General features: G+C 35.4%; 1 protein-coding gene across 1 annotated transcript; it reads left to right on the top strand.

Annotated features, from left to right (window-relative positions):
- Positions 1-13,450: 13,450 nt before the first annotated feature.
- Positions 13,451-51,303, top strand: LOC106071506 (homeobox protein HMX3-like). The gene is made up of 4 exons (XM_013231630.2): positions 13,451-13,950; positions 45,402-45,709; positions 47,449-47,544; positions 49,241-51,303. Exons 1-4 carry the CDS (start codon positions 13,464-13,466, stop codon positions 49,547-49,549), a joined length of 1,200 nt encoding a protein of 399 aa, XP_013087084.2. The 5' UTR covers positions 13,451-13,463; the 3' UTR covers positions 49,550-51,303.
- Positions 51,304-72,089: the final 20,786 nt, after the last annotated feature.

Here is a 72,089-nt window from a genome sequence, read left to right as displayed (position 1 = left end):
TGCACTACGAATTTCATGTTGGCAAATTTAACTTTTTTAAAACCAGACCACGCACGGTTGAGTTAATTTTTAAATTTAAAATGCATGCGCAATGGATTAGCGTTTAGTAACACAATTTTCATGACGTACTTCAGGCTAGCCTCACTGGTCAGTCAGCGAGATGGATAATGAGCTTTCATCTGTCGGTGACTTCGCAACTGAAGCGTTCAATAGGCTTGGACAGAGCAGTTCATTTCCCGCCCCGTCATGCTCTGTTGAAGTGTCATTAACAGTTACTAGTTGGACAATAAGCTGAGACCCCCTGCCCACTGGTGATAGTGTACACACGGCCCTCAACTAATTATTTCATTCTACGCCTGAGTATCCTGGAAGTTTGTCTAACATCTGTTACACCAGAATTTGAGAGGAATGCGCCTTTTAAACTTAGAAAATATTGTAAGAAACAGAAGTCAGTTTACTGGGTCGATTTTCATAGCAAGCCTCTTGGTGTCTCCGGTGTAGAAACTAAAGGAGATGTCAAACATTTGAGTGATTTTACAAACAAACAAATAATCTTGATACGTTTTTTTTTATTTTAAAGGTATATAAAAATCTGTGCACTTTTTAGCTCTACAGAATCAAATGTTCTATTTGTAGCACAAAATAATTTCAATTATGGCAGGAGCTTAGAGGGAGCTTAAGACTTTCACTCAATGTCTAGTGGTAATAATTAAAGGAGTAAGGAAATTCGATACGACGATCAGCTATTATGATTTGTTAAAATTATATCCTCTTGTTAATCCAGTTGAAAACAGTGAAGTTTAGTTTAGTTGTTTAGTTTAGTTGTTTAGTTTAGTTGTTTAGTTTAGTTGTTTAGTTTAGTTGTTTAGTTGAATGTATTGGCATTGTTTAGTTAATCGTGAAATTCTGCAACTATTGAATTTATCGATGGTCCCTAGGTTCAAACACTGCCCGCTCCCATTCCCCGTCGTCCTGCGGGAGGCTTTGATTAGGAAGTAAAGATCTTTAACTCTGAAGAAACATCCAAAACATGTAAAACAACAAACATTCTAAACTAGACCTAGAAATTTTAGATCTGGAATCTACAATGATTTTAATTAGAATATAAATCTAAATCTAGTTTTAAAAATTTAGCTCTAGTGTAAAAATAAAAATCTAGATCTAGTGTAAAAAAATCTAGATCTAATGTAAAAAAATCTAGATTAGATCTAACATGGGCGTAGCCAGGGGGGGGTTTTTGGGGTTCAAACCCCCCCCCGAAATGAAATCCCCCCCCCCTTGGGGGGGATTGGAATTTAGTGAATGATTTTTTGCTTTGATTTTGTTTATTTTAGGTGAGATTTTAATACTAAACCATCAATAGCCCTAGCACAACCAATGGGGTTTTGAGTTTAGAACCCCTTACCAGGGGGTTTTGAGTTTAAAAACCCCTACCAGGGGGGTTCGAGTTTAAAAACCCCTACCAGGGGTTTTGAGTTTAAAACCCCCTACTAGGGGTTTTGAGTTTTAAACCCCTACTTGGGGTTTTTGCAGTTAACCCCCCCCCCTCACTTCAGCGGGGTTTGAAGGTCAAAAATTCCTCTTTAATAATAAAACCAAAAAAAAATTATACACTCAAAATGTTTTGAGTGTAGTCAAAGGGGTTTTGAGTTTAAACTCCCCTCCAGTGGAGTTTGAAGCTAAAAAGTACCTCTTCAATATAAATAAAAGCAAATTACTCACACTAAAATCTATGAATACACCCAAAGGGGTTTTGAGTTTAAACCCCCCGCCAGGGGGGTTTGAGGCTAAAAAATACATCTTCAGTGTAAGAAAAAAAGCAAATTACGCACTCAAAATGCTATGAGCGTTGCCAAAAGGGGTTTTGAGTTTAAACCTCCATTCAGAGGGGTTTAATGCTAAAAATACCTCTTCAATATAAAAAAAAAAGCAAATTACACACTAAAATTATTTTAGCGTAGCCAATCCAATCGGGAGTTTTGAGTTTAAACCCCTCTTCTACAGATGGCGTTTGTTTAAAGTTTAAAACCCCTCCAGAAGGTTTTGAGTTTAAGATCCCCCTACAGAGCATTTTGAGGTGGAAAACCCCCAACAGATGATTTTGACTATAAAACTTCTCTTTTCGATATAAAATCTAAAGCAAAGTACAGTCACTTAATTCCAAGAGCGTATTCAAGAGTGGTTACACATTTTTACCAGTGGCAGGGCTCCCATAATAAACTGCAGTGAATAGTCATCTGCCGAAATTGAAAAACACTAAATGTGGCTCAACAAAGATGGCTAAGACAGATTTTAGGAGTCAGTTATAGAGATCGGGTTTAAATCAAGGAAATCCTATGCCGAACTGGGAGTCGACCCTTTATTAAGATTGTGAGAGAGCGACGCATGAGGTTTGCGGGACATGTTCTCCGACAAATGAATTACGCATAAGAAGAGTTGCAATGATATCCTAGTACAACTTGACGCCACTCATTCATTGAGGTCCTCAAGGCAGGTGGGAAGAGGCTTCAGATATTACCAGTGACAGATTTTTATGGAAACAGCTTGACGTCAAATGCTCCGAACGGCGCGGTAGGGTCTAAGTCAGTAAGAATAGCACATTAGGTTTTTGAAATAAACTTTTTAATAGCAGGAAAATGCAATGTAGATACCTCAGAATATGCATTTTGTTGGCTTTCAATACCAGAAATATTGCTTGGCGGCGGGGCTTCGCCCCGCGCTAGCGCTCCCCAGACCCCATTGCTAGTAATGGCAGGGAATCTACAATTTTATGGAAACAGCTTGACGGCAAATGCGCCAAACGGCGCGGTAGGGTCTAAGTCAGTAAGAATAGCACATTAGGTTTTTGAAATAAAACTTTTTAATAGCAGGAAAATGCACTGTAGATACCTCAGAATATGCATTTTGTTGGCTTTCAATATCAGAAATAGTGCTTGGCGGCGGGGCTTCGCCCCGCGCTGGGGGAGCGGTAGGAGCTCCCCCAGACCCCCTTGCTAGTATTGACGAGGAATCTACAATTTTCCACTAACTCATGGAAGAATCTATTCCAGGGTACAATAAACGTCTTCCGAAAGAAGAATGAAGGGTCAGAATGCAATAAAGATTATGTAGGCACACACACACACACACATAAATACATATAAAAAAAAAATTCGCGGGGGGGGGGGGGAGTCGGGAGGGGGGGGGAGAAAAAAAATCCCCCCCCAAACCCCCCCCCGAAAAAAAATCCTGGCTACGCCCATGAGATCTAAATCAAGCTATTTTCTTTTTAAAATACGACTTAGATTACTAGGTTTAATAAACATTATTATATCGAGTTGTTTTCGCATTTCATTTGAAGAATTTATTCCATATGACGTCTAAGAAAAAAAACAACACGTCACACGGCCTAGTTAGACTATAAAATGTCAATACAAGCAGGATGTCGAGGGTTCATAGACATTGGTGCACCGAGTGAGTTCTTTTAGCATTTCATTTAAAGAATTAACACCATATGAAGTCAAAGGAGAAAAATCCAGTACGTCACACGGCCTAGTGAGACTAAAATGTCTTTGTCAATACCAGCAGGCTCTCGAGGGTTCATAGACATTGGTTCACTGAGTTATTTTAGCATTTTATTTAAAGAATTAACTACATATTACGTCAAAGGAAAAAAAAAATCCATTACGTCACAATGGCCTAGTTAGACTAAAAAATGTCATCAGTACGAGCCACTACGAGCAGATTGTCGAGGGTTCATAGACATTGGTGCACCGAGTTATTTTAGCATTTCATTTAAAGAATTAACAATATATTACGTCAAAGGAAATATGTATGTATATATATATATGTTAGAGAATTTAAGAATTCCAGATAAATCTAATAACGTTAATTAAATTTTCGGGATGGTGCCGTATGTAAATTAGATTTACCAAAGCCTTGTGGAGAGATTTTCAAGCCATACTTTGGTTTTAGGAAGTTGTTTTGCTTAAAAATAGGAACATACATAATATTAACGATAATTAGATATTTTTAGTGATGGGCAAAAGTTAACTAAAAAGTTGCTAACTTTTAGTTTAACTAAAAAAAATTAGTTAAGGCCAAAGTTTAATTAAAAAAAAAAAGTTTAGTTAAAATCCTAGTTTAATTAATTTTTTTTAGTTACAAACTAAAAAGTTTAATTACAAATTTTACAAACTTTTTTAACTTACATACCAATAAATATTTAGATCTATGTAATTTGGAGAATATATATAATAAATAATAGAGGGGAGAATAAACTAGAGGGTGCACAGGTCACTAGAAAGCCTTTTGACCTTTACCCTATAATGGCCGCTATTCCCGCCAATTCCAGGTATTTGAAAGGCGAGAAAAATAAACGTGTTCATTATATTTGTAGCAAGTTTCGCTGCTTGATAAATCCTGATAATTCCTTAATTGCTTCTATAGATCTACATTTGGCTGCTTTTTATTAAACACCAGTGTGTTCCTGTATAGCTGCAGGCAAAGAATTTTGCTTTACTATAGATCTAAAAGAAATGTCGACTCTTTTTATTTTAAAACTTTTTACTAGATAGATTTAGATCTAAAGTTAGAGTCTAGTCTATTAGTATTAGTCTATTACTACTATTAGATCTATAGACATAATAGTCTATATTTAATTATTTTAGTCTTAAGTAGTGTCTAACTCTTAGTAGTCTTAGTCTTAGATCTAAATGTAAATTTAAAATTATAAGTCAATAATATAGATCTATTAGTTTAGAGATTCTACTATTCTAGAATTACTTATTAGGCCTATACTAAGACCTGAGATGCAAAGATGATAGATCTATAATATTAATGACTATAATAGACCTACTAATAATAGTCATCACTATACTAGATCTAATACTAAATTAACTAAATCTAGACTAGATCTACATCTACTTCTATTATAATTATACTTATATCTACTATCTAGATCTATTAGATCTAGATCTAGTATTATCTACTAGAGTATATAGATCTAAATACCCATATAAGCCATATTCCATATCTAGTTATAATCATAATTATAAAAAAAAAAACAACTAAAATCTCTAGATAGATCTAGAGTTACTAAGATATCTACTAGACTCTATTTAGCTCTAGTAGTAGTAGTAGTAACTAGTATTTCTTAAATTATTTTTAGATTAAAATATTAATTATTTGATCTAGGTCTAGTAGCTAGATCTAATTCTAGTTCCAGATTATATTTCTGATCATTTCGTTTGTAGAAGATATTAGATCCAGAATATTCTAGAATCTAGAATTAGTTAGCGAGTCAACATGCAGTTTTATCATTACTTCTAAAAAGATAACTTATTAGAACTTGGACAATTACTTCTAATTTCTTTCTAAAATAGCATCATTCTAGTGATTCTATTAAGATCTACATCTATCCCATAAAGACATTTATATCTTTTTTCATGTGCACAAATAAATGTTTATTACATTTTGCTAAAGAGATTGGTTGTTGTTTATATTTTTCATGTTTGGTTTCGTCCTTAAAAAAAGGTCAAAATAGTTAGTAAAAGTTTAACTAAAGTTTCTTAGTTTAGTTTAACTAATTTTTTCAATTTGTGATTAACTAAAAGTTTAATTACTTTTTTTTAGTTCAAACTTAGTTTTAGTTTAACTAAAAAAATTTAGTTTAGTTCCCATCACTAGATATTTTAACATTTTAGCTAGAAAATTAAATGTAGTGTAAGAGAAAATTCCGATTTTACAATAATAAAGTTAATTATATTTCATAAAAAAATCAGAAACAACCAATTTTCTTAAATGAGAAGAAGATAATCTGTTTTATTTATTAGAAGAGGGATTTCAAACAGTTATTTGGCGTTATTAGATTTTTCATATTAGGTCGATTTCTTTTTCAAAGAATTCTTTTTCAAAGAAAAATCCGGAAATTCTTTACCGATTAAACAACTTTTGTTATATTTCGGCAAGAAAAATAACTGTAAAATAAGTCTAAAAAGTGATTTTCAATAATCGTTTCTAGTAAATTACTTTTTTTAAAATCCCAACCTATTGTCGATAGTTTTGAAAAAATAAAGTCATTTGACATACATTTGTTTTACGTTGAAAATACGGAACAATTTGATATCGATAAATTAACTAAAGCCTAAGAAGGTTTAGAGCCATGAGTTCGAATTCAGGTCTTTCACCCTCCCCCATTTTTTTTTTAAATAAATGCTTTTTTATTGTTAGTCTAGATCTATTACAAATTTAATTACACAACTGCTTTAAACTAATCGACACAAGTACGCTTAATATAAGCTTTGTTTTTAAAAATGGTATGGTTTCATATTTTCTTATTAAATATATTAATATTATTTATTACAATTGTATTTAAGATTAAAGATAGTAGAGCAGGCGTGTCAAACTGGGTGTTCGGGGGCCGCATGCGGCCTACGACCACCTTGCATGCGGCTCCCTTGGCCACCTAAAAAATTATAAAAATAAGGTTAAACTATTATGCTGGAAAACAAGAGATTTCTACAAACACTCCTTCTTCCCTAGTGCTATTAGAGCATGGAATGGGTTGCCTGAGCTAGCCAGGAAAACCAGTGACTTGGCTGAATTTAAGTCATTGGTTAATATGCATGACTAAATGCATGACGCGTAGGACGTAATCATCTTCTTTTTTGAAGTAACGTCTGTATTATATAAGATAAGAAGATAAGATAAGAGATGACAAGCTACTTGAATTGAAAAATAGTAATTGTTAAACTGAACGAAGGTGAGTCTGCAGTGAAAGCAATCCACATTTTGTCAAACTTCATTGTAAGCCATTGCAAATCATTTAATACATGTGATTTTATGAAGGAGTGTGTCGTTAGAGCTGAAGTAATTTGTCCAGAAAAGGTGAAAGCATTCAAAGAAATATCGTTACATAGTGACTCTGTGGCAGATATAATAAATGACATGTCAGTCAGGTTGCGTGAACAATAAAGAACAAAAAAGCTGATTTTGAATTATTTTCATTGGCTCTCTATGAGTCAACTGATGTAAAGGGTGTAGCACAGTTGGTTATATTCATAAGGACCTGTGACAGGAATTTTGACATACACGAGGAACTACTTAATTAATTAATTAATTATATTAAGTTCTGTTCTATGCATAACACCACAACAAGCGAGGATGTTTTTGAGAAATGACTGGAGGTGATAATGCAGTACAATTTATCTTTGGTAAAGCTATCTAGTCAAACAAGGTATGGCGCACCAACCATGAAATGAAATGGTTTTTATGCAAAGTTACTTGCAAAAATAAGAGACTGATGATAATTTTAAATTTGCTCATTTTCAGTGCATCATTCACCAAGAAACATTCTGCGCACAGCAATTACAGTTTCAACATGTCATAAGACCGTTTTCAGTCGCTTCTCAATTTTATTTGTGCCCGTGGTTTTAATGCTCGCCAATTTTTAATGTTTCTGGATGACATTGGACAGGAATTTGATTGTGTTCCCTACTACACAGAAGTCCGCTGGCTCTCATGACATATAATATTGAAGAGATTGTTTGCACTGCGTGAGGAAATTGTATTGCATCTGAACATGAAAGTTGAACCTGTTGAACATTTCAAAACTGACGAATGTGTTCAGGATTTGACATTAGCAGTTGATCCCACTGGTCACCTGCAAGACTTGAATTTGAAACTTAAAAGTAAAGACATAATTGTCACAACTGCGTGTGATCATGTGAAGTGCTTTCAAGCAAAATTACGACTGTGGTTAAATCAAATATGAAGCGAAAATCTTGTTCACTTCTCAACGTGTCAGGAACTAAAAATAGTAAATACGGTTGCGTTATTTGGTGAATGTTTTACACCTAGAATCGTTAGTAGATGCTTTCAATGACCGTTTTTTGTGACTTCGTTTCATAAGAGCAAGAATTTTCGTGTTTTGTATCTCCATTCTCATTTGATTCTGAAATTGCTGCTGGAAATGTGCAATTAGAGCTGATAGAATAGCAGTCAGATTCTTAGTTGAAATCGAAGTAGGGCCTACATTGAAATGGCTGTGCCAAAATTATACAGTTATTTACCCTGAACGGTATGTTGAATTGCGGAAATTTGCAGCCATAATTCTAGCTATGTTTGCATGCACTGGTCTCTATTAGCAGTTCTTTTCCATAATAAAAGCTACAAAAACATCTCACCGTTCGAGATTATCTGATCAAAATTTGTCATCTGTGATGAAAGCGTCAGTGGCAAACAAATTTCAACCTGACATTAATAAAATGGTATCCCAGAAAAGATGTCAAGCATCAGGACATAGAAAATAATGCGTAATCAAAGTATTTTTTTAATTAGCCAATAGTACTACAAATGTAACTAAGGGACAGGTATGCCATTAATTATTGTATTTATTACATTATTTCTAATTTACAAAAAAACTAGTAGGCTGTTTTGCAACTGATTTTTTTTTTGCTGCGGCCCCTCAGGTCATAGTAAGTTTTCTATGTAGCCCATACACCTTAATGAATTTGACATGCCTGTAGTAGAGGATTTCTCAAAGAACTTTTCGAGGGCTTGCACTTACTAAAATTCGGCATTTGAAGCATTACACTAGGAAAGTAATTGTCAAGTAAATAAATATTTTAAAATTAAACAAAAAACAACAAATGTCTTTGAGCCATATTTGAGGAGAGTGGATGGGTACTAATACTAAATAAGGAAATGGAAAGCAAACACTCTCAGACATTTATGAAATTTCCCTGTATTGTTTGCTAATGTTTAATAGATGAGGTCTTTTATTGCATGGATTTTCTCTGTGTTCCACTGAGCGCAGGTGTCTTGCAGCGCTGAATTTTTGTCTCAACTAACCAAAGGAGTCACTTCCTCCCATTGTCTGTACACATCAGCATCAGGACATTATTGTCTCTGGGTGTCGCCAAAGTGGTCGTCTCAGTACCTCGTGGTTTTGTGAGCCGGTCGGTGACGTCATTGACCATTAATTAAACTTTGAACTTTCTCCCTTTGGCGTGACTCCCCCCCCCCCCCCCGTCCACCCTGCGCCATCCGCCCTGGTGATTCCAGTAATGAAGATAATGGTAGCTCAAGGTTGGACAATACCCTTGTCACTCACGTTTTTTTTTTCCTTCCCTTTTCAGACACTCTCTCACACACACACACTCACCTTTACATAAACACACATTTGCACACCAATACACACACGTTCACAATTACATACACACACCTGAGTTACTAACACGAATCTGAGGGATGTGAATTCGGAGTCTTGGGCAGACTCAGATGTTTAGGATCCCAAAACGTCATTTGCATGCGTGTGTGTGTGTGTATTTGTGAGTATGCGTGATTATGGGTCTTTATGCGTTATACTAGGCGGCAATGTAATTAACCGTTGTTAAAACTAAAATAAAATGATGCCATTTTAAAAACCTAGTGAACAAAGACGTCTCAGCGAGAGTCTCAAACCTTCGACTCAATGAGGGTCTATTTTACCAACGGACAACTCAAACTTTAGCTATGCGCCCCCAAGAAATATTCAGCACTGACATATAATGTCTGAACGTATAAAGGGTCCCAAAAAGGATCCCTTATCTTAATACAGTTTAAAGCCTCTAAATCTAAGCCGGCACTTTCTCAAGGCAAGTGAACTTCCTCTTTCGAAGTTCATCTAGCAGGCACTGTACACTATATACATGGAGTTTTGTTTGTTATTTGTGTGCGTTTTCTCGGCGTCTCGGCAGGTAAGGACAAATTATCAAGCAGGGTCGTATTTACCAATAGGCAACAGCAATCTGGAAATTTGAAAACATTTACATTCTAATTTTGAAATAAAGTCATAATAGGTTTGTTGCATGCACACAAATGTGTCCTATAAGTCTCGAACGTTCCTTAAGAAACGATGATCATTATGTCTTAAAACCCCAAACTCCTGCAGGAGACGGAAGCGAGAGGGGTTCAAACTCGGGACCATCTGTTTGATAGTTCAAGGGGCATATTTTAGGATAGCACTTCTCAGCCAGTAGGTCGCGAACCCCTTGGGTGTCGAATAAGGATTTGACAGGGTAAAAAGAGATGTCGGTAAAATGATTTACATGCAGCATTTCTAGTAGATGACGGACGGCTGGCAGTTGGCTAGCTATGAACCCGGGACCATTGAGACGACCGAACGACAGTCCAGCGTGCATATCGCTCGACCAGGCAGCCATGCGTCGCTTAAAACGGTAAGAAAATTGGATATTTTGTCATCATACAAAGTTTTTTTTTCTCTCTGTAATTGTCATTCGAGGATAGATAATGCAAGCAACAGAATTAGTTCAAACATTTTCTTTGTCGCAGCATAAATATTTCTAACTTTCCATCTTACAGAGTGGCGTAAGATGTGTGAGATTGATTGCGTCTTCTTCCTAACTTGTTATCAAGTTTAAAGACACTACTAGACTTGATGAAGAAGATGACAAACATTGTAATCTGGCAACTACTGCCTCGAGAATTCTTGCTTTAATAAAGCAGAAGTTGGCTCAACCTTCACATTGACCTTGGTTTGTTCCTACAAACTATCGCATGCATTTTGTACAAATGTAATTTGCTGTTGCTCAGTGTCAGGTGGGTTTTGTCCTCGCGCTCCTCTAGGGTATGATGTACTCCGCCGGGCTCCCCACCTGAACAGTGTTTATTAGCTTTATGCCGGGGTTATAATTTAGCCTTGGCTCGTCTGCCTGGGCACCCCTAACAGTCTAGTAATCAATTTATGCAATAAATATCTAGGAACGAATAAACCAAATATTAACGTATACTAGTGAATAACAATATTGCATATAACAACAAAGGTTTAATGAGTTAATGATATATATGATATTATGAGGCATACATTATGAATAAATATCAATGGCAATTACAGATTACATTCAAAGGGCTATAGCACACCTTAATCTCAGTGCCATAGTCAATCAGGCCTCACAACGCCAACCCAACGCCACGGGCCATAGTCAACTACAAAGCCTACAACTCAGACTTGACTCCAGCAGAGTCCCAAGCCTGCGTCCCTAGATAAGAAAAATACACACTCCTTTGATACCGCCATTCTCACGATTATTAAAGAAACGATTGTAAAGCTACGACATGTAGAAGATAGTAAAATAAACTAACTTACCCAATACTGGGGAATAACACCACACAGATAACTCAATCTCAAGGCACACCAATAGAACACAAAGAGACTCATCTCAAGGCACAACAAGAGGACAATGACACCAATATAGCGCATCCTTAGAAACAGAACTAATAAGACCTTATGGTGCTCAAACGAAAATACCCTACCAGATGCGCACGACACTCAGACTGTTATGTATGCTCTCTCTCTCTCTCTCTCTCGATATATATATATATATATATATATATATATATATATATATATATATATATATATATCAAAGCTCAATACAAGTAAACAATAGTCTCAATACAAGTAAACAATAGTCTCAATGCAAGTAAACACTGGTCTCAATACAAGTAAACACTGGTCTCAATACAAGTAAACACTGGTCTCAATACAAGTAAACACTGGTCTCAATGCAACTAAACACTGGTCTCAATACAAGTAAACACTGGTCTCAATACAAGTAAACACTGATCTCAATACAAGTAAACACTGATCTCAATAAAAGTAAACACTGGTCTCAATACAAGTAAACACTGGTCTCAATACAAGTAAACACTGGTCTCAATACAAGTAAACACTGATCTCAATACAAGTAAACACTGATCTCAATACAAGTAAACACTGGTCTCAATACAATTAAACACTGGTCTCAATACAAGTAAACACTGGTATGTTGAGTTCTGCAAGGGCTCTAGCAAAATAGAAAAGACACTAGTAGGGCCTACTGAGTTGTTCAAATTGTTTTAAACAGCTGTGATTCTTTCTTTCTTTTGTTCTCTCTCTCTCTCATTCTATATCTGTTTCTCACGTTCTCTTCCGAACTCTCCATTTTCGTTCTTTTTTCTCTCTCTCTTTCTTTCTCGTTCTCCCGCTTTTCTTGGTTAAGACTTTTCTCTCTCTCTCTCTCTCTCTTTCTCTCTCCCCCTTTCTTTCACTCTCCTTCTCCCTCTTTTTTATCTTTCTCTCTCCCTTTCTCAATCTCTCTCTCTCTCCCTCTTTTTCACAATGTCTTTCTCTCTTTCGTTCTCTCCCTCTTTTTTCTTATCTTTTTCTCTCCTTCTCCCACTCTATATCTTTCTCGCTCTAATAGACTCATTTTTTTTCCTTCTAAATTTCGGATCAACCCCCATTTTTTGACAAACAAAATTGACAAATTATTTTCACAATAAGCTTAATATTTCACATTTCAATTGCAACAAAAGAGTCCCATTGTTATTACTAACTGCAGCATTTGGCTATGGCGACTGACGCCATTAAAGGCAGAAGTGGGAAAGAAACTTTAAATTGACTTTTTTTTTTTCTTTCTTGAATTTGAAAAACTTCTCAGTGTACTGGTGACTTGTCGGCGGCTGCTTTGGTTCCAGATGACTGCACACGTCACATGATCTCCATCGTCTTGATGCCACTGGAACCTGCGCCTTTGTTCCCCGCGCTCACATCTTCCCGTCACCGTGGGTGATTGTCGCAATTTGTGCCCAGCCAATCGCCGCACGGCGTTATCGCGGGATTTCGATCGCTACTGATTGAGGGGGCGGAGCCAAGCTGACGTCTGCTCTTCTCATTAATCCTATTATGTTTTGTATTTGGCCAATCAGTGCCTCTGCCTGGAGTTTGACAGACGCCTAATCGCGGGGACAGTTATTATTTTGAGATTATCAAACCGAATGACGGAAGGCGCCGTTTCGACGGCTTATACACCACTGGAAAATAGGGGGGGGGGGGGGGAAAAACGCAAACGATCGCGGCAAAAAGGGCCGTGTCATACCACTGAAGCAGTCAACTCCGCGCTTATAACGAGGGCGAAAACAAGCCAAGCGTTTTATTATTTCAACAAATCTCTTGTCCTCGAAGGGGGGATATCGAGTTCCTAAGCTCTCACTCGGTAGTTGATTGTTCTTCTACAGAAAGTGCTAGGCCTACTGCATTCTTTGAAAAGTGTTTCCATGCATATGCAGAAACCCAGTTCACTCTTCACTATGCCGACTGGTTCTACAGTGTAGAATATAGTAGATTATGCGTGCGCAGTTGTGATATACTTTTATGTCGAATAATTTTAAAATTGTACAAAATAGTTATCAATTATTGGTTTCATTACATTATTTTTAAAAAATACCTCAAATCGTAATTTACTCACTCATAAGACGTGAAATTCTTATAATTATTAAGTGAATGGAAAATTTTAAGTATTAAAAACTTAAAACCTGGAGACGTACTTTTGAATTTTATTTTTTCCTTCCATGATGTTTTTATTAATGGAAGTCGTGTTTGGAACAGTTTATTTGGTTTGTGTTCAGAAGTCAGAATAGTTATTCGCTTCCTATATTGAATGTTTTGTTTCAATAGTACACCGCCACATCCCCTACTCTCTGAGCGCTACGCCATGGCAACAGACGATTCCGTTTTACCTTCTTCCAAGACTTCATCGCCTACAACGCCATCTGCGTTATCCCCTACGCTGTCGTCCACATCACCGAAGTCGCCCGTAAAGACCCCAACTTCGGTGGCGGCGCCCCTGAAGAAGTCGTCCTTTTCCATCAGCAGCATCCTAGGAGAGGACAAAACCGATGGGGCAAGGAGGTCCCCAAGCCATGGCGACGGCAGGAGGGACGATGATACTGAAGACAGTGTTTGCGAAAGGACGCGAAGAGATGCAAGCAAAGAGGCGGTGGTCACTAGTATTTCGGACTTGTATCAAAGATTTCAGTTATACTCAGACCAGGCGCGGCTGGCACCGGGGCTAGCCTCCAGGGCAGCTAGTTTTGGACTTTGGTACCCATGGTATCCAGGATTGATTACATCACAACATTCAGATGGTAAGAACCAAATTTTAAAGATTTTATATCCATTTACTTTATTAAATCTTACAAACTCTTTTTTATATGAAATTGTTTGTATTTGTAGGCAACTGGTTAATGATCTACATACATCTGGTTTGTTTTATAAGTGATTAAAAAAATCTGCCACAAGATTAAATTTAATAGGCACAAGCAAAAGATCAATAGTTAAACTTTAAACCGCGCCGATGTCTTCTAGATCTAATTCTGTTCCAAAATAAGTCCTTTTAAAATGACCAATCCATCAAGTTCAGTCTCTTGTTCGCCTTTTATTTGTTTTATTTACTTATATATAAAGAATGTGGACACTTATAGTTACTGATGAGAATGTATAATGGCATCGATAGTAGACATTCATTTTAGTTAACTTAGCCGTCCCCGAACCTTATTGGAAGACACAAATGTACCCTAAATATATATCCTAAATAAGTATTGTAATAATATATCCTAAATATGTATCCTAAAAATATATCTAGGCACAAAACGTAACCTTCACATGTAACTACATGTTCTATGATATTTACGCCATCGGTTTGGTCATCATGATGATAATTATTATCTGAGATGAACCAAACTTACAAACAAGGTGGAATTATTTCCAGAATGCACACTATTGACTTTTGTTTTCTAGGAAAGGGGGATTATATGTTGTTTGTTTGGACCTTAACTACAATGAAATGTCCAAGATGATTTCAATTTGTATATTTTGAACCCCTAAATCAAAAATAATTGAACACAGCAACATAAGATCTAGAGATCTAATTGTTGGTTAAAGTATATCCTTTACGTACTTTTTAATTCGGAAGTACTGGGATTTAAAATATCTTAATTAATCTTAATCTTATCTAATCTTATCTTTTCTTATAAATTACTGGTGTCTCTTTAAAACAGAAGATAATTATGTCCTACGCGTATCCATATATAAATCTTGTTGTGCATGTTAAATAGAGACTCAAACATCATCAACATTATCCGTTGAGCTCCATATAAGTAGTCTATTTGTAAACAGTTTTAAAACTCATCTGTCAACTAATTGTGTCAACAAAACTCAGCAATCTATTGCACGGACAACGTTCCCATTAGACAGAATGTTTATATTTGAGACGAGACTATTCAAAGTTCTATAAAGTTGGTGGGTAAAACCACTGTCACACTAGATACAAGACTCTCTAATGAAACATAGTTTTCCCCAGACTGTTTGCATTCTCTTCACTAGGACTTATATTTAATTCAACGTTTTTAGTTCATCAGCGATGACAATAAATGTCGTAAACATTTTCTCCATGGCATCTGTTTGATATTCAGCTTCAGTTCTAAAACATTTGGAAATGACACAACTTTAATTGTATCCACGGCGCCCCTTGTCAAAGCACTGAAAAAAATGTAGTTGTTTCAATATAGATAATACATTAGTAAAAGAAAATTTTATTGACATATTTTTGTATTATTCATCGATATGAGAATCAGTCGAGGGAAAAAATATAAGGATCCAATAAACAACTACAATCGTATTGAATCTATAGCACAGATAGAACACAATTTTATTGGTTGAAGCTATATTATTTACAATTTATAAAAGTGTAGCCACTACATAAAACCATATTTTCAATGAATGTAGCTACACTAGATCTCCACAGTTTGAAACAGTGTGCTACTTGCCCAATCCCATCTTTTAAAGTCTCAAGAGAAAAAAAGAATAAATCTTGGACAAGGTCAACCACTTACCAGTTTTAGTTGTTTCAAAATAGATATAATAAATTTACTTTCATTTTACTTTTTGAAGACCTAGAAAGGAAGAGCTCATGTGTTGCGAAAGAAATCCAGGCATACATTTCAGTTTGTTAAATGAAATCTTGAAATGGTTATAAATGAGAATAGCAACAATTTGAATGCTTGATACCCAGAGCTTCGCTTTTGTAGTTTCTTCCTTTATACTTCCGCACTCAAAGCACATGTGAATCTATTGATTATGTATTTAAGAGATACTGAAGTAGTTCTAGATCTAGAATCACACCATCAAAGAACTTTTACAATATGAATAAAAAAAAACAACAACTCATATTCGAACAAGTGAAACATTTTAATCGAATACAAAATAAAAGTACTATCCAAACAGTTTTGTGAATAATGATATTGTGTAATATTCACAAATAAATATTCAATCAGACTATGTTAGACTCGATCAGAAGCTTGCCTGCAATATAGCAATATAGTTCATTTGCCGGTAATACATGTATAGAAATTTAGTTCGTTTGCTGGCAATATAGCAATATAGTTCGCTTGGAAGACAATAGCAAAGTCATTGGCAAAAAATAAAATATATTGACACTGCGGTTGCCATTGGATAGTGCATCACAGAATATTCTTTACTGTCATAGCTCTTCTTTTATATTTTGAGATTCCATTTGATTCTACGGTGTTTAAAAATTGCATCAAAAATATTATATTCTTTTAAAACTGTATAACTTATCATTACATCTGTATTCTATATACTGGATACAACAACATTCTGTATCTAGTTATGGACGTTGGGTGGACTCAGGGCGCCAATAGATCCTGAAATTAAATACGACAGTGTTCACCGAGATTCGAACCTTTAAGGCCTTAAAGGGTACTTTACCTTTTCTTTATTGTTATGTACGTAGGCTCAATGTTATGAACATCCTAAATAAGAAAACTGGACTAAAGACTTAGTGAATAAAGGTAGATCGGGAGGAAACATTTCCTAGATCTAGATCTAGTGCTGACATGGTCATTTTTCAGAATAGTAATAATAATAATAGTATCTATTTGTTACATTTTTACATGTACGTATTTTATCTTGTCAAGCTTATTTTTAGAATTCCCTCCTCTCAGTTTGCAAACTCTTCATGGGCTAAAAAAAAAAAGGTTGGCTCAGCATTGGGTGGAATCTGGACACTGGAAGGATATTTCCAAAACGGCTCAAACAATTTTCTAACATTTTTTTTTCTAGAAATTTGACATATTTTTTGTGAAAAATAAATTACTAGCTAACTTGGCACACAAGGAAAACTCTAGCTTGACCGTTAAAATTTTATAAAGTATTTTGAACGCACTTTCAACGGGTATTCCCGTACTCAACTCAAATGTGGTTTGTATTCACTAAAGAGCTAAATAATCAAACCGATGTTCATGAACATTTTGCGCACCGTCTTATGTAGAAGTTCGCTGCACTGACTAGAAGAGCTTGGTTGGTGCAAAGCTCTCACTGGAATGACTCCTTGAAATATTGAAGAAATAAATAGAATAACAAATTATAGACTATTATCAGCTTCATAAAGTAGGAATTGATTATTTAAAAAAACATTTGTAATGATATTCTTTTTTCTAATAAATAAGGAATACCAGTTTCGTTATCGCCTGGTGGGTACTTCTGAGTACCCAGTTGTAAGAAAACTCCGGTTAAAAGCTACTATCATAGAATGACGAAAAAAAAAAAGTCTAATAATAATCGATGTTAAACTGAACCCTTTACTCCTCTGGAGAAAGTGTAGACCTATCCGATGTAATCGGATCTGCCTGACATGGCTTCAATTGAAACAATTTGTCATGGATAACATTTCAAAGCCTTATTATTGACATATAGTGTTACATACGACGCTGTTGTAAGCGTCATTTCTTGTCCCTGTAATGACAGTGAATACCTGACATTTACAGCGACAGACCTTTTCATTGCCGTCTGCATTCTATCTCGCTTTGATCCCAAACCTTTCCAACCCCACCACATCTATTTCAAATTCAAACAAATGGATGTTAGATGATAGATCAACGGATACAGAGATGTAGACTTGGACTATGTCGCTTTCTTTTAAATACATGCCACCACACAGATTCAATAGATATAATAAGCTTTGAACATTCATACTTATGAGCTATATTTAGTAAACTATCAAAACAAAATGGACATATAATACTGTACAAATACTTATGAGCTATATTTAGTAAACTATCAAAACAAAATGGACATATAATACTGTACAAAAAACAAATAAAAGGAAGCATCTATGTACACTATTATTTACACTCTTTTTAAAGGTTATCATTTATGTTTATATTTTTCTCAAATTGTGCAATGTGTGGCTGAGAGGCCGAAACCGCTTGGCTACGGCTTGGTTACCTAACAAGAGGCTTGAGTTCGAATCCTGAATAGAGTTGTATTTGCTGGGCGCTTAAAGGCAGCACGGAAAACTTATCCAAGATACTCCCGCCCCCAACTGGTCCACACACAAAGCAGCACGGAAAATTTATCCAAGATACTCCCGCCCCCATCTGGTCCACACACACACACACAAATTGTACCATAGTGCACTGTGTTCATTCGAGACATAAAAGATATGCTATATAAAAGCAATTTAAAAAATCATTTTAAAAAATCTGATAGGCAGGTGACCTTTAACTTAATAAATATTTTAACAGTTATGTTAAAGTGTGATTGGCCACTTTTTGTTAGCTTACAATATACCTATCTATTGAGTATTTTCTGCACACTAAAAAATAGCTGTTAGAAATATTTATGTTGATTAAAATTATTAATTTGTATATTATTCGAGCTAGCGTCAAATGCTTGTGAGTTCAGGGTCTTTTCGATTTCAAAAATGTATAGTTTTTATCAAATTTGAATATTTAATATTAGAAAATAAGAGAAATGTGTTCAAATTTTAAAACACTCTAATTCAATATTGACAAAAAATGGCATGTATTAACACTGTAAGTGTATTCATATAGAAGCTTTCGAAGAAGGAAGCTCCTCAAAAATCCACATACCCGGTACTGACATCTTGTCATGCTTAGAACTGAATTTTAGGTCATCTATTTATGTAATTAATATCATAATTTGAACTAAATGGCATGTATGGCATGTATTAACACTGTAAGTGTATTCATATAGAAGCTTTCGAAGAAGGAAGCTCCTCAAAAATCCACATACCCGGTACTGACATCTTGTCATGCTTAGAACTGAATTTTAGGTCATCTATTTATGTAATTAATATCATAATTTGAACTAAACAAAAAGATTTTAAAAAACAACATTTTCTAATTAAAATGCTGGTAGTTTACTTGGAGTCCTAGGTCGTTCTACAATTTGTATTCAGTGTTTTCATTGTGTATTTTATTTAGAAAATAATATTATCTTTCAAAACGAATTCAAATTAATAAAGAAAATATAATAATTGATTTAAAAAAAAAGACTTAAATGATAAATAAATGGTTAGATTATTTTTAATCCCTGGCTACAGAATGTGAGAATAATAGTTTTGGATGGCCTAGGGTAAAGCTAGCAATGACAAAGCCAAACGTTACGGCCTATAATCGCACTATGGGACTTCGGACAGAATATGAACCATTGAACAATGGCGATGCATAAAAAATGAGGCTGCACCAGAAGAAGGTATCAGGTGAAACTAAACAGCTGAAAAGAAGCTTCCTTTAAAGAATGTTGAATAATTGATCGTCTGGTGTTGCGTTCAACTTCAACAAGAATTAACAGAGGAAAAAAATATTTAAAAAAAAAATGAATCATTGTAGAATGCTTTGCAGCAATCGCGACAATATGTAGCCTAGATAGTTGATTATAGTCTACGACCATTTAAAGATAATGCTAGTCTATGACCATCTGAAAAAAGTCTTCGACCCACTTTGGATTAATAATGATGATAAAGGTGACGCTCATTTCAAACTATTTCAATGTAGATTACGATGTTACTATGATTTTTTTTTCTAGTTGAGGGGTTACACTTGGTTAACAGCGCAATAGAAATTATGTTATTAGCCTACTATTATTCAAATCTTGGACAAGTAGGTATTTGACAGTGTCACTGACATTAGGATCTTTCAAAAGAACACGAAATTCATTGTCCTACACTACACAGTGCCCATTGAGAGGTATTTGTTTACTACGGAGAAGATACTGACTTCTCATTGAACAAAATAAAGAATATTCTAATGTTTATCAAAAAGGCAAATGCAACAATTTCTCAAATTTATATAGGCCAGGTTCCTAAATTTGTTCATTGTATTTATTATCTAGTTTTATTTCGTATTTATTTTCGTAACTTTTTTATTTCCAGGACTTTGTCGTTACATTTGGCCTTGCATTTCTTTATCTTTTATTTTCAAAGAGTTCCCCCTGAATCTACTATTTATGTTAACCTAAACTGCAGCCTGATACTTTTTTTTTTACTATAGCTTCTTTTCCTAATAATAAAACAAATTTTCACATTGTATGTGTGCCAGAAGTGAACTGATAAACTTGCTCACTCTATATCAAATGTAAACCAAATTGTGCATTGCCTAATTTTAATGGAATAAAACAACGAAAAACTGGAACATGAAAATCTGGCTAATCAGTTATTTAAATTGTTTTAAAATAATAGATTTGAAATAAATTTTTGCTCACTGTCCCATACATAATTAAAGTCCATCTAGCTCAAAAACAAAACAACTAACAAAGATTGTAGGGAGCAAGAAAAGCGAAGGTATACAGTTTGAGTCGGATTTCCCATTTCTTGGCTTTCTTTCATTAAATAAACAATGACTTCAACAACAATTAGAACTGAGATGTTAAGAATCCTAAACATAACATGTGCCCTCTTTATCCCGGAAAATAAAAAAAAAAAAGTTTATTGTTTCAATACAGTTAATTAGCTCAATGCTAAAACTGATTATCTTTTTGAAATAATATCATCTATTATGCATTGTATTTCAAGAGAAAAGAAAGATGTAAAAGATATATTATCAAGCGCAAAAACAAATGGAAGACAACAGACTTCCATTGTTTAGACGCTAGAAACAAAAGAGGATTGATCTAAACATAGTATTAAACCAGCAGCATTGTAGCGCAGTCACTTTATTGTGTTTTTTTAAAGGTTTGTTTTATTTATGAAGTGTAATTGTATGCCATGAATATGCCATGAATATGCCTTGGCGCTTTGCTTAGCATTGTTATTTTGTAATCAATAAAATTAGAATGTTTTGTTTTATACAATTAGTCTTAGTGTAATGTGACCGAGTCATGTGACTGAGCAATGTCAATGAAAACAAAAATAATAAAGACAATCAAATACGGATAAAAAATTAATTGAAATTTAAAGTGTATTAAAAATGTAGGAGTTATATCCATATTTATTATTGTATTTTAAACATAATCTTGGTTCTTTGTCTTGAGATCATCTTATATAGTAACAACTGGGACGCTACGCCAAATGAAATTGTTTCTCATTGTCTTCGAGTCTGAAGATTAACGAGGAGTGCAGTATTTCAAGAAGCTACGCAGCCCCAGCTGCGACCTACATATTTTGCCATATCAGAGCAGACATAACCATTGTCCGCTGGTGGTCGATTTAGATTCTCTTTTCGCCATCTACGTCTGCTATCAATTAGTTAAGTTAATTACTTTATAACAGACGCCGAACTAGCGTTAATGAACTTTTCCCCTGCTATTATAAAGTCTTTTTGCTGTCCAATGAATATTTAGAGTTAATAAACTCATTGTTCACTGTACCGGTATAGCTGTACTTGAAACATAGTTTAGGTCTTTTTATAGATTTAATGAGAAATGTGAAAAACATTTCGATTATAATAATACAGAATAAAAATAAATATAAAATTGACATTTCACTTGCATTTGTAGGATAAAGATTGTTACCTAATTATAAAATATTAATAATGATTCTAGATCTTCATTTTAAAGCAGTAGAACTCAAATAAAAATGTCTAATGTCGGATGGAGTTCGTATTTTATTTTTGGACATGGCGTCATAGTTCCAAGTTTAAAGATAGACACTCTTTACAGTATAGTATTGTCACTTTGTTAGTTCTGTTTTTAGGCGATCATCGAATACCTAACAAATGACAATTTTTTTGGATTATTTTTAAAGTTCATAAATACTGTGTAAGTTTTACCCCGTTAGTAGTTATACATGATACAACCTATACAAGCATTAACTAATGTTAAAAGTTTGGTGAATGTAGTATTGCATCCAAGGTGCTTGGTGGAACTAAATATTATCATTATCAATATTATTATCAATTAATATCGTAATTATCAATGTTTGATTTCTTATGTTCAAAATATTGTAGTAAAAACTGTAATATCGATGTCTATTTCAAGGGAGAAGGAATGTTTGACTCACCAAAACATTAAACCGAAAAAGAAGACAACAAGTTTTGATTTGACAAAATAATATAAACAAAACTCTTTTCTCTAGTTTTAGTCTTACAAAACAATATAAACAGAACTCTTATTCTCTAGTATACTTAAATAGTAAACAATATAATAGTAAACAAATATCAAGGAACGTATGTTTCGGCCGACTGTTAAGAATAAGCCGTTTGAAGAAAGTCATACAGACCAGTTACAAACCAGCTGCTCGCAGTATTTTGATTAGGTTTATGAGATCTACTAACTCTATTGCACAGCTTTCCAAGTAACTCGGTGGTGTTTAATATCCCTTGTAAATGTGTTTCTGTCAAGTGCTTAATGATAAGCTTCTATAAAATTATCTCAATAGGATTTGAAAAACGTATCATTTATTAAGCCTCCTCTTTTTGCTCTTTCCACATTGACAAAAAATTTTGTATCAGACTCATAAGTGATATTAACCAATTTCATTCACAGTCAGCCAATCATTTATTTACATCCTACAGTGAAAGTAGCTGAGTTAGAAACAGAAAAAGATGTGTTGTTTTTTATTACAAAGTTTATATCAGCTCTCTCCGTCTGTCAGTCTGATAAAAAGTTTGAACACGTTATTTCTACCACACCTATTCTCGTATCCAGTTGTAACTGTAAAAAAAATATTAAAAAAATAATAATTATTATAATAATTTTACCTAACAAAGCATGAATCTAAAAAAAATTAACCAATTAGTCAACTAACTATTGGTAATCAATTATTTTACTTGATATTGAAAAAGGGAAATAATTCTACATTTTGAGATACATAGTTGTGGGTGAGGAGTTAAGATAAGTTTTTTTCTAAAGAATTTTAAAAAATATTTTGCTTGTTTTTATTTTATTAATAAAGATTATCATATATGTGTATGTTTGGCGTAATTGAAAAATAAGCAGTCATATTTCCAACATTACAATACAGACCATAAGTACATTACATACTTTTAAATTTATTTTTTTCCGTACGGTATAATTACACCCATTCACCGTTCATGTTATTATCGACTCCAAACTAAATAATGAGAGTTACATTTGAAAATCTATGCATTTTAATAAATTAAGCTTTTTTTTAACAGGCAATGAGACATTAGATGGACGTAAATTGAATAGGATACTTAATACCTACATAATGAAATATTTTCATCTGCGTTACGGACTACTGTCAAACAAATTTCCTTAGGGATAAAAATGAAATTGTTATTATTACTATTATTTTGGTAGAAATGAACTAATTTTTATTCTCTGGCACTGCCAGAGTCGAGCTACGTCAAACAGAAATTATTATTATTATTAAATTTTTAATGTAAAGCATATCATTCCACATAAATGTCTCGTGTTATCATTGTTTAAAAGAGGCCATATTTAATAATTAGTTGTAAGCATGCTCATTCATAACCGAGCAACGCCATATATGGGTATTTTTCAGTTGTTGTTTTTTTTTATCTATTATTTTCATCGACTGATTTTTTTGGAATGTTTTAAACTTTTAGACTGCCACTGATAATTTTTTTTTTTAAAGATTCCATTAAGTCAACTAAATTTCGCCCTATAGGATATAGTTATTATTAATATTGGCCAGTTAAGACATGACCTAGATTGGAAGAGGGGCAAAGGGAGGGGGGGGGTAAGTTTTAAGATGCACGAGGGCTAAAAATGTAAAGATGATTTAAATGAGAGGCTACTGTGTTTGGCCAGGCGTAATGTACCAATTATTTGTAGACTGAATGTTATTTAGTATTTTCATGGACTGGATTGTACACACTTTGACCTCCATAATTATTTTTGTATTATTTCAGGGAGACTTATTTCACGCAGGTTTAATACAATGTGTCTTGCCATTTAGTTTACATAAATTAGCGTGTTGTGAAGGGGGTAGGGATGATGTGACACAATTTTAAGTGTAACTTTTATAGTAACGTTCTTACTGTTAGATTACTACACCTTCATCTTCACTTATCACTGTCTTTGGGAGCGTTGGGGCACCACGCAAGATTTATCGACCATTTTTCTCCATTCCTCTCTGTCTTTTGCCTTGGATAGAACCTCTTTCAATGGCAAGCCCGTCCATTCGTAAATGTCGTCTTCCCCTCGCTTTCTCTGTCTGCCTCTTATTCTTTTTCCTGGTACTGTTCTTTGAAGGAAGGTCTTAGAAATCTTGAAGACCTTGTAGTATCGCCATAGAGTTTTATTTTGCGTTTTTGTACAATAGTTATTAGGTCACCGTTGGGTCCAATGGCTGTGGTAAACTTGTCTCTAATCTCTTCGTTTGTGATGCAGTCTTTAAATGTGATACCTAGGATTCTTCTGTAGCATTTCAATTCAATTGCTAGAATCCTCCTCTCTAGCTGTGCAGTCAGCGTCCAAAACGTTAGTGGATATGGACATACATAGTATGAGGTACAAATTCAAAGCAAATTTTTATCCTTTGCAATGTTATATTGTGGTATGCAAAATTGTATTACATTAAAAAACATAATCACTAATTTAAGTTAAAATACTTATTATAATTAGAATTAATAAAAAAAAAATTAACGTAGAATTAAATAATAATAGTAACAAAAAAACAACAACAAAAAACACTCCGAGCTCAGTGTAAGAAACCTCGAGGATCGACTTGATTTTTCTTTCTTCTCTTTTACCTCCCCTTCCCTACGACGCTATTTCCCCCTTTCTTTATTTCCATGTATGTGTGTGAGTGAGTGTGTGTAAGATTTTGATAATGTTGAGCAAAATTGTCGGTAAACACAGGCGTGAGCGGAAGAACCGTGACAAGATAGGTTTTTAAGTGTAGCATCAATTTATTACTCAGCGAGCCGTACCGATGATTCAAACGAAAAAAAAAAAAAAAAAAGGAGAAAGGGAAATAATTATTGCTTGCTAGCAGACGATCAACTTGCCCCCAGGCTGCCGGCTGTGTCGACTTACCTTTACCACAGGCGCATTGCTAACTAGAGCTAGGACAGACAGACTCACCAAGCTTAATGAATACCCTCCGTACTCGTTTACAGGTCTTCTCCCAACCCCCCACCCCCCACCCTCATCCCAAAGATTTTTTTCCTTCTCTTTCTACTACCCATTTAGTTTCATTGATTTTGTTTTTTGCACCAAGTACCGTAAAACTTATTTAAAAAAAAGATAAAAGTTCTGAACGTATTAAATATACGAAACAATACAGTTAAGAATAAAAGATGTAACTGACAAATACCAAAGTATAATGTATTAACACATGTAACTGACAAATACCATAGTACATTGTATAAACACATGTAACTGACAAATACCAAAGTATAATGTATTAACACATGTAACTGACAAATACCAAAGTATAAAGTATTTACAAAAGTGTAATTAATGAAAATGACCTACATAAACGAGGTAAGAAAAAAAAACACATCCCCCACCTCTCGCTTTTCTTTTAAGTTGAATACATACGAAAGCTGAAATATTTTGGCATGTTTAATTTTTAATTTGCTTGTGTTTACCATGAGGCAATCAGTCTCCTCATGTCTTACCATGTTAACAACAAGATTAATGAATTAAATAAATTATACATTTTCTATAGCGCTACTTTCATGCTTATAGCAAGCTCCAATCTCATTTATGGACCAGTAGGGTAGGGGGTATCTGGGAGAATTTTGTCCGTGCTGCCTTTAGGCACTCAGTTAACACAACTCTGCTCGAGTCGAGTGTCGAACCTCGAATCCCTTTCATAGGTAACCAAGCCAAGCCTCTCGACCACACTTCCCACATACATATATATAAAACTAGAGACGTCTCCAGGATGCCATAGTAAGGATGGGTTTTGATAGTAAGATTTCTTTGTATATCCTTTATTTCATAAATTTCATATGTTTCGTTTCATCTCAAGTTGAATTTTTGATATTGTAATAACAAGTTAAAATTAGTTCTGTTTTAAAAGAGAAGTTTGTTGAAGTTATTTCAAGCTCTATAGTCAATACTAAGTACATTATACGTTTACATTGGTTTAGTTGTTTACCAGCGATCTGGTGCTATAAGTCAACGACCGTCCACAACAAGGAGCAGAAAAAATACTACGCCATTGGACTGGGCAATTCCCCTGAGCTGGGTCCATGTCCCCTCTGCCATCTTTGCTTCTTGGTCTACTGATCTTCTTTATGTTTGCTATGCTCTTCCCCAGTGGGTTCCAGTCTAAAGCCTTGTTCATGGTAATTCCTCTCTAGAAGAGTTCCTGACGCACACCAATGAAAATATTAGAATGGGCCGTAAAATATAAATTTTGTATCTACTAATAAAAAATTCTTTATTTCAAATAAAATAAATGGTTCTTCAAAAGTATTGAAATTGGACGAATACAAATCCATCAACTGTAGAGCATCCCACGTCTGCTATCATTTTCAAAGTCATGTCTGTTGACTACAGAACGCGCTCATAAAACCATTCATCCATGACATCAGACATCAAGTATTAATGACCATATCAATGATTACGTAGCTACTTCGCACAAATGTTCAACTTCCAACTAAAAGCCAATTTACGGTCGGCTCGGGAAGATCTCTAAATTGTGAGTTTAATTTTGTATAACATTTTGTAACATATCCCTCCTTCTCATAGTTCTTTATTCAGACTCCCATCCATACCACCTCCCCCCTCTCTCTACTACCCTTGCGTTTTCCGTGACTGTCGCTGACGGCCTCTACCATATGCGTAAACTAAAAACCATCTAATCATTAATGCATGACTTTTTTAGCTGCGATATTCTGAAATTAACCTCGTAAATTTACGATGATTTGAAACAAGCTTAAAAAAAATAGTAAAAAAAATAAATAAAAATAAAACATTTCGATTAGAAAAAAAAAAGTTTTAACTAAAAATTAACTGAGGAAAAAAAGTCTTAAGTTGATAATTCAGATGATCTTAGATATTTTATTATTGAACTTTTTTTTTCTCCTCTATATTAACAATGAAAGCACACATACAGACACACACGCACACATACAGACACACACACATTCAGACACACATACAGACACACACACACACACATACAGACCACAGACACACAGATACAACGACGCTCACACACACACACAGTCCCACAGACAGGCACAAAGAAGAGATCTTCCATCACTTTCAAACGTTTCCCTCCTCCCCCCTCTCTTCAACCTTTTTAGTTTCTTCTTTTCATCATTTTATGTTTCTTGTGGGAAACAAAACAACTTGCAATCTGAAGCGGCCTTTAACTTCTCCTTTAGGTTGAGTTTCCCTGTTGTCAATTATACATAGGACTGCGGAGCTCACTGCAGTGCATCTGTACCAATGTTTGATAACAGGTGAACTATCTCATTGGTCTGCTTGCTTTTATTATTGCTGTTATTACATCATCATCATTATTATTATCATTAAATGCGTTTCACATTCTCGGGCGCTGCTAGGATCAAGATTGAAACAAAATACATTGTAGTCTTCTAAAGTCTAAAGCGTGTTCTCCAATACATGTTCCTATGATTTGGTAGGTCTGCAGGCTCATTAAGAATGATCAGTGTCGCGAAGATAAAATTGCTCACTACACCTTCGACTGATATCGCGATCCGATATATTCTAATTTTATTTAACTTTCATAGTTACTTTATCTCCAAGATAATCTTTTCAAATTTGGTTGTCTGTTACAGTTATTTTACGTTATGAGATAGTGACGAAGATTATTTCCAATTATTCATCTTTATTATAATAATAATAATTATTATTATTATTATTATTTACATTAATGGTGTAGTGTTTGTTGTTGATGTTGTTGAATGAAATGCTATTTAAAAACCTAAAGCTTAGAACTATGAAAGAAATAGACATTTTTAAAATAGAAACATGACCTCCAATGGACTAAAAACTGCATACTTACACTACATTGTATAAAAACAAGAGCAACAAGCTGTGAACCTTTCGACCTCTGGCACGTACTTCTGTCAGATTCAGCAGGTTCATTTATAAGCTGTCTTTGTTCTTAGCATTGAGAAATAAACTTTCTTTCAGACCTTGTAGTCCACGGGGACAGATGATGCAAAGCGTGGTCGAGAGGCTAAGTACGCTTGAACTTGGCTTGGCTTGGCTACCTATGAAGGGGCATCTAAGTTCGATACCCGACTCGAGCAGAGTCGTGTTTACTGAACGCCTAAAGGCAGCACGGAAAACCTTCTCCCTGATACCCCCTCCCCCCACAGGTCCACAAATGAGATTGGACCATAGCGTTCTGAGCATGCTTTAAGCATGAAAGTAGCGCTATATAAAAGCTAACTTTTTTTCTCTCTCTTTTCGTTTAGATAGTAAATATCTTTCAGACCTTGTAGTACATGGGGGCAGATGATGTAAAGCTCTGTTTTCTCTTTCTTGTCATTGAAATATCCTTTTAGACCTTGTGGCCGACAAGGGCAGATAATATTAAGCTCGTCTGTTTATATGACTGCCCATACTTTCTCGAACTAATGTCATGTACCAAATTAACGTTTGATGAGCTTAGTGACGTTTGACATGCTCAAAGTTTTAGTCTTCATAGAGATTTAAACTTGTGAGACCTCTGTTTTAAAGCCAAGGCTTGGCCAAAAACGCCAAAATTTCAAGGCAATGTTTGATTTTGTTCAAATGGCTAACTATAGAGATTCCTATTTATAACAACAATGAGAAACATTTCTCGAAATGTTTAGGATAACATCCAATACAAGCGTGTTTTTGTGTCAATCTTGTACCATTTAACTTAACTCCAATGACAGACAACATTATGTTGCCCTTTTCTCTCATAATAAAATAATATTTTAAAAACAAAATGCCATGATAAACTTTATACATTTCAATATGCCATAGCATTTAAAAATGTCAACACTGCATATCGAAAGCAATGACACCTGTTTTCAAAGTGCAGAGCTACAAAGTTGACAGAAGAACTCGGTGATTGTTATTCTTGAGCTCGCCCACAAAGTGACGTCAAAGGTACGGCACCACAAAGTGACGTCAAAAGTACTGAATATGAAGTGTTTGCAAGAGAAAAAAAAAAGAGAGGTACAGTTTCTAAAATCAGAAACTAGTTTAATGTGACTAACAAAACATGATAAGTATAACAACGATACCTCTGATTATTGCTTTACATAACTAGTTAGAAATGAAAAGCTCTTAGATCATAGTACCCTCTTGAGAACCACGCACAATAAGGTTAGTAGCAATAACAACTTCACAAGTGAGGCTAATCAGTAACAAAAAAAACAAACTTTCGGCTAGTAGCAAATACTATTATACTACAAAACCAGCCCAATAAATTAAAAACTCGATACCCAAATCTAACTCTCCAATACTGGTGACAACTAACAATGTTTGGCAAAAATTAATTCCTGGTCGTGTGGTATGCGCCCTGGACTGTCGTGCGGTGGTCTTGTAGGACTTTGGTTCGAGTCCTGTCCGCTGCCATTCCCCGTCGTCACGCGGGAAGCTTGGACTAAAATGTAATGATCTTGAGAAACAGAAGGGACATGTAACAACAAACAACCAAAACAGGTAGCTTACACACCTATTCTTTTTGAATGACAAGTCAATCAAATATTACAAAATTGCTAACTTTCTAAATTATAATCTAAAGCTCTGAACTTTAATTTGTAATCACAACCTACACAAAGTAATAAAATCTAGCTCTAAGAAATCTTTAAATAAAAATTTCTAGAAACAGGTTTTGCATTCGTGACAGTCATAACAATTGGGTAAAAACAAAAAATGCGATCGCGATGAAATATCAGATAGTTTACAGTAGTAGCAGTAACTGTAACCAGATACAATAACTGTTTATCGACACCTAAAACATCTCAGACGTTAAGTCGATTTTTACTATCTAATTATTGTCATAGTACACATAGAAGCAGTTGAAACAGTAGCGACAGTGGTACAATTTACTATCGAGTCACACAATTGGAGAGATGGGTTACGTGTGCAATACAGCTGTGGCTATGGTATCTCTTTGAGTGTTGATATGACACTGTTAACAAGACTAAAACTATTAGAAAGGTATAGATCTAGTGAGTTCAACTTGCTTCTGAAAGTTGCATCCGTTCTGTGTTGGACATGTAAAACCATTGGGTTAATAACGATTAGCATAAAAAATTTTTTTTGAGAATTTAAGAGATAGATTAATTGATTAGGCAGACAAACAGAGCTATGATTATATATATATATATATATATATATATATATATATATATATATATATATATATATATATATATATATATATATATATATAGAGAGAGAGAGAGAGAGAGAGAGAGAGAGAGAGAGAGACATAGACAGAGCGATACGGAGCGAGAGAGAAAGAGAGCAGAATAAAAAGACTCCTGCAGGAAGCTGGTTGGATTCCTATGCCACAGACGAGACCACAGGCAGAGATAAGAAGTGAATATTTAACAGACATCTTTTATGTTAAAATGTTTGATTGACTTTTTCGTTTGAAAAAAAATCACTTTTACGCTTTTGTACTTACTAGACAATATTCTTTTTAGATAGTTTTCATTGGAAGCTGGGGAACCTATTATTTCATCATTATTTAGCCCTACAGTTCTGTCTTAGTTGTTTTGTGACGATTCGTCTAATCATGGCTATAAGTATAAACTGCACACAGTCAGAATCTACCTTCTACTACTTTCTGTCCAACCTGTGTGGTCTACATCTTGGGCTAGGTGGCGATGTGGCACCAGACATCTCATCAAAGCAACTATTGTAACGCTATTGTAACGCTGTAGGAGTATTTATTGGCTATAGAACTCGGAGCCAAAAACTTCTTTTATAAATCAAAAAAAAAAAAGTCTTTCCATTTTATTCATGCACAAAACTACAAATTAAAAGATGATAGAAATCTATCCCAACTGACTAGTGATATCTATTTATGTGTGTGTGTGTGTGCGTACAGAATCTTTATTACATTCTGACCCTTCATTCTTTCGGAAGACGTTTATTGTGTCCTAGAATAGGTTCTTCCATGAGTTAGTGGAAAAATTGTAGATTCTCCGCAATTACTAGCAAAGGGGTCTGGGGGAGCGCTAGGAGCTCCCCCAGTGCGGGGCGAAGCCCCGCCGCCAAGAACTATTTCTGATATTGAAAACCAACAAAATGCATATTCTAAGGTATCTACACTGCATTTTCCTGCGCTTAGACCCTCCTACGCCGTTCAGAGCATTTGACGTCAAGCTGTTTCCATAAAAATCTGTCACTGGTAATGTCTGAAGCCTCTTCCCACCTACTATGAGGACCTCCATGAATGAGTGGCGTCAAGTTGTACTAGGATATCATTGCAACTCTTCTTATGCTTAATTCATTTTGTCGGAGAACATGTCCCGCAAACCTCATGCGTCGTTCTCTCACAATCTTACTAAGGGGTCGACTCCCAGTTCGGCATAGGATTTCCTTGATTTAGACCCGATCTCTATAACTGACTCCTAAAATCTGTCTTGGCCATCTTTGTTGAGCTACATTTAGTGTTTTTCGATTTCGGTAGATGACTATTCACTGCAGTTTATTAATGGAGCCCTGCCACTGGTATAAATGTGTAACCTCTCTTGAATACGCTCTTGAAATTAAGTGACTGTAGTTTGCTTTAGATTTTATATCGAAAAGAGAAGTTTTAACGTCAAAATCTTCTGTTGGGGGTTTTCCACCTCAAAATGCTCTGTAGGGGGATCTTAAGCTCAAAACCATCTGGAGGGGTTATAAACTTAAAAAAAAAGCCATCTGTAGAAGAAGGGTTTAAACTCAAAACCCCCGATTGGCTTGGCTACACTCAAATAATTTTAGTGTGTAATTTGCTTTTTTTTTTATATTGAAGATGTATTTTTAGCACCAAACCCCTTTGAATGGGGGTTTAAACTCAAAACCCCTTTCGGCAACGTTCATAGCATTTTGAGTGCGTAATTTGATTTTTTCTTACACTGAAGATGTAGCCTATTTAAATTCATCCTCAAACCCCACTGGAGGGGAGTTTAAACTAAAACCCCCTTTGACTACACTCATAACATTTTTAGTGTATAATATGCTTTGTTTTTATTATTAAAGAAGTATTTTTTACCTTCAAAACCCGCTGAAGTGGGGTTTAAACTCAAAACTGAGTCAAAACAATTTAGCCACGCTCATAACATTTTGAGTGAGTAATTAGCTGCTTTTTTTTTTATATTAAAGAGGGGGTTTATCGTAAATTTTAGACGGGATTTTAAAATCAAAATCTTCCTTAACTGTGCACTTGGAATTAGGGGATTTTCGTTTGCATTTTTTTTTGTTTTGTTTTATAGAAGAGGGGAAGTTAACTGCAAAAACCCCAGGGTTTAAAACTCAAAATCCCTGGTAGGGGGTTTTAAACTCAAAACCCCCAGTAGGTTTTTTTTAACTCCAACCCCTCTGGTAGGGGTTTTATACTCAAACCCCCCTCCGATAGGGGTTTTTAAACTCGAACACCCCTCCGGTAGGGGTTTTTAAACTCAAAACCCCCTGGTAGGGGGTTTTAAACTCAAAACCCCTTTGGTTGTGCTGGGGCAAGTGATGGTTTAGTATTAAAATCTCACCTAAACTAAACAAAATCAAAGCAAAAAATCAGTCACTAAATTTCGACTCTCCCCCTTCGGGGGGGGGGGATTTCATTTCGGGGGGGGGGTTTGAACCCCAAAACCCCTCCCCCCCTGGCTACGCCCATGCATAGTAACATTTATTTCTATAAGCAAATCATAAAAACATTTAGATTTCTAAATGATTAGCCCACTGAAGAATAAGTCACGATAAGCACTGTCTCGTTTTGTCCAAGTCATATTTATTTTCTCGTGGCTGCTGTTGACTGCAATCACACCACTTATGACTTCCCTATTCCACGAGCTCACATTCAGCCACAACACTATTGCCACAATTTTAGCGTCACCTTGATTTGTGTGACCCCATTCCACGACCTGTAGATCTAGACTTTAACAGATTAAAATTCATTAAACGAGTTCGTTGCTCTAGCCAGAGGCTATTTATACCCTGAGTTCTAGCGATTTTAGCTTAAGGCTATTCACACCCTGTGTTGCTATCCAACGAAACATGATAACAACAGGAAACACCCACACACAGAAAATGCAGCAGAAGTAATCATCGTTGATCCGAAGTATCTGTTTCTTCGACCTGTTGACATTTAATCTATAATGGGACAATTTCACAGTTACTCTTAACACTTTTTGTGTCTCTTTTTGCTTCAGAAAAAAAGGTTTTCTTGGATATTTTATCTAAATTGCCCCCATTGCCAGAATACTTTAGAATTTATTAGCTGTTAGTTGGCAGTTAGAGAAGCTGATCTACAAATTGCTGCTTTGTAGGCAATAAATGACAGGCGTCCCCCTCCGGGAACGTGCTGCCACACTAGGCATATTTCACAGTCTGACGAGGCATGTGCCGTTACTGGATGAAATTATTTCTGAATTGCCCATTATGTGTTTTTCTTTTAGTTGCTTTGTTTCCTCGAGAGGTGGGTAATTCTCGCCCTCGATTTGTTGTCGGGGAAAACTCAAAATGTATGGATTGATAGTGAGTCGTGTGTGTTACAGTGAGCGAGAGATCTCAGGAAGGGATATACACTGTCACAAGGATTTCTATCCCCGAAGGAGTTTTGAGTTATAAAGATCATCGATTCTACTTGAGCAGGTTTTCATGTTAGTATGATATGTAATGGCTGAGAGAGAGAGAGAGAGAGAGAGTAAAATCGCATTTAATAGCTCGGGGAAAAAGAGTATTAAGAAAAAGGGGTAGGCTGGTGGGAATGATTGTACCATTGCTGAAGTAACCAATCAATGCGTTGAGATCAAATGACTGTCCCAAGCCACGCCCAGAGCCAAATTTAACAGGAAGCGCTTCTCTAGAGATTCGATAGAACTCAGGGATGGGGGAGGGGGGGAGGGGTAAATGGAGAAGGTTTGGAGAGAATCATTTGTGTGATTAGTAACCAAATAGTAACAGCAAAAGTAGCTCACACGCACATTCTATCACGGAACATATGACAGGCAACCAAGTGCATTCAAATCTACTTCTAGTGAGATCTCCATAGCGACATCAATAGATTTATTCGCATATTATTATAAAGTGAAAATAAACATGTAGACTATATTTATTGATTGTTTATCTATTAAATTATAGCACCTTTAGAGTTACATCCATTTCTTTAGAGTTATATCGATGTCTATAAATTATAGGAATACTATTTATAAAAAAAAAACAGTGGTAAAAGAAAGAGAATGTTTATTACAAACTTTTCAATCAACCAATGAACAAACTATTGTAAGAAATGCCTTTATAAAGGCTATGGGGCTTGTGGGCCAAGTGGTAATGCGCTTGGCTTCCGAACCTGCGGTCCCTGAGATTGAGATTTTTAATTACGGGATTTTTTTTTTCAAAACGCCCTCGAGTCCACCCAACTCTAATGGGTATCTAACATTAGTGGGGAAAGTAAAGCCACGTGACATCTATGCTAACCGTCGGTCATAGAACTATTAGGAACAGGTGACCTTTAAATCATTTGCCCTATCAAGGTCTGATTAGGGTACAACTATAAAGGCTTAACTGGACTAGCCAGCGCTGTCAACTGTCCACTAGTCCCTCCAATTGCTTATGTTCACAATACAAAGCTTATGTTAACTCACTGCACTGGCGGATCCAGAACTTTGGAGTGGGGGGGGGGCGATTTTTTTTCCAAACCCTAATCCTAACTCCCAGTAAACCCTAACCCTATGCATAAACGTGCGTACAGCACACACACATATATATATATATATATAAATAAATATAATATATATATATATATATATATATATATATATATATATATATATATATATATATATATATATATATATGAGAATAAAAAAAAGCAGGATTTCTCAACCACCGGCGAAAACAAAACAACTGGGGCAGCGCTATAAGGTTTCCTAGTGGTTCGCCCCGACGCCAAAAGTGTTTTCTTGCATTCTTCAATGCAGAAACGCATTCTCCTGACATCTACTGCTCATTATTCATCAATAGAGTTCGGGGCGAAGCCCCGACGCCAAAAGCGTTTTCTTGCATTCTGATCATTATTCATCAATAAAGTTCGGGGCGAAGCCCCGACGCCAAAAGCGTTTTCTTGCATTCTTCACTGCAAAAACGTATTCTCCTGGCATCTACTGCTCATTATTCATCAATGGAGTTCGGGGCAAAGCCCCGACGCCAAAAGCGTTTTCTTGCATTCTTCAATGGAAAACGCATTCTCCTGACATCTACAGCTCATTATTCATCAATGGAGTACGGGGCGAAGCCCCGACGCCAAAAGCGTTTTTTTGCATTCTTTACTGCAGAAACGTATTCTCCTGACATCTACAGCTCATTATTCATCAGTGGGGTTCCGACGCCAAAAAAGATTTCTTGCATTCTTCACAAAAGAAACGCATTCTCCTGACCAAACGCTCATTATTCATACTACTAAAAAAGGACTTTTCAAATAATGTTGTACTTGAAAAGTATTATAATATGAATTTATAGGCCCTAAATACATTGCAAATAAAACCGATTTTTTCCTTGAAAAGATAAGTTAACCCACATATTTAGATGTTGGCTTTGAGGATCGACGCCGAAAAATAATATTCAATAAAAATCAAGTATAAATTGTGAGTTATAGTCCCAAATGTATTTAATTAACAAAATATCAAATTAAGTAAAGGTTGGGAAAAGGGACTATGAGGGTATCATAAAGAATCATTTGAGTTTAGAACTCATCTCAATCGTGACTCTTATACTGAAAAATTTCGTTTGAATTCTAACTTTCTTAAAATAATTATTATAAATTAATGTGAAATTGCATAAACTCTATCTGGAAATGGGAGGGGCGGTAGAGTTAAAACGATTAATCCTCGCTCCTTTAATAATTTCTGCTAAAGATAGCATTTGGCATTAAAGAATAGGGGTGGGGCGACTAATTTTGTTCACAAACTATGATTCTCTATAAAAATAGGACGGGGGGGCTAGAGTGGGGAGTGCAGTACATGCAATCGCCCTCCCCCCAACCCTACCGAATTGGCAAGATACCAGAAAGGGATTGACATAATATAAAATTTAAATATTAATTGAATTAATGTTGTTCACAAATTATGATTTCTCCATAAAAGTAGGACCGCCCCCCCCCCCACTCAAAGGTTTTAGGTGGGAAGGGCAGTAGAGGTATTGCCCCCCCCCCCCTCCAATCGGCAAACAGGGAACGACATAATATAAAGATCGGTTAAAATATCAATAACAAGTTTTAATCATACAGATATTTAATTGATTCTGTTAGCAAGCTGTGATTTCTAGAAATAAATTGAACCGCCCCCCCCACTCGAAAGTGTATGGGGGGGGGGGGGGAGGGATTGATACCATCGCTCCCTTCCGACCCCACCAAATCGGCCAACATACTAGAGGGGGGGGGGCGAAATAATCTAAAAATAGGTTGAAATATAAATAATTAGTATATATTATTAACATAAGTAATAAATTCGTATACAAATTGTGTAAATTCTATACTAAAATTCGTCCGCCCCCCCCTCGGGGGGGGGGGGGTCGGCCGAGTGGGGGGGGGCGATCGCCCCTACCGCCCCCCCCCTGGATCCGCCAGTGACTCACTGTCTGGTACAAATCTTGTCCACGTTATTATCTCCCACTTCCCAGTCTAAGATCAAGTTGGAACTATTATTTATTGTCAATGACAGTTAAATGAATCTATAAAAAAAAAAGATAAAATATTGAATTTTGTTTTATGTTGAAAAGTGGAGATGAATCTTGTTGTTTTGAGATATATGTCAATCAATGTTTTTTTGTACTGTACTGTATCTTTTTAGCGGCCCCCGAAAGGGTAGCTCTAATGGGTACCTGACATTAGTTGGGGAAAAGTAAAGGCGGTTGGTCGTTGTGCTGGCTACATGACACCCTCGTTAACCGTAGGCCACAAAAACAGATGAACTTTACATCATCTTCCCTATAGACCACAAGGTCTGAAAGGGGAACTAGTTAGGCCAGGTTCACATCTAACTTTACAATCACTTTCACCTATCCTTTGATCTGCGGGACCGTTGGGGCACTACACAAGATCTGTTAACCTTCTTTCTCCATTCTTATCTCTCATTTGTATCTGATATAATTTCATTCGGATGTTCTTTCTGAAAATATTGAAGCCTGCCTGGGTGGACCACTTCGGGGGCCGATTTTGAGTTTGTGTTTCTACACAAACTGTCTTTTGTAACCTTGTTTTAAAAAGTATTTTTGATATTTTCTTATTCATCACAGAAAAGGAACTCACATCTGTGATATACAGTCGTTGTTATCAAAAGTAAAAAGCTTGACAATTTTTTTTTAAACTTTGAGGAAATGTCTTCAATTCTTTTTACCATTTAAAACTAACAAAATGCCTACATGAAAACTTGGGGGTCTACAAATCATCATAATTATACAAATATTAAACATTCGTGCAACATTGTGAAAAAATAATAAAAAAAAATCGGGACTTTCTTAGCCTAAGAATGGCTGCATGGTCGTGAGGTATTCGTATCCGAATGTTAAGATCTTAACGAGTTCGAACCTTGCTGACTATCTTCAGAAGTTTGGGCCAGGACGAAATGATTTTCATTTTGGAAGTTGAAACTCACAAGACAAACAAACAAAACTAGACAGCTCAATTCTATCCCCCCCCCCTTTTTTTTAACTCTCTCTTCTATAGCGCATCTTTTATTCCATTTATAATTATTGTAATCTTCTTCCCTTTTCAGACACTAGCCCCTCCAATTGTTTATTTTGCACTCTGAGTTTATGTAGCCTACCCACGTGACGCCTCTGTTTGTCTACGTGATCTCTGTTGACACAAACACTTCGGCAACCATTGTCTTCCTTTCTCAAACAGCGGCACCACTTTCACAATCAATACCACGTGGTAACACTCCCCACCCCCACCCCTGTACCCCGTGAAGTTTCAGTGTACAAAATCTGCCTTGCCTCTGCGTGCCATCATTATCCCAGCATGCAATATACTCCAGACAATAAAAGCATTCAACCAGCTCTACATTTATTTTATTTTTTTCAAATCATTACTTTTCGTATGTTATCACCAAGACTTGCTATAAATAGGTATAGATAAAACAAAACGACCAATCTACCAATCTGTATGTCTCTGTAGCGTTGGGATGCCACAGAGACAAGGCGGAGACAACAACATGAGCCGGCCTACAATTAGGCCTGACCTTTAAACGCCGTGTTCAGTTGCCAGTGAGAACGCTGCAATGCCAATGGTTATAGAAATTGTCTACTTGCTGTCGAATTGAGGCTCTAGCTCCATGCTATTATGTCAATAGTAATCTTTAACTCTTATAATAAGCTCACTTCTCTTGTTCCAAACTTGTAAATAAATGTTATACTTCGCGGTCAAAGATAAGCACGATCTTGTTTTCACTTGTACATGATGAGCAGAGAATTACATGTGTACAAGAAGGCGGCCGATTACATTTAGGCCATAAGTATGTGGGGTTCTAGCCAGCCTGATTTGCATTATCAAAGATTCTTTGCTTTCGCTAATTCTCTTTGCTATATAACCAGTAATAATGAAGACAATTCTTATTAAATTTGATAATTTAAACAAGATTACAAAGAGAGTTTGTGTTACACAAACTCAGAGGCGGCCCCCGTCGAAGTCGGATCCCTGTCGGATCTGCATATTCGCAAATAATATTCAAGAGGTGATTTAATTTTGATGTAAGTGTTTTACACGTTTCGGATGTTCCTTCAGATTTGAAGATAATTACTTCCTAGTCCAAACCTCCCGCAGGACGACGGGGGATGGGAGCGGGCAGGGTTTGAACCCTGGGCCATCCATAAATCTGAACGACAGTCCAGCGCGCAAACCGCACGACCAGGCAGCCATCCGATGGTCAAAAGTAATAATGTTTCAAAGATTCATTTGCCGTAAATTTAAATTTAAATTTAATAAAAAAATAGTAGATTAGTTTTAGTATATTAAAACATTACAATATTGATCAAAACGTTTGGAAATGAAAATCTACACTTTTTTTTTACACTTTAAGTTTAGAAATTGAAATTCTACATCTTAATCTAGTCTATTTTAGTCTAAACTAGATCTAGAAATTCTAGATCTAGACTCTAAAATAATTTTAATTAGAATATAAATCCAGATCTAGATATACTGTAATAAAAATCTAGATCTAGTTTAAAAAATCTAGATTAGATCTAAATCAAGATATCATTCCTTTTTTAAACGCGAGTCACATAACGAGGCTTAATAAACATTACTATACCGAGTTCTTTTTTCATTTCATTTGAAGAATTAATTCCATATAACGTCAGAGGGAAAAAAAACACTACGTCACACGGCCTAGCTAGACTAAAAATCGCCTTCATCTATAAGAGCCATTTATCGAGTGTTCATAGACTTTGGTGCACCGAGTGCGTTCTTTAAGCATTTCATTTAAAGAATTCATTCCATATGACGTCAAAGGAAAAAAAACACTACGTCACACGGCCTAGCTAGAATAAAAATCGCCTTCATCATTACGAGCCTTTTATCGAGTGTTCATAGACATTGGTGCACCGAGTGCGTTCTTTTAGCATTTCATTTAAAGAATTCATTCCATATGACGTCAAAGGAAAAAAAAACACTACGTCACAAGGCCTAGCTAGACTAAAAATCACCTTTATCAACACGAGCCATTTCTCGAGTGTTCATAGACATTGGTGCACCGAGTGCGTTCTTTTAGCATTTCATTTAAAGAATTCATTCCATATGACGTCAAAGGAAAAAAAAACGCTACGTCACAAGGCCTAGCTAGACTAAAAATCACCTTTATCAACACGAGCCATTTCTCGAGTGTTCATAGACATTGGTGCACCGAGTGCGTTCTTTAAGCATTTCATTTAAAGAATTCATTCCATGTGACGTCAAAGGAAAAAAAAACACTACGTCACACGGCTTAGTTAGACTAAAATATGTTTTCATTAATACAAGCAATTTTTTCGAGGGTTAATAGACATTGGTGCACCGAGTGCGTTCTTTTAACATTACATTTAAAGAGTCCATTCATATGACGTCAAAGAAAAAAAATTCCATTACCTCACAATAGGCTAGTACCGGTACCATAAAAAAAAATGTCTTTATTTACACGAGATATTTAACGAGGGTTCATAGACATTGGTGCACTAAGTTCTAATAGATATTATTTAAAAAGGATCAAAGCCACATTGTTTTTGCGTTTTGTCTGTCAGTCGGTCTGTCCGTTATCTTGATATAAAAAAAACAACTAAAAGTTATTAAAAATTGATTAACCTTTATTTTACGTTTCAAAACATCGCAATAATTTTTAGGTATGAACACAATTGAAAAGTTTATATAATAGATTGTTCCGGATGTTTGTATAAATAGTAAAAGAAAAAGAGAATTTCAGATAAATGTAATACCGTTAATTAAATTTTTTGGATGGTCTCGTATAAAAATTAGATGTACTACAGCCACGTGGAGAGATTTTCATACCTTACTTTGGTGTTTCGATTCTGTTTTCCTTAAAAATCGGAACATAATATTAACGAAAATTAGATTTTTTAATGTTTTAGGTAGAAAGTTAAATGTACTGTAAGAGAGTAGTGAGTTAAAATATTTTTCATAAAAATCCGTAAAAACATTATTTCGTAAATGAGAAGATTATTTGTTTATTAATTAGAAGAGGGAGTTCAAACAATTATTTGGCGTTAGTAGATTTTTAAATAAATTCGGAAATTTCTGGCGACGATTTGTAAGAAACAAAATCCGGAACTTTCTTTATCGATTACAAAACTTCTATATTATGTTTTACAAGAAAATTAAATGTCTAAAAAGTAAATTTCAGTAATCAATTCTAGTAAATTACTTTTTTTAAAAGCCTTATGCGATTTCAAACAATCATTAGGCATAATTCATGTTTTATAAAACAATATCCGGAACATTTTTACACTTAATGAAATATAAGTCAGTATAGAGATTATGATTTAGCATTAATATGCTATTTACATAAAAAACGGAACAACATATTATTGATAATGTGTTTTTGCAACGTTTAAGCATGGAAATTGAATGTAATATAAGTTAGAAGAGCAAACAAACATTTGTTGGCGTTGATTAGTTTTGCACAAAAAAATCCGGAACAATCAATTTTAGATACTTAAAACTATTGAGATGTTATGGGAGGAACATTAAAGGGTAAATCAGATTTTCAATAGCTTTTAGAGTTCTAGTTTTTTAAATCTAATCGTGACGGACAGACCGACCAACAGACAAAACGCACAAAAATAAGCTTCTTTTATTCGGATGGGGGCACTAAACAAAAAATAAATAAAATCTGATTTTTAAAAAAAGTTTAAGGAATTGGTTTAGCACCTGATCATGTTGCGACGTTACGCTACTGCACGAAAATCGCTGCATAAAAAGTCCATTTAAAAAAATGTGCGTGATATTTACATACAAAGTGCATTATTAGCCTTTATAAACAAACAGAAATGTTTTCTTTTAATTTTAGCAGCTAGTTGACCAGAAAAAACGTCTTTAACTATTATTTGTATTTGTTGTAAACATTTCCTGTACAATTTAAAAATATATTTGACTTAGTGATACTGAAAATACACAAAAATTGTCCATCTTTGTTAGCATATTGTAACATTGCCTCCCTTACATTTACGTAATTGTTTTAGAATTGGTGTATTTTTATGAAAAAATCGCTTGCATAATTAATTTTATAAATTAAACGGTTTGCTTTTAGAAAACCAAAAGTAGCCGTTGCACCTAAACTTTTCAAGCCGGATTTAATGATGAAATAATATTTTTCATATCTCTTCTAGTTTTCGAGATCTGAGTGTGACAGACGGACAGACGGACAGACGGACATTTTGCACAAACCTAATAGCGGCTTTTTCCCCTTACGGGGGCCGCTAAAAATGTACATTACACACTTTCTTTATATCATGACCGGTCCGGAAGGCTACACATCTTTTTCTACCAACCTTTTGTTGGTTATTTGATTCTCACAATTATAGCTCGATTATTGCTTTGGATTTTCAATGTTTTATAGTTACTTATGTAAACCTATATAGAGTTCAATACAAATGTTGGCACTCCGTAAATAGCAAGCTTTTTGATGCATCCGATATGCGTAAATAGTGATAAACTATATTGATAAACTATATTGATAAACTATATTGATAAACTATATTGATAAACTATGTTGATAAACTATATTGATAAACTATATTGATAAACTATATTGATAAACTATATTGATAAACTATATTGATAAACTATATTGATAAACTATGTTGATAAACTATATTGATAAACTATATTGATAAACTATATTGATAAACTATATTGATAAACTATATTGATAAACTATATTGATAAACTATATTGATAAACTATATTGATAAACTATATTGATAAACTATATTGATAAACTATATTGATAAACTATATTGATAAACTATATTGATAAACTATATTGATAAACTATATTGATAAACTATACATTTTTACAACCCTATATGATAAAGTGGGCACTTTTTTTTAGCACCGTGGAGTAAAAAAAAAAAACAACAACAAAAATGACGATGAGCAGGCCCAGATTTAGACTTGATAAGGCCCTAAGCTATTTGAAATATAAGGCCCTAAGCTATTTGAAATTTAAGGCCCTAAGCTATTTGAAATATAAGGCCCTAAGCTATTTGAAATATAAGGCCCTAAGCTATTTGAAATATAAGGCCCTAAGCTATTTGAAATATAAGGCCCTAAGCTATTTGAAATTTAAGGCCCTAAGCTATTTGAAATATAAGGCCCTAAGCTATTTGAAATTTAAGGCCCTAAGCTATTTGAAATATAAGGCCCTAAGCTATTTGAAATATAAGGCCCTAAGCTATTTGAAATATAAGGTCCCTTGAAATCAACATTAGGCAATTTATTCCTTTGCTTTTTCTCCACAACAATTGTTTCGATGAGACCTTAATCAATAGCTTATAAATACACAGTCTACTTAATCAATAGCTTATAAATACACAGTCTACTTAATCAATAGCTTATAAATACACAGTCTACTTAATCAATAGCTTATAAATACACAGTCTACTTAATCAATAGCTTATAAATACACAGTCTACTTAATCAATAGCTTATAAATACACAGTCTACTTAATCAATAGCTTATAAATACACAGTCTACTTAATCAATAGCTTATAAATACACAGTCTACTTAATCAATAGCTTATAAATACACAGTCTACTTAATCAATAGCTTATAAATACACAGTCTACTTAATCAATAGCTTATAAATACACAGTCTACTTAATCAATAGCTTATAAATACACAGTCTACTTAATCAATAGCTTATAAATACACAGTCTACTTAATCAATAGCTTATAAATACACAGTCTACTTAATCAATAGCTTATAAATACACAGTCTACTTAATCAATAGCTTATAAATACACAGTCTACTTAATCAATAGCTTATAAATACACAGTCTACTTAATCAATAGCTTATAAATACACAGTCTACTTAATCAATAGCTTATAAATACACAGTCTACTTAATCAATAGCTTATAAATACACAGTCTACTTAATCAATAGCTTATAAATACACAGTCTACTTAATCAATAGCTTATAAATACACAGTCTACTTAATCAATAGCTTATAAATACACAGTCTACTTAATCAATAGCTTATAAATACACAGTCTACTTAATCAATAGCTTATAAATACACAGTCTACTTAATCAATAGCTTATAAATACACAGTCTACTTAATCAATAGCTTATAAATACACAGTCTACTTAATCAATAGCTTATAAATACACAGTCTACTTAATCAATAGCTAATGTTGCCTATAGGTAAATCCAGCACTGACAGCATGTTATACATACACAGTCTACTTAAGCAATAGATTGAGATCTACCGTGTAAGTCTCATTGCACAGAGGCGCCGTGTTGAGAACACTATTCGCTGACAACACGGACATCGACTATCCATCGACTTTGAGACAGCCAATAATTCACTGGAGTGGAAATTCAAAATGAATGAGTCGTAAAAGAAGTGACGGTTCCATTACAGGAATCAGATACATTATAATGCAATCGTTTCTGTTGATAGTTTCAATGTCATTATTCTAAGGGTAATACAGCAAATTGATACCCAAAAAAAGAGGCCCGTACTCAGTGAAAGTGACAGTGAAATTTCATGCTGAAACACTCGTACAGTAACTTCTTAGTAAAGTAATTAGATCAGCAAATGTAGTGGTCAATGTATTTATTAATATATAAATGGTTCTCCATTGATATAGGATGCATCTGTTTCTTTATTATTATATTGGTAGATAGGACATACGTTAAATAACTTAATAGATTAACATACTGTAAAGTTGTTTGTTCATTGGTCTTTTCATTGTTACATCTACAGCAAGCTATCTTTCATTGCTGAATATATTTTTCAAAGTTTTCAATAACTTCTTGTCAATCCGACACACACATGGAAGAACAATGCTGAATCAAAACAACTTAGATCTAAGATTGAATAAATACTTACACCAATGAGTATCTATTAAATCTGTATTGTTAATTCTTGAGACGAAGCAAAATAATTTGATCTTTGAAATAAACCGATCTTATTTACATTATTTTCAACAGTACAACTAACCAGCTTAATCTTTCTAAATAGAATTTTTTCCAAGGGTATGTGCGCGAGTTTGCTTGTGTGTTTGAGATGGAGTTAATGAACTAATGAGTTAAATGTAATGTTTAAATTTATTAATTTTTTAAAATACTATTTTCCCCATCTCCCCCTTCCCTACTCTTTTCACCTAAAATACGGGAGCGAGAGAAAAAGAGTGAAAGAAAGTGAAGGCTAAACAGAAAGAATAAAGGGAGGGGGAGGGGTATAAATCCCATTGAAATCTGAGAGACGTATAAATTTAAAGTTTTTTTTTTGTTTTGTTTTTTAAATTGCATAAGTTCTTAGATTAAATTTTCTCCTCTAAATAACCATCTCTTAGATATAAATACTTCTAATTAAAATCGTTTCTGAAATCAACACTTAAAAACACTTTTGTTCTGTCTTGCCCAAAGAATCATCCAACGTTGAACGCTGGAGAGAGCTCAAAGACATATCATTTTAACTGTCTTGGTTTTTCTCTAATTAGGCTCACATCCGCTGGCCTCGAGGATGCGGCCTGCATCCCCCAAGGGTCCTTCCTCTCCATTATCATCCAGGGGCGGAAGCCCCGACCCCCATCTCCAGGAGTTCATTGAGGAGCGTGGCAACGAGAGGCCCTGCTCGCCCCCTTTCAAGCGGCCCGCGGGTGACATGTACGACTCTGCTGATGAGGACAACGACAGCAACCGGGGAGGAGGGAAGGACGACAGCAACAACAGCAAAGACGACAGCGATGACGAGGAGAGAAGAAAGCAGAGGAAGAAAAAGACGCGGACAGTGTTCTCACGTAGTCAAGTAAGTAGCACAATTGTGAACATACGCTTACTGAAGAGGTTTACAGAACCATGGATTTACAGACATGACATGGATTTGCAGACATGGCACGGGTTTACAGACATGACATTGGTTTACAGGCATGACATTGGTTTACAGACATGACATGGGTTTACAGACATGACATTGGTTTACAGACATGACATTGGTTTACAGACATGACATTGGTTTACAGACATGACATTGGTTTACAGACATGACATTGGTTTACAGACATGACATTGGTTTACAGACATGACATTGGTTTACAGACATGACATTGGTTTACAGACATGACATTGGTTTACAGACATGACATGGGTTTACAGACATGACATGGGTTTACAGACATGGCACTGGTTTACGGACATTGTGTGGGTTTACGGACATGACGTGGGTTTACAGACATGACATTGGTTTACAGACATGGCATTGGTTTACGGACATGGCACTGGTTTACGGACATTGTGTGAGTTTACGGACATGACGTGGGTTTACAGACATGACGTTGATTTATGGACATGACATGGGTTTACATACATGATATGGGTTTACAGACATGACATAGGTTTACAGACATGACATGGGTTTACAGTCATGACATGGGTTTAATTTGCTTTTCTTACATTTGTCGGACATTCCTTCAGATTTATTTCCATATTATATTCGGTCCTAGCCTTAACCTCCCACAGGACGGCGGGGGGCTGGCGGAGGCCAGGGTTCGAACAAGACTGTATCGATTTTGTGGATTTATACACTTATTGAGGCCCAATACTTAAAGTGTGAGAATTGTTAGAATCTACATATATAGTGGACCTACATATAGAATATTTCTATTTTGTCTTCCAATGTGTGTTTGTGTATGAAGTCCGCCGGTATAATGAGTTCAAAAGTAGTTTACATATTTACTATCTTTGTACTTGATTTAATTTACGTGTGTTATTGGCTATTAAAAATTATCGAATAGTAAACTCAGTAGCTATTGTAGAATTTTTTACTTTTTATTTTTGTCAAATATTTTCATTATCTTACTTACAAAAAATAGACATAAAAAAAAGCAATTAATGAAACATATATTTTAGTTTAATTACTATTATTAAACAGAATGGATTTCATGGTCTAAAAGTAAAAAAATATATATATTACAATCAGTTATAAGAATCAAAATAAATACAGACATTGGCGCTTGCTGGCTTTTCGAAAGATTGTGTATTACTTTGTATAGTTCGTCAACAGTGGCTTGCAACGTCACAGCCTCTGGGCAGTTTAGTCCAATAGCTCTTTGCCACGTCGTAACATGCTCACAGGTTGTGACGTTGCAGGCCAATGTTTGCCTATTTCGTTTTCGTCAGGTATATACTTTACAAATGTTTCATCATAAATCCAGTCTCTGTTCTTCTGCATGTGAACATATTTGTGTTATTATTTATATATTAAAAAAGATAATTGTCTAGAAATGAGTTTTCAGACCAGATAACTATTTGACCTCTTCCTAACCTACATAGAAACGATCGTTGTTAATGTTAAGCATTATTTTCTAGAGTTAGAATTTTCATAACGTCATCATAAGGGTCCGTGTTCGAACCTTCTGACCTCCTCTTTCCCCGACATTTGACGATGCAATGTTCGTTTTGTTGAGAACCTTTTGCATTTCTTTACAAAAGTAGCTCCACCCTTCAAAGAAATGCTAAAAAATAGATTGTTGTATTTTCAACTTGCAGGTATTTCAACTGGAATCTACATTCGACATGAAACGTTACTTATCAAGTTCAGAGAGAGCAGGCCTGGCAGCGACACTACACCTCACAGAGACACAAGTAAGTACTGTTAGGCATTCCATTCCATGTTTCACCATCAGGTCATCATTTGATCGAATTCTTGCGAGATACAGACTGACAACATCGTCATTGGCAGATTTTGGTTTTAGGAAAATATATAATTTTAATTTAAAAAAATGGCCTTTCGTATCGACCAGTTTTCATGCTTTAGCCTGCTCAGTGCGCTTTGGTCTAATAACTTCAATGGACATGGGGGAAAAGGCTGCTTCCGTTCAGTAAACACAGTTAAGGTCGAGTTAAATCCTAATAAAAGAATTCCTTGCATACACTGGGATTCAAACTCGAGCCCTACTGTTTGGTAGTTAATACTTCTAAGACTCTCACCAATTTTACAATCATTTAAAATAGACTTTATATTTCATTAAGTAACACGTTAGAGACGATGGATTAAATTGATCTATTTTTTGCTTACTTAGAATTCGGGTCCATCTTACAATTCACACAATTATTCAAAATGAAGGACGGAATTCATTTTCCACTGAGACGTTTTCAGTTTTAGGTGTAGGGATTGAAAGGAGAATCAAAAGTCCAGTGGGCAGGGGTTCAAATGATGACCATTGCTAGAAACAACTCATTTAGTTTGCCACAATCTGGTATATATTTCTGCGGTTTTAGTTGACTCAATAAATACTTTAAACTTTTCAAAAAAAAAAAAACATAAAGAAAAAAAAAAACTATTTAAAAGTAGATCCCCGTTAATCTCTACTACGAAACAAAAAGTTTTTCTTGTAGAACGCAGAGCGATCTTAGAAGAAAGACAAATTATAGCCATTTCCCTACAAGAGAAAAGAAATACTTCACGAAAAAGGAAATGTAGTCGGTGATTTGTGAAACTGAACTAGAGAGAAATGATATATGTAATGTAATCAAAAATTGTGCTTCACATTGTGCGTTAAGAAGATGAAAGTAAAACAAATAAATATTTAAAATATCGAAAATAACACAACGATCCTGTACTTCTGTTTTTTTTAAATAAACTTCTGGTCTGTTTTTTTTTCTTTTATGTTTCATTTTAAATTTTCATTTTGGTTTCAATCACAGAGCTCTCATTCACATAGAAAAAAATTGGCTTAAATATTAGTTTGAGTTTGAACTCTGCTTTATAACAACTTTTCACAATCCCCTTTCCTTCATTTGTTTTTAAAAAGCTTATATCAACTCTGTCTGGGTGGAATTTTTACACGTTTTTTTCTATCACTTCCCTTTCTTGGATCAAGTTGAAATTTTGTTCAATTATTCATAGTCAAAGACAATACACGAAGCAATAAAAAATTAGCCCATTATTTACTCAATTTGTAGGAATATTAATCAATTAATTGTTTTTATCAGAAAAGGGGAGATAAACCTTGTAATACCGTGAATTGCATTTGCAATATGATAGTCATGTTACACTATGTATTTGTAAATATATTTTGCTGGTTTATTTTTGGTTTCCGTTAACTCCCTTAAAGGTTTTTATCGTTATTGACAAAACCACCAGAAAGTATTTCTACCAAGTGACCTTTTACTGCTATACCAACTCGATCCTGTTGATAAATAAGATGATAATTGAGTGTAGAACTGACATTATTGTCTCTGTTGAGCGGTCTCTTTTCAAAGTGTCACATTTTAAGTAGCGAACAATTGAAAGCCAATCCAATTAAACCGTTGCCCTATCTGTTTTTGTTTTCCCTAGGTGAAGATCTGGTTCCAGAACAGAAGAAATAAATGGAAGCGCCAGCTGGCGGCCGAGATGGAGGCAGCTAATTTGTCTCAGAGGGCCTCCCACAGAATGGTGAGGGTCCCGGTGCTTTACCACGAGAACAATTTCCCCCCTCCGCCCTCCCGCTCCGACTCCATGCACACCGGCAGCTCACCCCCCATCAATCCATCCACCCTGTCCTCCCCACTGCCCCCTACTCTGACGTCCTCCCTGAGTCCCCTGTGTTACCCTCACCACTACCCTCACATTTCCTCTCTACGGTCCCTCCACGGTGCTGTTTGACGTCATCGCTCACTCCCCACCCACTCCCTTGATCTCGGCGTCACCGGAACCACCATGATCGTGTCACCGTAACCTGGGCCTCTTGCCGTTCTACGTCAAAGACTTTGACTCCCAAGTCAGGCATGCTGTACAAGTATGCCCTGTTCTCCCCCCTAAAAACGATATCATGTGCAATGATTCAAGACTCAGCTTATTATTGTATGTATATTTTTGAGCTCGTTTCACAATAGGAGCAATCAAATTGAGAAGCATCCAAGACTGGATTCTAATCTCATAAGACAAACAATTATAAAAAATTGCTTTATTCAGGCGAGGCTACTTGTTTGTTCCTTATCAAAAAGTGAATTCTTTGACAAGTACTGTTACATAGAAAGTTATCAACAGCACTGACAATAACATTTCTTTCAAAAAACAAGAATCAGCAGTTTAAAATGGAACGCAATTGTGAGCCTGTCCCTACAACCTGTCCACATTTGTTGTGAATGGAAGTATCGGGACATGTCAAGTGGAAATATCTTTGTGTCATTGTTTTGTTTCTGCTGTTCATTTGATACGTGTACAACACGCATGCGCAGTGTACAATAAAAAAAAACAATAAAATAATAAAAAACTTGGAGCATTTGAATAACTATACTACCAAAGATATGATTTTATTCTTTTTTTAAATTTTATTTTCATGAGCTTTTTATTATGCTTTTTGACTATTTTGTTTCCATGGACAGCATTCGTGAGAAATGCATATTGTTTCACGTAGACAATTTTCTTTATACAATCAAACATATTGAATGACATTTTTTTTCTTCTACAATATTAAGCGTGGCTGTGAATTAGGATTAATAGAATATAGGATTGGGAAAACGTCCGTGTAATGAAGAATTAATCAGTACCGTGTTTACTATTTTACAAAGACGGCAATTAAGTTTAATAATATTCTGAAGTATTAAGAGACTTTGGATATATACGTTTGTAAATGGGTGTTTTTGACTGTATACAAGATGGTTTTTTTTTTTTAAATCATGTGTAAGTGTGTGTTAACTTGAGTAGAAGTGTGTGTGTTTGTAATGGTTTATAATGGTAAAATGATAAAGAGCGAGGGAAGTTCAGATTATTTTAGAAGAATAACTTGAAAGAAAAAAGCCAAGATTCTGTCAGACAAACTCAAAAAGGTGACTAGTTTAAGACTCCAGGGTCTACTAAATCTAACAAAATTAAAATAAATATTTATATGGAATATTTTCACCATGGTTATAACCAAAGATTTTTGTCGTTTTTTTTTTTTTTTGGTACTTTCTATCGGTATCTAATTGATCTACTTCTGCTTCTTTCTGTAAGAGCCTACCTGGCATAGTATTCGAAACAAACAGTAGTTTCTATTAAAGTAATGAAAAGAGAAAGCCCAAAACACATTTTAAACACAAAAAGTTTTCTTGTACATTTTTTTTTCAAAATTAAATGGCCCGATTTCGATTTCTAATTTTTAAGTTATTCAAAACATTAAGAGCGGTATAAAATAATGAAATTTAAAGGATTCATATTATAAGAATAGTTAAACTACAAAAGGAAATGACATTTGGATTCAAGAAATCTACAAATATTTGCGCAGTGTAATGTGTTAAGAGAAACTCGGATTTCAACTTTTTTTAAAAATTGTAGTACCAGGTCAAACTTAGGTATAAAAAATGTTTTTAGGGAAAAAAAGCTATGTATTGAAATAAATATCTTTTTGTATTAGGAATTAAAAAAAATGCTTATTGGTGCGTAATTACAAAATTACAAATAAATCTACGTAAAAAATGTCACTGTGTACGACTTTACTGCATTTGTTTGTTTCTGTACTATTTGTATGTCTTTGAAGTTGGTAACCTCTTTGTCTTTTTCTAGCGCTGGACGATACAGGACATTTTTTTTTTATTAATGAACTGAACTTGTCTGTAAAACTTCAATTGCGACAGGAACGGCTAACTTTAAACATTAAGATATTTTACATGTGGCGAGAGCGTCCAACCACCGATGACGGTGTTGGACCAAATCCTGAGCCACATTGTTTACAGGGTGTCCTGGGGCCAGCACAACGACCCACCGCCTTTACTTCCCCACCAACTAAAGTCAGGTACCCATTAGAGTTGGGTGGACTCAGAGAGCCCTAAATATCCCTGAGTTCAAAATCACAGTCTTCACCAAGATTCGAGCCGAGGACCCCAGGTTCGGAAGCAGAGCGCTTAACCTTTTAACCACCTCGACCCACAATCTTAGAGAACTCAGTATTAATAAGGTAATTATAATGAAAAGGAAAATTGTGCTTTAATACTTCTGAATTTCCTAACTTTGCTAAGGCTAAATAAACAGTATTCAATTTAAAAACTATGTTACAAAGAGAGTTTGTGGGGAAACACAAACTCAAAATCTGCCCCCGAAGTGTTCCACTCGGGTAGTATAAAGCAGTAGTCAATATTTCAGCAAGAACATTAGAAGCTATAATTGACCAACAACCACAACCACATGTACGTATCAAAAGTCTTGATGATATTTTATATTGTTAGGCCGACTTACGACACGATATCACATAATACGGAGATAAGAGCGATTATTAATCTTATTATTATTACTTTGTAAAGATTAATACGTATTCAATGAAATGATGATTAGAAAGATATGGTTCAATGTAAACCTGGCTTATCTGATGCTGTTGAAGGGTTATCTAATTGCTGGTTTTATAAAAGGCCAATCCCTCACTCCGGACCTGAATGAAGAAATTTTTCATGAAACACTGCTTATTAAATGATGTTTTAAATAAAATTCAACATATGTATACACTAAATATATTTTTATCCCTTTTAAAACAAATGTCGACATTTTATTCAGAATGCAATTAAATTATATAATATAACACATATAATGTCGTAATAAAATTATTTTTTTTTAAATATTTAAAAAAATAAATAGTAATATTTACTCCCTTTTTATTTTACTATTTACTATTCTACCTAGACTGAACATGAACATCTCCAGCACTACACAAAAATGTGAAAAACTTCAAAAAAGCTGAAACAAAACGTTGTTTTGGAAAGTAGTTATAAAACGTTTTTTTTTCAACCCTAACCTATGTATCGGATAAGAATGCTTAGATCTAGATCTAGTAATTAAACATCGAAAATAAGATCACTCTAGTCTCTAGTTTCATAATTATTATTTTGCAATTTTTAGATACATAATCTAAAAACAACTGGGTAATCAATCTATTTAAATGTACACAAGATGATTAAAATTAACAGACTTGAATCAGAACAGCACTTACAAAGCTCAACAACAACAGCAAAAAACTGTTATTCAATGGATACCAGCTCACATACAACTAGCAGGAAATGAGAAGTCTGACACACTCGCCAAGAGTGGGAGAACAAACTCACAAGTAAACTCTGCACTCTATCCAGAAGAAATGAAGAAATTAATTGTAGATAAAATAAATGAGAAATGGACGAGCTCTCATCCAAATCACAAGAAAGATGACGCTTACTATAAGCTATCCCGACAAGACCAACGTCTAATCTTTCGACTCAGGACCGGACACAACAGAATGCGACAACACATGTTCCGGAAGCTCAATATTGGAACCAGTGAAATCTGCCCATGTGGAGTATCACCAGAAAATGCCGACCACGTCCTCCAAAACTGCTCTCTCTACCAAGAGGCCCGTATAAGACATTGGCCCCAAATCACCCCAATAGAAATAAAACTATATGGAGAGCTCCCTGATTTGGAAACCACTGCGCAGTTCATCTCATGCATTGGTGTAGTCATATGGACACTCCAACATAACAATGAGAACGATGAAGAAGAAGAAACAGACTTGAACTATTTCGATCTAGGATTTTCGAAACATTATCTCAATGGAAACTAACAGGAAATGACTTTATCTCATAGATTTGCGTGGATATATAGTTCTGTGATTAATAGCCCATTCTATTAAAAATCCGCAAAATGGTATTGCATTATTTCTAAACTTTGAAAACTAAAGATAATTACTTTTCTAAGACAGAAAAGAGCGATTTTCTTAGATTCGAGGCGACTTCCTTTACAGCTTGAAAACGAGTTACGTAAATAAAAAACTCTATATATAGGTCTGCGATCTGATCATCTGATTATTATCGGATAAGAATATGTTTCTGTTTTCCAGTCTAGGTATATATCTATATATATATATATATACTAGACATATATTACCCGCGGCCCGTGGGTTTTAATTTGCGTATCACTGTCGATATTGTCACTGAGAGTGTTTTGGAAACAATTAAACGCAATAATAATGATATAAGAAAGTGAATGCGTGAATATAAAAAAAATAGTATGAATGGAGCTATCAAAATGGCTAATCGACCTAAATACATTTTTAAAATAAAAACATTTGCTTGTAGGCCTACATATATTTAGATGTACCCAAGGAACATTTATGCCAAGTTTTATCAAGATTAGTGAAACGGTTTTGATTTCTATGCGGGACATACATACATACGCCTTACTTTCTACTTTATAATATAGATATATAAACTTTCTTCATCGGTGATTTTAACAATAAAGTAAAAAATACAAAGGACGATAACCTTTAATGTATGGATGGATGGTCGTGCGGTTTTGCGCTGGACTGTCGTTCAGATTTATCGATGGTCCAGGATTCAAACCCTGCTCGCTCCCATCCCCCGTCGTCCTGCGGGAGGTTTGGACTAGGAAGTAATTATGTAGCCAACTAAATATAAAAGCTAGAAACCAAAAAGTTTATACATTTTTATTCTACAGCACAAAAAAAAGTTTTTTAAAATTCTATATTAAAAAAAAAGCACATAGCTTGTCAACACCTCCCTAAGTCTGTAAACCGGATGCATTAAAAATCTAGCTATTAGTTTTTCCGTCATAGATGGAAATCTCTTATAGCTTCTGTACACAAACTCTCTCTGATAGCATTTGGTATTTAAAATCACAAGATGTGTCTCTAACAAATGTGTCATAGTTCAAAAACAACTTTTCATAAAACTGAATATTTTTTTGCGAGACTAAGAGTCAACGTCACGGTTTTTGAAACGGTTTTTGAAACATTTTTAATCGAAGGGTTATGCTTGCCCTTCTTTGAAAGTAAACGAAAAATCTCTTCGACGCACTTGAGTAGCCTACATCTATTTTGTATCTAAATCTGTAGGATTTTTTAATAAAGTTTCAAACAGAATCACCTTCTCCACTGAAGATGTATCTGTTGTGTCTTATTAGTTTTGAATGACTTACATCATTACCGATGATATTTCAAAACGTTTTGTGGGCATGTGCTTTAGAATGCATATGTTGGCATTTCTTCAAATTTCAAAACTATAATATCTTACTATAAAATTTGAAATCGAGTAAACATTAAAACGTTTATATAGATACAAAAAATCTATCTATCTATCTTATCTTATCTATTTATCTTATCTTATCTTATCTATTTATCTATCTATCTATCTATCTATCTATCTATCTATCTATCTATCTATCTATCTATCTATCTATTAGATCAAGGGATATGTATGTATTAAAAACAACATACAAATAGAAACAAACAAAACCAAACCAACAAAAAAGTCTCAAATGTTTTATGATTTCCGTTTCTCATTATCTGGGCTTTTGTTTTGACTTCATTTCCATTCCATAATTGTATTAAGAGCGCAAAGCAAACGTTTCAGAAGATTAATCCGTTCTTATCTCATTTCATAATTTGATATCACATTTTCCCAAAGCCGCCCAACCAATGCTAGCAACATAGCCGTTTGTACAAATGTCAGCTGTGAGAGAGGCAGTCGACGTGATCTCATTATTACTTGAATCCTCTGGTAACAGCATTGTTCAGGGTTATTTGGAAACCTGTTAATTATTGGAGAGCTAATTGCTTGAGAAAGCCTGGAAGAATTACATTGGAACTAATCGATAAAACGTTTTTATATCGTGTAGAAAATATTTCAGAAACAGAACTTTTAGTGTTTCCGAAAAAAAAAAAAACAGTCAAGTTTTCTCTTTCAGCATTAGGATGCACTATTTGTAAGCCTGCATGCACTAAGGCTCTATGCTGAGACTACTTTCTTCTAACGCAGTACAGGTATCTGGTAGTGTTCTGTAGGGTTCGCCTGTCTCTTTACGGGCAAGACCACGCATGCACTAGTTAAATTATTTACAAAAACTAGCTGTAGATTCGAAATCGCTTCTGAACATCCTGCAGTCGTTGAGAATATGTTCTTCTGTCTTGTCTTGCATGTCGAGTGTCGACATCAGGGATCGTTGTTCTTACGAGTTCAAGCGATATAGGTTCCTATCGGACAGTGTCCAGTGCAGATTGCAAATTAGCTTGATCCTTCTGTCTGGCCACCTTCAGTCTTCCTTTCTGTTTGGGCGTTTTAGAAGCTTCCAGACTTCCAGTCTCTTGTTACAATGGTCCCAGCTTTCGTACTATCTGGACTTGATCCATTTACAAATCCTTGCTTTGGTTTTGCAATCTCAAAGGTTTATGTCTCCTCTGGTGAGTCAAGAAACGTTCCTAGCTTCGCCAAACTGTCGGCTCTATCATTTCCTTTGATTCCTCAATGCGATGGAATCCATTAGGATGTACGATAGCCTACTATAGGTAATATCTATGGTCCAAGTTCGAGCCTTGCCTACTTCCATTCTTTGCAATCCTGTAGCAGCTTTGGCCTAGGAAGTAATCTTCGTTTTTGATGGAATGTCGGAAATTTAAAAAAGATAAAAAACAGTATAAAGTAATTGTAAGCATCAAATATTTGTGTAAACAAAACGTTCTATTTGTATACCAATGGTTGACTTCAGCAAAGGCTCTATCTCAAACATCCATTTGAAGACAACGACACAAGTCACTGTTATCTACCTTGTTATATTATGCTTTAAAGAAATGAAAATTTTAAACATAGTAAAATCTAAGACTTACAAAAATAATGACTTTTGATTATTATTAATAATTTGTTGCCTATATTTTTGCCTCATGATTTATTGACAAAGTACTAGACTGTACTAGAAAGCTGCCCTGTCTGCTAGCCCTAAATCAGAGGCATACACATGTACGAATTGTGGCAAAGTCTGCCGTTCTAGAATTGGCTTGATTAGCCACACCAGATTCTGCCCCGTCTCAAGATTAAGCCAAAACCAGTGACTCATTTGGGCGCATCCATTGCCTTTCGAGACAAAAGGAGCCATCTATTCACTAGACTGTATACTAGGCAACCATTGGAACTGCAGTAAGCCATTGATTTTTTTGTAGTAGTTATTATCCAACTCAATGCTTGATTTTTCTACATATAATATAATTCTGAAAAAAAAATTGTTCAGAAACTTAAAATTGTGTTTTTAATGATTACCGCTTTGCTTTAGTTTAATACAAAAAGAAAGAGTAGAAATTTTAATCATGAAATGTCTAATTATACAGTTTATTAATGGTATGAATATAATACTTTTACATGATATCTTAGTTTTATCTATACAGTGTAATAAAGCACAAATTGTGGAGTGGAACTAGGCGGCGAATCAAACATTCTGTTTAGAATACATGAAAACATAATTAAGCGATTCCCTGAGGAAATGCAACTGAGTCCTGATACAAATCGTGCATTATTTTTTGCATTATCTTTAAGCAGGTCGCATTTCTGTTCATTTTCCTTAATATTAGTTTTCTAAATGAAGTATCTAAAAACAAATTAAGTCTTTGACTGATTTCTTATTGTAATAATCATTTTAGATAGAAGATGAAATCTTATCTTTCAACTACATGCCGTGGAGGGTTTGATATGACACCGTTGGTTGCTAGCTGTCACAAACAAAGCAAACATAAACCAGTGAACCGATATATTTTCTTTGACCTACATTTTTTTGCTACATCTAATATATAAAGTGAAATATAAGGACTATGTATGTATGTATGTATATATGTTTGTATGTATGTATGTATGTATTTATGTATGTATGTATGTATGTATGTATGTATGTATGTATGTATGTATGTATGTATGTATGTATGTATGTATGTATGTATGAATGTATGTATGTCCCTCATAGAAATCAACACCGTTTGAACAATCCTGATAAAACTTGGCATAAATGTTCCTTTAATCATAGCTGAGACCGTAGTGTATGTTTAATGTCCTCCCAGAATCGAAAGGCCCTAAAATAAAAAAAATAAAACCCACTAGATTTATGTCTATTCGGTAATGTAATTTTTTACCCGTTTTCACAGTATTTTTTTTATTACATATCAACATGTCGACTAAACTGGTGAACACATTTTCGCATTCATTTTTCATTTTTGTGACAAAATATAAGAAAATGATAAGGGAACATTCGCCATGTTTGACATAGATCTAAATCCAATCCACTAAATCAGAAATACCCAAACTAAGACACGTATGTCGCAGGTGATATTCAGCTAGTTTCAAATATTGGAGAACTTCTTTGAAATTTAGAACAATACTTCCATGCCTGAAATGAGTTAAATGCTGAAATCAACACTTCTAATGAATGAAGTATCATTTCATAAATTGTTTGGGTAGATGTCTGGTTCTGATTTAAAGTCTTCAAACTATCGTCAGCATGGACCTGGTTTCAACTGCCCCACGTCACTCCGATGTCCACTTTAAAGTCGATGATAAAGGTTATCAGACATCTGTGGGCCACAGGAAAACAAAAAGAGGACAAATCCTATGAAGATGAACAAAGACACATTATACTTTTAAAGCGAGGTTTACCATGCCAGCCAATGAACTGATGTAAAACTACTATTTCTTAGACGAAGCCACTTTTCTCATTTCGGTTTACCATTTACACAAACATAGCCTGGAACTCCATGTACGACATTTTGTTCAAATTTGACTTAGAAGCTTGAAATAATTGGTTGCTATGGAGCAGCATCGAAGTTACAAACACATGTTTCTGAAGGAGCTGCCCACAACACATGTTTCTGAAGGAGCTGCCAACAACACGTGTTTTTGAAGGAGCTGCCCACAACACGTGTTTTGAAGAAGCTGTCCACAACACGTGTTTTTGAAGAAGCTGCCCACAACACGTGTTTCTGAAGGAGCTGCCCACAACACGTGTTTTTGAAGGAGCTGCCCACAACACGTGTTTCTGAAGGAGCTGCCCACAACACGTGTTTTGAAGAAGCTGTCCACAACACGTGTTTTTGAAGGAGCTGCCCACAACACGTGTTTCTGAAGGAGCTGCCCACAACACGTGTTTTTGAAGGAGCTGTCCACAACACGTGTTTCTGAAGGAGCTGCCAACAACACGTGTTTTGAAGAAGCTGTCCACAACACGTGTTTTTGAAGGAGCTGTCAACAACACGTGTTTTGAAGAAGCTGTCCACAACACGTGTTTCTGAAGGAGCTGCCCACAACACGTGTTTCTGAAGGAGCTGCCCACAACACGTGTTTTTGAAGGAGCTGCCCACAACACGTGTTTCTGAAGGAGCTGCCCACAACACGTGTTTTTGAAGGAGCTGCCCACAAACGTGTTTTTGAAGGAGCTGTCCACAACACGTGTTTTTGAAGGAGCTGTCCACAACACGTGTTTTGAAGAAGCTGTCCACAACACGTATCATCTTCTGTTTTTGTGTTAAAAACTGGCGATATGAATGAAGGAGCTCTATTGATCAAATTGCGCTAAACAACATAGTGAAAGATCGTCATTTTACACTTGTTGTCAATGTCTACCTGACGTAGGACATGATCCCAATAAGGAGGACATGGCCTTCTTTCGCCCTACGTCTGCTAACCCTAAATCTGGAGCACCACACTCCTCCAATTAAGTAACTCTTTCAAATAATCATTTCTAAATTTTTTTTTTTCATTCAATTATTATTTGAATACATTATTCTTTCCAATCCAACATTATTTAAAAGAGTTTATATTGACTTCTTTTTAACTCATTAAATTATTGCCCCTGGTATTTAATATTTCATATCTCGTCAGCATATGCTACTTCAAAAAAAAACAAAAAAACTGATATCCAACGTGGATATTTGAAAACGTTGAACATCCCACTGCTCTGTCATGCACATGATCTAGCATAGCTCTGGATATCAATGACGTAACAGCAGATCTTGGATATGTAGAGACACACACACACACAAATAGTGGCCAACAACGCCGGTTAAATTTGAACACCATCTGCCTGGCAATGATCAGAAGACTGCATTGATTTTTATCACCCAACACTTGCATCTGTGATGTTTCCGAGGTAATAGACTTTAGCTAAGACAAAAACAGTTTATCCATCTAGGAGGTCGTCCTGAATCATCAATAGCACACGCACACTGTCTCTTGGGGGAGGAACATACACAAAGGCATCACGGAGTAGAGACAAAAAAAAGTTTGTATTTAATTGAATAAAAATTGAGCTCTTGCTCCAGAGGATCAGGTTTTCCTGACAAATGCGTAAAAAGAAAAAAAAAACATATTGCATGCAATCTGAGTTCTTGTAAGAAACGAGGAGACTCTGTGTGACATGCGTGCAGAGTTTTTGAAGAGAAAAAAATTTCTATCACAAAAGATTTTTATGTTTAAATACAGGATTTGAATAGATTTCTAAATGTGAATTAAAATTAAATATGAAAGCAAATTTTTTTTTTCTTTCTGGTTTGAAATGAGGTGAAATTAAAATATGTTTCAATGAATTTCAAGAACTTCTTTTAAAAAAAAATTCAGAGACTGTTTTGGACGTTCCGATAGTTTTATGTATTTAGAAAACTTTTCATACGAATCTGTATCTTAAAGAATGTATTTTTATAAAACTTTTCATACAAATCTGTATCTTAAAGAATGTATTTTTATAAAACTTTTCATACAAATCTGTATCTTAAAGAATATATTTAGAAAACCTTTCATACGAATCTGTATCTTAAAGAATGTATTTAGAAAACCTTTCATACGAATCTGTATCTTAAAGAATGTATTTAGAAAACCTTTCATACGAATCTGTATCTTAAAGAATGTATTTAGAAAACTTTTCATACGAATCTGTATCTTAAAGAATGTATTTTTAGAAAACTTTTCATAGAAATCTGTATCTTAAAGAATGTATTTAGAAAACTTTTCATACGAATCTGTATCTTAAAGAATGTATTTTTAGAAAACTTTTCATACAAATCTGTATCTTAAAGAATATATTTAGAAAACGTTTTATACAAACCTGCACCTTAAAGAATGTATTTAGAAAATGTCTTATACAAATCTGTATATACTATATAAAGCAATTAGTAAGCAGTCTTGACTTGTAAGTTTCAGATGTTCCGTCAGATAGGAAGATTATGTTATCATCATAACCCAAACCTGCTGCAGGAAATCAATGACGTAGGACAGGTTCTAAACCTGGACTAACGTGACGAAAGACCGGAGAACATACCACCAGGTTGTTTGTATGGCTCTGTATTTAATTAATACAAATCGACAACATTAGACCACAATTGAAGAAACTGGACAAGCATGCAGATTAGTTAATTGTTGTGGTTCCATAATTATTATTTCAAACAAGTTATTTTTAATTGCCGTTTAGAACTAAAGAAAATTCAAATAGACTCCAGGCAGACATCGGCTTCCGCTGTATCAGATGTGGAAAAATATGTAGGTAGAATTTGTTTTGGATGTGAAACAATGCACTCAACTTTAGACTTTGGAATTGAAGACATTGTAATTATTAGATTTAAAATGGTTAAAACCGAATTATTTAATTATTGCGTAGCCTTTTAGAAAAAACAAAGAAAAAGACAGTATCTTAGCTTGTTCTAAACACATCTAGCTGCATTCACCTAATAGAAAATGTAATCTCTTCATTTTTACCCCTCATCCTTGTCTTAAAATATAGTTGACGTCTTGACGTCATAATAACAAAATAGTTTACATAGCAATTAATTGGAGGCGCGGTGGCTGAGCGGTAAAGCGCTAGGCTTCCAAACCGAGGTTCCGGGTTGGAATCATGGTGAAGACTAGGATTTTTAATTCCGGGATCTTGGGCGCCTCTGGGTCCACCCAGTTCTAATGGGTACCTGACATTAGTTGGAGAAAGTAAAGGCCCTAGAGATCGCAAGGTCTGTAACGGAACTTTACTTTTACTTTAGCAATGACTTAGCCAGTAGCTTATCAGTAGCAAGTTATGTACACATATTCTTTAAACAAAAAATAATGTAGCATTAATGCTGCGTGGTCGTGCGGTGTACGCGATGCACCGTCCTTCAGTCGAGACCAAAAGTTATAGAAGGCTTGAACACTTATTTGCAACGTCACAATCACTGGGCAGTTTAGACCAATAGCTCGTTGCCACGTCACAGGTCTGTATGAGGTCAGTGTTCAGGCCGTCTATAACGAATGGTCTTGTCTCGATTGACCCGGTCAGCTGCTAGTCCCCGCCCTCACTGGTTCGGAAAAGGACGTAGGTTATCTTCAACTCTGAAGGAACATCAGAAACTTATAAAACAATTTTTCTTAATTTATCAAAAAATCATGTAAAACATTGTATCATCTGCAAACACTGTCAATTACACTCACTTTTTATTTACAAAATTGTCACTTACACTGTTATTTACAAGCTTAGTTATCTTCAAATCCTGTCATCTACAGAAACCTTCATCTGCAAAAACGTGCATTTACAAACAATGTCATCTACAGACACTGTCATGTACAGAAATGGTCATCTACAGACACTGTCATGTACAGAAATGGTCATCTACAGACACTGTGATGTACAGAAATTGTCGTCTTCGGACACTGTCATCTACAGACACTGTGTTACCTACAAACATTCCCCTACAAACAAATTCGTCTAACAGTCAGTAACAAAACCTCTGATGAGAACTGTCCTACACCAACAGTGTCATCCTCAGACGTTGCTTACTTTCAACATGTGCAACCCCCCCCCCCCCCAACATCCCTTCCCTCCCTCACCCCTTAAACTACGCCCCCTCCCACCCCATCACGTGCGTGTCATGGGAAGATGGTTTCCTCTTCAACAGCTTGTATAATAATATTGTAGCATCTAAGTAGATTACATTTTTTTGTATCACCAAGTAAAAAGAACGCAACTAAATCGCTGTTCAAAAGGTCAACCGCATGCCACATCTAATTGAGTTATTTGTTTTATAATCAGGGCCCGTCCACTTATTATTCTTAGCAAACTAAAAATTAAGATGAAAGATTTGTTAAAAAATCTCATCATTCAGAAATTAATGAAACGAAACAAAACTAATAATTTGTACAAACAGACTGAACCAGTACTTGAACAAGGTATTCAACCACCACCAGGGGAATCGTTGTTTCGTTTGTTATCATTGCGAGCTTATTGTCTGTTCGCTTCATTCAAGCTTTAAGTCTGTGGCTCAGCATTACACGCTGGACGGCTTTGTACTGTGATTGAGTTGGTAAATGTCTCTTGTACTGACCAGAAGTATGATTAAAACACTAACTGGTTATTCAAAGTCTTCAAACTATATCATTGTATACAGTATTGTTCGTATTTAATAAAATCGTAGACAAGTAAATTCTTATTACACAATAATCAAAAGCATGAAAAAAAAACAAGAATACTATAAACTTTGAGCTAAATATTTTGTTTAAATAAATGTACATCTCGGGCAACAAGGTAGGATAGATAGATAGATAGATAAAGAGATAGACAGACAGACAGACACATATAGATAGATAGATAGATAGATAGATAGATAAATAGACAGACAGATAGATAGATAGACAGACAGACAGATAGCTAGATAGATAGATAGATAGATAGATAGATAGATAGATAGATAGATAGATAGATAGATAGATAGATAGATAGAAAGAAAGATAGATAGATAAATAGATAGATAGATAGATAAACAGACATACATACAGACAGACAGACAGATAAATAAATAAATAGATAGATAGATAGATAGATAGATAGATAGATAGATAGATAGATAGATAGATAGATAAATAGATAGATAGATAGATAGATAGATAGATAGATAGATAGATAGATAGATAGATAAACAGACAGACATACAGACAGACACAGATAGATCAATAAATAGATAGATAGATAGATAGATAGATAGATAGATAGATAGATAGATAGATAGATAGATAGATAGATAGATGGATAGATAGATGGATAGATAGATGGATAGATAGATAGATAGATAGATGTTCTTAAAGATGTCCATGTATAGACATAATGAAAGTTCACTTTGAACGCACATTCAGCCATTCAGTTTACACATAAAAAAAGGATAAGGAACGTTCAATGTTTTTTTCATCTAGTGTCCTTTAAGGTTTAGATGTTTTGGAAATGTTTCTAATATAAAAGTGCGTCAGACATCGCCCTTACATCATGAGGTTTGACATTGACGGACACACCTTGGCAGTTGACATTTTGCCACTGCACCACGGTGTACAATATTTGTCTTGACGGCACGCCATGGGACGCAGGGTACAATACAGTTAAATAAGAAACAAATATCTCCACACAATCATCACACACACATCCACGTAATACACCCACACACTCGTCACACACACACACACAGACACACACACACAGACAACGACAGAAATCAACATTGTTAAGTGCTAATTGAAGAGGAAGTGTTATTGGACCATTTGGCAACCGATGTAATAGCCGAAATCGTCTCGTGCTTCTGCGCAGGTACTACTTTTTGTTGAAAATCAATACGCCCTTTTACATACGTGTATATACCTAGCCCCATCGCTATCTTTTCCCCCTTCTCTCCACGCTCGCATACAAAAGAGTACTAGAATATAGTCAAGTTCTTTAATTACTATAGTTATCTATTGTAACTTAAACATCTAAAATTAAAAATGTTGGATTGAATTTTTCTGGCATACGCGCAGTTAGATCCTGTAAATAACAGTATTTTACTATCGCATTCCCCACGCCTTTCCATCTCTCTCTTTCTCTCTCTCTCTCTCTCTCTCTCTCTCTCTCTCCGGCTTACTCAGCCCATCCTGTTCCCCCGGCTGCTTCAACTGCATATCCCTTCCCAATCTTGGTCGTGGTAATTGTTAATCACATAGGCGTAGCTACCAGCATTGGAGTGAGTTCTTTAGCGATGGTACTTGACATACGCGAGTAATTACACTATGCCACTGGTCGCAGGGCGACAAACGTGTTATTACCCCAAAGACACAACATGAGAAATTCTCTTAAAAACCCCTCAGGATACACTGATCTTCAAACGGGGGAATGGCTTATACAACTTCCCCCCCTTTTTTTTACCTAGAGCAGTTAATTTATCATTAGAATTTTTTTGTAATTCTTGAGATTGTTCAATATCCATGGCTTTTAAATCGCATTATTGGCGTTTTAATCTGAACGAACCGAAAGTTTGGTTGGTCTGAGACGTAAGTTAAACAGAATTAGTCCTCAGTGAAAATTGTCAATAACTGAATTGAATGTCTTGTCTGCCTGGATTATTTCTTCCATCACAGTTGAGCGTCTAGAGGGCAAACCAATAGATTAGAATGACTGGACTTTTTTTTTATTTCGCCAGGTCAATGCGTACGGATACATTTTGAAGCCAAGTTGTGCGAAATTAAATGTTTTCTTTTCCTTTCCACCCCCCCCCCCAGCATGATCACACTGGGATTTCTTTTTTTTTTTCGTGTCGCTTGTTGTCAGGTAACAAGAAGGTGGTCCTTTTAAAGACTCTCCTCCTGCATTTTCTTCAAGTAGAAGAGAGGCTAAGAGAAGAACTTAAAGCGAACACTAGAGGCAAGAACATAAAGCTACTCAATCAAAGTGATGCACTGAACATCAGGAGACAGCTTTATGAGGTTGATCCAAACATCTGCTACTTTTACCTGTGCTGCCCAGCGCTGGATTTGTCTATAGGCAGCATAAGCTTTAGCTTAGACCCCCCCCCCCCTTTTTTCTTCCGCCCCCCCCCTCCCAATACATATGTGTGATAGTTTTAATCATAAAAAAAAAAAGCAAAGAAAACTGTTGATTACAAGGGGCTACCATATCTCGAATAGTTTGGAGCCTTCTCAAGCCTAAATCCGGCCCTGGTGATGTCCAACCATTTCTACCCTGGGCCACATACGCTTCCAACACGTGTTAAAAGCCTAACACTGATAAACACGTTGAGTACTAATGAAACCGAACTTACGTCACTTTATTATGTGCTGTATGTAGGGGGTCACACTCACCTCGCCACTGAACGGATGACGCCCGCGGGTGGTAGTTTTTTCCAGCTCGACACAGGTTTCCTAGTTCTTCTATTTCATCCATTTAAAAAAAAAATAATTTGAGCTTTAGTGTAACTTTAAAAACAAGAAAAACATTTTTAAAAAATGCCTTTAAAAATAATATAAAAAAACGAAATATTATACTAAGCGTAGTTGTATCAATTAGTTTAACCAGTCATGTAATTAAATTTGAAATACATCTGGAATAAGTTTCACAAATCTGTGTGATTACAAATATTTTGACCAATTGTTTTTGTTTAGCCCTATTTCTTGCTTTTAGCTTTCTCAATACGCCATGATCCTATCACTTGCCTGGACCAGTTGGAAAGAGGCCGGGGGAGAAAGAATGAGTTATCTGGGGGATCGCTTTTAAAATCCTTTAATAAAATTGAAAAAAAAAGGAGAACTAACTCAATTCGAACTCGATGACTAAAAAGAAATAATTGTGCGAAATTTCAGCTTGATCCAAGATTGGTGTGGGAGAAATAACGTGTACAAACTTTTGACCAGACAAACAGCCAGAGAGTTGATATAAAACCTTTGTAAAAACTTTAAGTGGATAAATTCTTGCCAAATTTAAATTTATTATTTTATTTTCTTTACTTGAAAAATAATAACGGTCAACCTAGAGTTTTCCCCTGTGGCCAACGAGCTAGTCATTCTTTTCTCAGCGATATGACTTCTACATCATAACCCTGCCCCATAGATCGTATAGTCTGAAAGGGTTCATTCTTATCACAAAATGGGCGTATAAATTTTGTATTTTGAAGATAATAATAAAATTTAGTCACACAGCTAGAGTCCTACAATATATTAATAACGTAACACTTTGAATTCAGGTTTTTATTTCTAAACATCCATCATTTCGACTCCACATTGTGACCCAGAGTTGTTGTTTTTTTCTCTTTTATTACTGACGCTCTTAGTTCAAACGCCAGATCACTTCAAGCGTTGCCTTCGATAGGGGAAAATGAATCAATACCTTCTAGAGCCAGAGCCTTGTGGATGATTTACTGCAGCGGCAGCGACATCTTAATTGACACACGAAATGATATACCTCTGGTCGGCAGGAGACGTTGTCTCATGTTGGGTTCACCTTCACAGTCACCACGACACCCTGTGAAGAAAATGAAAATAGAAAGTTAGGGGGGGGGGGAGGGGATGTTTGGGGTTGGGGGGAGTGATCGGTGGGGTGTGGGGGAGGGGGGGGGGGTCGACGACTGGAAGACAAGGATGAGTTCATTGATCTTCTTGAATCTTGCACTCTGCTGAGATCGATGGGCTTTGGCTTTTGCTGCCAACTATAGGATGGCGCGTGGTGATTGCCGAAGCTATGGCTTGCTGGAAGCCTTTGAGGTGCCTGTTTTTTTACGCATTGACCCTCTCGAGTAATCACCCACCAGCAGGTAGACATGAAAGGAAATCGTTGGTACGGGTTTCTTTTAACAGCGTTTACTGACTTTGATATGTAATTATCTTGATCACTTCACACTCTGGGATGTATCAACAATTAAAAACCTACGCGGAAATAGTGTCTGTTTAGTTAATAATCATTCTCGCTCTTTTTTCTTTGTTTCTATCTATCTATCTATCTATCTATCTATCTATCTATCTATCTATCTATCTATCTATCTATCTATCTATCTATCTATCTATCTATCTATCCCTGTCTATCTATCTTACATTGGTTTATCCATTCATTGCTCTATTTATATTTTCTATCTTTCATTTCCCTTAAACAATCCCCTTAACGTCAATCAATAGCGTTTTTTTTTTCATTTTTTAATGTCTTTATTTGTCAAACTGTTTAATGAACGCGCTATTTTTGCCATGCTTTCTTATAGAATTTCATAAGGTAACTATTTATTTATATACATCTGTATCAATATCAATTAAAAATAACGATTTCTCCCTCTCTCTCTCTCCCCTCCCCCTCTCTCTCTCTCTCTACACTTATTTCATGTTCGCCTTAAGTGCTAATTGTTTTAACCAGTCACATCACTTCATCTTCAAAAGTTAACTTTGTACCACCGGTCTTTCTACTGCTTCACATAGATCTATCCAGAAAATCTCCTCATTATTTTCACTCCTTGGAGTAATAAATAACTCTGTCCTCCCTCTACTCTCTCCAGTTCATCGCCCCCTCCCCCAAGCCTTCCCTCGGAACGAAATTGTCATCTTCTCTCACTCAATTTGTCTCCCAATAGCCGCGTCCTTCTTTTCCTTTTTGAAAATGTTTATAGCGCCTCTTTCTCCCCCCGCCCTGCCTCTTTCAAGCCTATGACATAAACAATATTGTCATTATAATTCCCCTCTAGGGAATTGAGACTCATCTCTGTGATACTTACTCCGTCTTTCTCTCTCTCTCTCTCTCTCTCTCTTTCTCTGAGGTTTTTCTCCTCTCTTCTTCAACAGCTTTCTTTCCAATGTATCCGGTACTCAATACTGCTTAAAAGAAATGGCCAAACCCAAGAGACGAGGAGGCGGGGAGGGGAAAATTTAGGGCTAAATCATGGGAAGACAACTGCTGGCGATGGAGGAAGAACGTCTGGTTGAACGTGCTTGCGCGCGTGCGCGTTGGTGTTCACGTCTGAAACAGAGCGAGTGTCCGAGGGATAGAAGGAGCGAATGAAAAGGAGGTGAAATCAGAGCGACTCTATTAAACGTGAACGAAAAATTGACCGGAATTGTATAATTAATTGACTCCTGTCTGAACAATAAGTGGAGTCCATTCCCCCCCCCCCTTTTTTTTTTACAAAGGGTCTCAAGCAGCACGCGAATACCCTATTAGTAATGACGGCAGGAGATAAGCAGCTTCTGGGCAGGCAGCAGACAGACCGCTTGGTCGATATTACATGACAGGGGGTGGAGGGGGGCAGGGAGGAGTAAAGTAATCAGGGAGGAGGGAGAGAAGAAAAACGCGAAAGAGAGACAGGGTTAATTACTTGATAACTCGACTGTCATTAAGCCCTAGACATCATCCTTAAATACAAGGGTTCTCGCAGCATCGGGAGGCGACCTCCTCAGGGAATGGGTGGACATTTTGTACTAACTCACGCGATGAGTTTTGTTGGCAGGAATAGCGACTATTTGAGCTTGTAATATCAATCAATCAATCAATCAATCAATCAATCTAGCAATTTATCTATCTATCTATCTATCTATCTATCTATCTATCTATCTATCTATCTATCTATGCAATGTCCAGATGTTTTTAATTCAAGACATTGTAGTTCTCTACCATTTCATCCGCAAGCAGTTGGTTTGTGGCCACCGTCCAAGTAGGAAGAGACAAACATAAGGTTTTACATTTTAGATTGTTTGAATGACCAACAGCAGTAAATCTAGTGGCGGTTGGCACCAGAAATACACAACAGTGGTCATTGTAAGTCAGCCGGGTTAAGAACCGCTGCTGTAGAATGTTCCGTGTCAATCAATATGGTATGTGGACTAATGGTTCAGGTAGTAGAGAACAGGTTGAGATCTCCCGTGGTAACTGCCTCTCTTCAAGATGCTCTAGTGACAACCTACCAATCTCAATGTCATCCTATACAAAAGTTGGAAGACACTATAAATATATGTCATTATGAGTTAACTACAAATGAAGTTTCAACAAATGAAGTATTTTTGTGGCTTGTCTCTGGCATTGCACGTCTTGAAAGATGAAACTTTCACCTTGCAACATTTCAAGTCACTTAAGAAGATGGTCCTTGACACACATCCATGCCATGCTCTAGAGACGTGTATTAGAATAACGCATTATATCAAACAAGATATTACAACGCTACTAGCTAAATGTACATCTATATACCAGTTTCACTCAAACTTAGTTTGCAGAGTTTAAAATAGAAATTGTCTGTTACCAAATATTGTAATCTATATATTAACAAGAAAAACATTAAAAAATGTATTGTTTAAAAAGACAATTCCTCCATTTTTAAACTTCAAATATAATAAAATAATTTTAAAAAATAAGTTTTCAAAATTTTGGTTCATTTCGGGTATCGAACACAGGACACCGTCAGCAGAATGAAAAATTCGCATTATCTGGTTCGACCGGCAAGGAAGACATTTTTGTGTGACTATTTATTGCTATGTTCATTATATGGACATCTAGATCTAACACTAGACCTAAAGTTCTGATTTAGAATTCATTAGACCTAGTCTAGATCTACTTCTAGAATCTAGATACAATCTATATAAGATTTACGTAAAAATATAGGTAACGCTTATAAAAAATTCAATAAAATTGAAGCAACTTTAAATTAACTATTAATGCATAATTACATTAATACGGCAGACTACGCCAAGTTGAGATCTAGATATAGTCTCCAGCCAAATTTACATTTATTTATTTTGTACTTTATACTCTATAAAGGTTAAACTAGAGTTTCTCACGTATGGCCAACGAGCAAGTAATTCCTCTCAGTGATAAACATCAACTGTTAAATTTCTAGGAAAATCGTTAGAACCGTTTTTTTTTTTTTTTAGATCAGCTGTCCGCCTACTCACCTCTGTTCTATAAGAAAGTGATTTCAATAGATGGATGGTAACAAAAAAAGTGACATTTCCTCTTTGTTTTATTGGTGATTTGTAGATCTATCTTCTCTCTGATGGTAAGTAGTTAAAATTGTGCCCTTATTTTTTTTTCTTAAATAATAGTTATTTTACTAAAGAATGCTTTTTCTGGAATAGGTGTCCAAGTGTGGAGTTTGCTGCAAATAACTTTCTAGCATCGTTTAGGATTTTTTTTTTTTTGAACATCACAAAGTTCTTCTTGATCCTGTGTTCGGCGGTCCATTCACTTTTCTTTATGAAAACAAAAAAGGTGATTAAAAAATACATAACTGCTAGTCCGTTGAGTTTTTATTGTTCGAAGTAAGACTTTGTTATATGTTATTTCTGGAGTTAATTTCAGTAGTTACTATATATCCGTCCTTTGCAATCTAGGGGGGATTGGGGTAGTGCATTTTTTTCCTGAGTTTCAAAATGCCTTTTCTCTACAATACATCTTAAACTAATGAAACCCTAACAGTGACTTTATGGGGGGTTCTTTAAGCAGCTACACTTATTTCTATTCTTTAAAATTTGAAATTGATGTAGTTTCTTATCATATTTAAAATACATATATCCTGCAAATCTCTTTGGCTCAGAAACATTTGGTAAAACCAATCCTTAGGGCCCGCATTGGTCCAGCCCCCCTCAAAAAACATCCAGAGACATTTTCAATCATTTTGAAGAAATAGAAAAAGAATTATTGCCTTAAGCAGATTACAAGGGGCACCATATCTCTTGAATAGTGGGATAACATTGACTTTAATAAAGAGTCTTTCTGAATGAGTGGTCAAGCACTTGGATTCCCAAAACAAGGGGTCTCGGATTTGAATCTCGTCCATCCAACTCTAATGGGTACATCACATTAGTTTAGGAAAGTAAAGGCGGTTGTTCCATTGAAACAGATGACATTTACACCATCTGCTTAAGGCTTAAGGTATCAAGATATGAAAGGGGTACTTAACTTTAACAAAATCTTTTTTTTTAATTATAAAATATTCATAATTCTTATACAAGAATGTTAATTCAAAGCCACCGACCAAATTTGTTAGAATATAATTGATTGTTAGAAAGAAACATCTAAATCAGATTTGAACGGTGACGTTACTTCAACAGTCAATAGTAATTTCACACTTCAGCCAGATTTCTCCAAACAAATGGCGTCCATCGAGAAATGACCTCCTGAAATCTGGACCATTAACGAGGCCAATAGAGCGAAGTGTCACTCTAGCGCAATCTCTCCAGAGATCTGAGTGACTTTAGCCCTGCCCTTGCCTGTTTTCCTTTCATTCCAACTTTTTTTTTTTTTTTGGTCTAGCGCCCCCCCCCCCCCCCATTCTCCCAATTTTCCCAATCGTTTAGCCAAGGGTGTGCACTGTGCTCCCCAGATGGGGGGAAAACTTAGGGCGCTAATAAGAAGCACGACTGCTGACGCCTGACCTGCCAAGTGTCGCATCCAGCCAGCAGACAGTAATGGCGGCTCAGTGTGATAGATGCCTGATTCTCAGTTTTCTCATTACATTGTCCCGACGTGTCTCTGAGTCCAGACAACGATTTGTTACAAGTTCAGTTTGAGGTTGTTGTTTTTTTAACTTCTCTTTCAGTTTCATTCTCATAACAATGTTGTTTGTTGTTTATTCTTTTTACTGGCTACCTTTCAATGTAACTTAAAATATAAAAGTAACGCATAACAAAAGCATAAAAGTACTCTAAAATAAAAGCTTAAACGAAGT

The sequence above is a fragment of the Biomphalaria glabrata genome, chromosome 1 (genome assembly GCF_947242115.1).
Source record: "Biomphalaria glabrata chromosome 1, xgBioGlab47.1, whole genome shotgun sequence".
Lineage (NCBI taxonomy): Eukaryota > Metazoa > Mollusca > Gastropoda > Planorbidae > Biomphalaria > Biomphalaria glabrata.
Note: the sequence above shows the minus strand (reverse complement) of the source record. Positions and strands in the feature narration are given on the sequence as shown.

Bases quoted from the DNA above. Each gene is read 5' to 3' on its own strand.
- LOC106071506 (XM_013231630.2), top strand. From the start codon at position 13,464: ATGTTTTGTTTCAATAGTACACCGCCACATCCCCTACTCTCTGAGCGC. The intron at 45,710-47,448 runs GTAAGTAGCACA...TTCAACTTGCAG, and splicing joins CAGTGTTCTCACGTAGTCAA to GTATTTCAACTGGAATCTAC. The intron at 47,545-49,240 runs GTAAGTACTGTT...TGTTTTCCCTAG, and splicing joins TACACCTCACAGAGACACAA to GTGAAGATCTGGTTCCAGAA.